Source organism: Lagopus muta, chromosome Z (genome assembly GCF_023343835.1).
Source record: "Lagopus muta isolate bLagMut1 chromosome Z, bLagMut1 primary, whole genome shotgun sequence".
Classification (NCBI taxonomy): Eukaryota; Metazoa; Chordata; class Aves; order Galliformes; family Phasianidae; genus Lagopus; species Lagopus muta.
This window is the reverse complement of record NC_064472.1, coordinates 50,712,760-50,784,848: the sequence shown is the minus strand read 5'-3', so window position 1 is coordinate 50,784,848 and position 72,089 is coordinate 50,712,760. Positions and strand designations below refer to the sequence as shown.

At 39.0% G+C, this 72,089-nt stretch overlaps 2 protein-coding genes across 2 annotated transcripts in view; both read right to left on the bottom strand.

The window, feature by feature from the left end:
• Nucleotides 1-12,303, bottom strand: part of ISOC1 (isochorismatase domain containing 1) — a 23,588-nt gene extending 11,285 nt beyond the window's left edge. The window contains exon 1 of the mRNA XM_048931933.1: nt 11,946-12,303. Within this exon, the coding sequence (XP_048787890.1) occupies nt 11,946-12,236 (291 nt within the window). The 5' untranslated portion in view covers nt 12,237-12,303. The remainder of the gene's footprint in view (nt 1-11,945) is intronic.
• Nucleotides 12,304-31,934: 19,631 nt separating this feature from the next.
• On the bottom strand, nt 31,935-71,618 carry SLC27A6 (solute carrier family 27 member 6). The gene is made up of 10 exons (XM_048931932.1): nt 70,882-71,618; nt 62,017-62,223; nt 58,534-58,692; nt 57,946-58,070; nt 46,551-46,745; nt 39,863-39,953; nt 38,537-38,735; nt 37,868-37,965; nt 36,161-36,291; nt 31,935-34,771 (listed from the first exon to the last, which is right to left on the bottom strand). The coding sequence occupies exons 1-10, from the start codon at nt 71,396-71,398 to the stop codon at nt 34,595-34,597; spliced, it is 1,899 nt and encodes a 632-aa protein (XP_048787889.1). The 5' UTR covers nt 71,399-71,618; the 3' UTR covers nt 31,935-34,594.
• Nucleotides 71,619-72,089: the final 471 nt, after the last annotated feature.

Here is a 72,089-nt window from a genome sequence, read left to right as displayed (position 1 = left end):
AAGGGATATCAGCCATGGTCCACCAGGCAGCGAGAGCTCCTAGACACCTAGGCTCTCAATCACAGGCTGCGAGTCCAGGGTTTCCATAGGTGGCCTCCAACCCCACATATGGGCATATCTCTACAGCCAGCATCCAGCTATTCTCAAGCTCCTGCTGCCCTCGCTGCATCAGGAGCTGAAGCGGATCTTGAAAGCTGGGATGCTTTCAGCCTCTGAAGTGTGGTGCCTCATCATCTCCAGACTGTGCTTCTGTAGCCTGGATAAGGCAGTTCTCACTGTGCTACTGCATACTTGTCTGAGAGGACAAAGAGCTGACTGTGCAATGGTTCTTTGCCACAACTGTGCAGCAGCGCAGTAGGGATGACTCCCATGACGCCAGAGGACATGACAGCAGCCCCAGTCCCTGTTGCCTACCCAGTGGGAACTCCTGCGCACAGCTAGAACTCTCCAGCACAGGATCCAGCACAGGGAAGATCCCCAGAACCTAAACTCCTGAACTCCCTGGGGCTCACAGCTGTACCCCATGCATCCCTGTTCCTGTGCCTGGGAATCCAGAAGTGCTCCCAACAGAAATGCTCAAAAGCCCTTTTTGAAGTGAGAAATGGGATCAGATGACTTCAGGAGGTCCCTACTCACCTCAGCTATTCTGTGATGGAGGTGACAACCTGCAAGGTCATCAGGTTTCCCCTACTCTCCATTAAGATCTCCAATAAGGACTGATTTGCCCAGAGCACTGGGGAATGGGCAGGGCAGAGAGGCTGGTATTGAGAATGGTCAGCTTGGTGGCCAGCATGTAACAGCCTCAGGAATCAGCTAATGAACCTGATCTGCATGATCTTTAAGCCCCGTCTGTGCAGCATGGGTCTTTGCCTTCATTCTTGCAAAACCTCCTTCTCCTGCTGGCACAGTTATCATCAGGCCTAGCTCTCTGTTCTTGCACAGCCTCTCTGCTTGATTTGAGTATCCTAAGTCTTGGCTCTCTGCTTTTCAGAGTTAAAATTAATGCTACTTCATACTAAAATCACCTTAGTGGGAGGTATCCCTGCCTATAGCAGGGGGGACTGGAGCTAGATAATCCTGAAGATGTTCCAACCCAAATCTATGATTCTATGATTCTTCTTTGATAACATGTAGGAGGGGCAGGTGAGTTCCCTCTGTGTTAAGAAATGAAGAGACCATGAGGAGATCACACTGAGAAGCAGTCAGAAACAGGTTGAGAGCCTGTGGATTAAAATTAGGAATGAGATCAAAGCTAAACTGGTAGTCCAGGTCTACTACAGGCCACCTATCTAGAGAATTCTGTTGATAAGACCTTCCTGCTTCAGCTGCAAAAAGTTTCATTTCCAGACGGGTAATTTCAACAACCCAGATATCTGCCAGCAAGATAACACAGTGAACTGTATGCATTCCAGGAGACTCCTGGAGTCCACTAAGTACAATTTCCTGGTTCAACTACTGGACCGACCAATCAGAGGTGAAGCTTTGCTGTACATGGTGCTGTACATGGTGAGGTACATCTCCTCACCAATGTGGAGGAGATAGTTAACAATATTAAGATTGGAAGTAGCCTAGGCTGCAGTGACCATGCCCTGGTTGAGCTCATGACCTCGAGGAACACAGGCCTGGCAATGAGAGGAGTGAGGACCCCGAACTTTAGAAGAGCAAACTTCAGGTTGCTGAAGGAATTGTTGGACAAAATTACTTGGGAAGAAGTCCTCAGAGACAAAGGAGTGGTACAAAGCTGGCTACTCTTTAAGGACACCTTTCTGAGAGTGCAAGAGCTCTCTGTTTTGCACAGTAAGCGGGCAGTGAAGGCAGGAAACTGACGTAGTTTGGCAAGGACCTGCTGGGCAAACTGAAGCACAAGAAGGGCAAGTACAGGGAGAAACAAGGATGTGTCTCCTGTGAAGAATACAGGAATGCTGTCTGGGCTTGCAGAGATGGGATTAGGAAAGACATGGTACAGATGGAACTGAACTTGGTCAGGGATGTTAAAAACTAGAAAAGATTCCAAAGGTATGTGGTCAGAAGAGTCAGGCGCAAGACAGCATACCTCTTCTGCTAAATGAGTAAGAAGAATTGGCTACAACAGATATGGAGAAGGCTGAGGTGTTAAGTTCTTTGCCTCAATCTTCACTGACAGCCAGGATTCTCACATACCTGAACCTCTAGTTGGCAATTAAGGGAGTAAACACACCTCCACTGCAAGGGTGGAGCAAGTCTGAGACTTACTCATGAGACTGACCAGGTACAAGTAAACAGGGCCAGATGACATGCATCCCAAGGTCCTAAAGGATCTGGCTGCTGAGATGTTCTCCGTCATATTTGAAAAGTTATGACTGTCAGGTGAATTCCTCAGGGACTGGAAAAAGGGAAACATCACTTCCATTTACAAGAAAGGGAAGAAGGAGGCCCCAGGGAACTACAGGCTGGTGAGCCTCACCTCTGTGCCTGGGAAGATCATGGATCAGATCCTCCTGAATGACATTTTAAGGCAATGAAGGATGAGTGGGTGATCCGAGAAAGCCAGCATGGCTTCACCAAGGGAAGGCCATGTCTGAACAGTCTGGTAGCTTTCTATAATGGAGCTAGATTAGATTAGTATAAATGACCTAGATTAGGACAAAGGGAAGGCAACTGCTGTCATCTACCTGGACTTTTGCTAGGCCTTTGACATGGTTTCTCATCACATACTTACCTCTAAATTGGAGAGATATGGAATTAGTTGGAAGGTTGTTACAGAGGGTTGTTTTCAATGCTTCTACATATGTCCAGGTGGAGGTGGTAACAAGCACTGTTATAGAATGACAGAATGGCCTGGGTTGAAAAGGACCATAAAGATAACCTAATTTCAATCCCCCTGCCACTGGGGGTGGGATCACCAACCACTAGACCAGTGGCTGGTCTAGTCCCCTGTCCAGGTCCCCAGCACCAGTACTCTTTAACATTTTGATCAATGAGATAGAAGATGAGATTGAGTGCACCTTCAGCAAGTCTGCTGATGATACCAAGCTGAGTGGTGCGGTTGATCCAATAGAAGGAAGGGATACCATCCAGCGGTAGATAACTTAGATAAACTTGAAAGGTGGGCCCTTGTGAAACTAACTAGAAAGAAAAGTGCAAGGTTTTGCACTTGGATTGAGGTACTTTCAGATATGTAAACAAACTGGGAGAAGAGCTCCTTGAGAGCTGCCCTGCTGAGAAGGATTTAGGGCTCCCAGTTGATGAAAAACTTACCATCAGCACTTCACAAGCACTCATATCCCAAAATGCCAATGGAATCCTGGGTTCCATCAGAAGAGGAGTGGCCAACAAGATGACAGAGGTGATTAGCCCGCTCTACCCTGCCCTCACAAGGTTCCACCTGGAGTACTGTGTTCAAGTCTGGGGTCCCAAAAACAGGAAGGATGTGGAGCTTTCAGCTTTGCCATTCAGAGGGACCTCAACAGACTCAAAAAGTGGGTCCAGGTGAATCTAATGAGGTTCAACACAGCAAAGTGCAAGGCTTTGCACTTGGGTTGGAGGAATCCCAGGCATTTATACAGACTGGGAGGAGCAATCCTTGAGAGCAGCCCCGCAGAGAATGGCCTAGGGGTCCTAGTGGAAGAAAAACTTAAGCTCTTGCAGCTTGGAAAGCAGATGGTATCCTGGGCTCCATCAGAAGAGGAGTGGCCGGCAGAGACAGAGAGGTGACTGTCCCTCTCTACTCTGCTCTTGTGACATCCCATCTGGAGTACTGTGTCCAGATCTGGGGCCCCCAGTACAGGAAAGACAGGAAGCTGTTGGGGAGAATCCAGAGGAGGGACACAGAGGTGATTAGAGGGCTGCAAAACCTCCCCTACAATGACAGGCTGAGGGAGCTAGGCTTGTTCAACCTGGAGAAGAGCTGGATGTCAGGGGGAAGTTCTTTGCAGAGAGAGTGATGAGGTGCTGGAACAGACGGCCCAGAGAGGCTGTGAATGCTTCATCCCTGAAGGTGTTGAAAGCCAGGTTGGATGGGGCCCTGGGGAGCCTGGTCTAGCAATAAATATGGAGGTTGGTGGCCCTGCTTGCAGCATGGGGGGTGGAGCTTCATGATCCTTGAGATCCCTTCCAACACAAGCCATTCTGTAATTCTATGATTCTTTCAGAGAGGATCCAGAGGTAGCCACAAGAATGATCCAAGGGCTGGAGCACCTCCCCTCTGAAGACAGGCTGAAGGAACTGGGCTTGTTCAGCCTGGAAGAGAGAAAGCTGAGGGGAGACCTCATTGCAGCCTTCCAGTATTTAAAGCAAGTTTATAAACAGAAGGAAAATCAACTTTTCACAAGGGTATATACTGATAGGACAAGGGGAAAAGGAAGCTGAGAGGATACCTTACTGCTCTCTTAGAGAAAGGTGACTGTAGCAAGAGCAGGGTTGGTCCCTTCTCACCTGTGACAGGACAAAGGGAAACGGCCTCAAGTTGCGCCAGGGTAGCTTTAGGTTGGATATCAGAAAAAGCTTCTTTACAGAGAGGATTGTTAAGCAGTGCAATAGGCTCCCCAGGGAAGTGGCTGAGTCACCATCCTTGAATGTGTTTAAAAACCATCTGGACGTGGTGCGCAGGGACACGATTTAGCAGTAGGTTGTTAGAGTTAAGGTAGTATGCTTGAGGTTGGATTTAATGATCTTGAAGGTCTTTTCCAACCTGAGCGATTCTATGATTGTATGTTTCTAAACTAGAGGAGCAGAGATATAGATTATATGTCAGAAGGAAGGTTTTGGGGTTTTTTTGTTAGCTTTTTTGTTTTTACTAAAGAGCCGTGAAGTACTGGAACAAGCTGCCCACAGAGATTGTGGATGCCCCATCCCTGGTGATGTTTAAAGTCAGGCTGGAACCATTCTATGATTCTATGATACTTCGAGCCAAAACAGAAGGAGAAAAATTGTTCCAGTCTGATTTCAATACATTTCTAAAATTAATGTGATACAAGTGGTACAGTACAGGGACAAATAGGTAATCAGAATTTTATTGCATGGGAGACAAGACAATCTAAATGTACATGGAAAATTCTAAGCTCTGAAAAGGGATGGAAGAACACATTACTTAAAGTATCAGGGAAAAAGAAAAGCTATCAACAGCAGGAGTACATTCCTAGAATTCATTTTCATCTCTCCATATCTTAGAGCTGACACAAAATTAAGATAAATTAAAGATTTAAAAAAAAAAGACTTCCATTTTATACAAGCTTTAAGCAGCACACATACACATAATTGCATCACGTAGTCAATTTCTTTTGTCTATGAGATCTTCTAGCACAAAGTTGATGAAAGACCAAAGGCTAAAATGAAAGTGGAGGTTGACAGTATTACTGCCAGAAAACGCACTGAATAAATATTAATGATAAAAATAATATTCTAGATTTCCCCTTGAGCAGGCAGAGTCCAATGGAAGTGAGATTTTAAAAAATATTTTGAAAAAAATCACAGAGCTAAAGTCTGCATTTTGGCACAATTTGAAAGAGTGCTTTTTATTTGTATGAAATTACTTGCATTGCCTGCAGAAGCAAGAGATAAGGCTCCAGCTAAAGGCTACATTTAAAAAAAAAGCAACTGCACACTATTCTTAATTACAAGACAACCCAAGAGAAATTACATCCATTCAGGAGCTTTTCAGAACACTTAAATCAAACTGAATGAGTGCTCCTGGCAAGTACCCATTAATTTTATACACTTCATATTTTGCAAATTGAGATTCAGACATTTTAAGCTAAAATAAAATCACAAAACCAGTAAAACACTATATTTCAAAAGAACAGAGAATCAGGAATCCTTAAATATTACTCCCAGATCTTTCACTGATTCATCTCTTAGTTCTTAAACAAATCAATTTGATCTCAAAGACTACAAAACTACAAAGGAAGCCATGTTCACTTGCATGAAATGGTTTGTTTAAGCTGCTGTGAAAGTTATTTCCACGTTAGAAATGTAGAAAGTAAATTCCCACACCTCACAGTTTGTGTGCCAACTGCTCTCAAAGCATCAAATACTCCTAATACAAGAAGGGCAAAGCAGCACATAAAAACTTTACTACAGATGGTGGAATCTCCATTCTTTGAGGTTTTCAGCAGACAGTGAGGAAAAACAACACCCAATTTGTCTCTGCACATGCATTAGGTAGAGTGGCCACTAGACACCTCTACTAAATTCTTCTGCAGTTCTACACAGTGAGGCATCACTGTCCTCAGCAGAGGAACAAACATGAGCCAATAGGAAAAGCCAACAAGAAGCCTTGCAGAAGGATCAAGAGCACCAAAATGTTCTTCATAAATACCTACTCCGTTTCATGCATTTTAAAAAAGGGTCACAATTTACAGGGCCTATACCTTCCATCCCACAGCTCTGCTGTTTTCACTTCGCAATATTTTCCTCACCCACAACTCCTCTGTTACAACTTAAGAGCATTATTTCAAGTTCTGTCCACAGTGGATTTGAAAAGCAAGCGTATTACCTCCTTCTTTCATACAGACACCTACGCACAACCACTACTACCACATCTCACTTCAGCCAGCCAACACTGCCTTAACAACACTACTTCTTTGTCATACTGCTACTCAGCACTAGGAAGGCCTCAGAGAAGACTGGTCAATTCACAGTCCGCACAGGCTCCATTCAACTATTTTCCAGTATGCTATTTGCTCTTTCCATGATTGACGATATTTAAGACTCCAGAAATCCCATTTAACCTCAAAATCTTTACTTGAGCACTCCCTCATCTTTTATTTCTGTAGCTGATTTTTTCTACTTTACTGCAATACTTTCCATTTTCAACTGCACCATGTTATACTCCACCTATCCAACTTACCAACAAAATCCCAATTTGTATATTCTCAGATGCTTACAGTTTCTCCCAGCTTGGAATCTACTGTAAGAACAGCATTTGTCCGAAGTTTGGCAGTGTTTTCAAACATTGGACTCAGAACAGACCTTACCACACTCAATTCGTTATTTGTCCCATTTGACAGTGATGCACTGAAAACAAAGTCCCTTTCCAGACAGCATTCTTTTTACACTTCCATTGAATCCCATGTTTTTACAGCAAATAACACAAGGAGCAGGTGCTCAAGTTTTGTATCTGCTTTCTTTTATTATCAAGTTGGTTTAATGCAACAATTTCTGCACCTAAGTTTAATATAAAGAACATTATAAAATAAAGTTGTGTTATGTATGTTTGCTACATAAAAACTTTCACAAACTCTAACAAATAAATCTTACATTAGTTCTCATTTTTACTTATGAACTTGGAGTTTGTAATGAGCAATGCAACACATGGCAAAAGAACCCAGAAGTAGATGATGAGTTCAAAATCAATACCAGCTGTTTTTCCATAGAACCAGATATTTGAAAAGACAAGAGAATGGCAAAAATTAGGCAGGCTGGGAGGCTGGTGAGCAGAAACAGTGCTCCACTACAGCCAAACAATTCTCTGTCAAAATCCACACCAAGTAAAATCTCTCTTTTTTTTTTTTTCTTGGGGGGGGGGGGGGTGGGGGCGGTGGGAGGGGGGTTAGGCTAGAAGAGTAGGGCATAGAGAGAGGTAATGGTTATCACCTGAAGTTCCCCCAAACTGTATGCAAGCTCTTGTATTTGTTTCATTTTGCCTCCCTTATTTATCAGGTCCTTCTCCCTTCCAGCTGGAAGTTCCACCTCAAAATAAGAATTAGTATGTCAGATGGCAACACAACCTGATGCACTTCTTTTACCCAGCTAGAGAAGTCATCTCTGAGACCATATCCAGACTAGGACATAAAGGTATACTGCCAGAGGTTATACAGCTTTAAATCTCACCCCAGAAAAGGGCCGGGTGTTTTTATCTATCATCTGTATACAAATATCTATTCTACTTACAAATAGATATTCATATATATAGATCATAGATATTCATACATATAATATTCATCTATTTCACCTCTTCAGATAATTATTAATCATATGAAGTGTGACTATGATGGACTGTAATTACAGAATCAATTTCACAGAAATATTAACATATACTGGCTCTTTGTCTGTACTTTCCCCAGTTGAAATTAAGGGAACCATTACCCATAAAAAACGCAGTTTTCCCCTAGCTCATGTAATGAAAGAGAACTGAAGCAGAGTCCCATGTGACAACGCTTGCAAATCTATTGCCAAGGTTGCCCTCTACTACAGCAGAATGGAGGATCCATAGCTACAGCATTTCAAAAATTACCTTAAAAGACAACAGTGAAAAGAATCTCACTTATTTTAAAAGGAAAAGTTTACTGTTTATCTTTCAAAGTGAAAATAAACTGAAGAAATTCACTTCAATATAGTTCAATGGAAAAATTGGCTGTATGTATTCATGTTAGGAAGACATCTATTTATTCTATTAGGCTGAACTGCAGCATTTTATATGCAACACAGCACCTAAAAGTAAAGATTAAGCTACATCAGCACATCACAATCATATAAGTAAGGCTGTATGAAATTCTTTAACAAAATTTGTCATGATCAAAATGCTTGCCATGGATTAAAAATACACAAGTAGTTTGGACTGGAAGAATCCTAAGTTTCAAAGTGCTCCTGCTCTCCTCCTCCTTTCCCCTCCTTCCACTTAGAAATACTGGATTTAACTGTAACAGAATCAAAATTTAAAGCCACTGCTTTAAAAAAAAAATTGGAACTAAACACAGTTTCCCTCATCAGATCCATATACTGCAGCCTGTTCTCAGACCAAGCTCTGCCTGGCCCTGAGAAAATGGACTGAGCCTTCAGATTTAGAGTTACTTCCCATTCGGAAGCATTTAAATATTAGATGTGTGCATAAAAAAAAAAAAAAAAAAAGAAAGAAAGAAAGAAAAAAAAAACCATCACACACAAAAACCCCTTTTTTTATCCAAGTGTATTTACTTTATGTTTCAGTAACAATGAAATACCATTCTCCTAGCAGACTTTGCAGACAAGAAAGATACACGAGTCACCAACACATCTTTCAAAAGAGCCTGAAGTGGAAGTGCTTTACACAATTATTTCAATAGTAATCTTACACATTTACAAGGTTATAAACATTGAACACAAGTACTACTGACTGGAAGTCACCTTGAAGTTCTGGCAGCAACAGTGAACTCTCAGGAGTGTATCTGAATGCTGTGTGAACTCCTCTATCACCTGGTCATAATGAGGATCGCTGTTTTCTCTCCTGGTACATCTGGTTTCTCTTTACTGTTTCTCTTCTCAAAGGTTACAACTTTTACAGCAAGGTTCCCCCACCCTGGGCATAAATATCACTCTATTAAAAGCTTTAAAACATGTAAGTTCTCTTTAACGGCTTCTCAGTTTCCAAGCAAATACCCTCCATACCAGCTGTCAGAGGTGAAAGAAGTCCCTCAACACTGCAAGCATATGACTGAGAAGCTTCAGGACAAGTAACCAAGTTGAACAACTGGCTTTACTATAACCTCCTCTACAGCACCTGATGGAAACTGGAAGTTCAAGAGCATGCTCTGTGCCAGTACAACTAAACAGAACAAACATACCTATATGACCACAGTGCAATGGCACAAATGAGACTGGAGAAAAAACATCAGTAAAAAATGTTCCCATACAGATCAAACCTTGAACTGAGCTGCACAAAAGTGGCTCTCAGAGAAGAGCACATGGTAATTTCTCAGCAAGATTACTCTCTCCCTCGTCTTCCAAGGCAGGAAATCGGAATAGGCCGGTCAGGCACCATTCTCTGGTGGTACTTCTTGAGATATTGCACAAAGATATTTTCCACAAGAAAAAATGATCATTCCAGACAGAGACATAACCTTCCCAGGGCTTAAAAAAAAACCATAATCTGCATTCATAACTAAGTGCATATATGTTGTTATAAACATTTGTGTAAAAAATAACGAAATTAATGTCTAGAAATACGTATTTATGAATCTTAATCTTAAAACAAATATATTTCTAACGGTGCAAGTCACAACACATCAGTAATGAAAGAATGTCCTCCTCAGAAGACACATTCAAAATGGTACTTTGACCCATTGCATAACATGCAGGTCTGACAAACCTATGTCACATGTAACTGCTGAAAAAACATTAGGAAAAAAGAAGGCAAATAACAGCAGCAACGTATGAACAGTGTAAGGAAAAAAAGTGTAACCTTCTCTTCTCTCCATCTTATGCATCATGCAGGACACAAAGGTCTTACAAAACACAGCTCTGTGTATCAAAGTGCTCCCTCAAAAGAGCTGTCTCCAGGCACCTGCTGGGGGCTTAGGGCGAGCTGAATGACGCTGCTTATCTCTCCATCTCACTCTCAGCTGCTGAATCACATCAAGGAAACAACAATGAATTAACACCGCTCTCATATCAACAGTTGCTACTGTCATAGAATTGCAACAGCATCAGTGAAAGCATCAGTGAAATCAATTAGACAATGTGCTTACCCTGTGATTCATCTCGGAACCCAGCATTCAGTTACAGCTACCTAGTTGCTGCACTTGGGCAATGATCTATTTCTATGCGTCCCAATCCAATACTGACCTTTTACACGGAGATTTCTACAATGACCTTTTACATACAGCTATGAATGCTCAGGCTGCATTTACGGCTTCACTACAAACGATACCAGAAAGAAGGTCTCTGCAAAGTGGCAATCTGTACACAGAAGTAAGAAATAGAACTATGACCCCGCACTGCTGTTACAGCCTGAGATTACGCATGTTCTGTTTTTAAAATCCTTGCTTGACTTAACACTGCCCGTACAAATTCTTTGTGCAAGTCGGGGAGACGATCTGTGGCTGTTTCTTCAGCTGGAGCACCCACCCATTTCATCTCCAACATACAAAGAAGAAAGGTTTTAAACTGAATACAATTAATAACAAACAAGAAAGTGAATAATAAATGACAAAATAAGTTTTTAAATGAGTTCAGTTCTTACTTTTATATCCATACACGGGGTTAAAGAAAGGAAAAATGACTTCAAAGGCATCCTTGACACACAGCCTATGTGAGGCAGGCCACCTGGGAAGTTTATGAGCTTAAGACACTATGATTAAGCAGAGTTTGCAAGCACTGTGAGATGGATCATTTCTGGAAGCAGGGAGAAAACGAGCCATGGCTCAGTTTAAGATATCATGTTTTCAACTTATTAGTAATTTGGGCTTGTCAAAGAGAGAAGTTCTGAATTACATATTAAGAAGCATGTTCTGAATTAAAACTGTATTTTTTTTTAAAGGTCAAATTATTTAACGTTGAAGAAAGGAAAAAAGAAATGTTGCTCCCAGTGCAACTATTGCAGCATGACTGGCATGAATCTCCAGTGCACAGAGTATGAAACACAGCGTGGGACCTGTCTGGCAGGCTGCTCTCCTGGTTCGTGCCTGCACAGGAAATCCCATGGACCCAAAAGCCATAAAATCGAGCTCTGATAGAGCCCTATTTAAGAACAATCTTTTAGCTTCCGCCTAGTAGTGTTGCCACTACCTGAAGCTGGGCACACCGGCTGCCTCTTTTAAAGGAGAAGTTATTTCAGCCACCGTACAGCTCTGCCGTGCACTATGTGAAACAAGTTCTCGTTCACGGAATACAAAACCGGGCTATCAAACCCGCGTGGCGCAGCGCGCCCGCCTCCCTGCCCAGTAGCACAAAACTTTCCGCGGAGAAGAACGCCAGCAGCGCCCGCTGCGCTACCATCGGGGAGCGGCTCTCTCAGCACCGCCGTGCCCCGGGGGCTGCGGCTGTCGGACGGCTCCGGCAGCACCGCGGCAGCGCTCGCCCCGCTCTGAGCCACTGCTGGACTTTGCCGCCCCATCCCCGTTCCGCCGGCGGCTCCCAGCACCAGTCGCCCGTGCCCGAGTGACTGGGAGCGGGCACGGAGGAGGCTCCACGCGGCCGGGGAGGGCGGCGGTGGCAGGACAGGGCCGCCCGCCCACACCTGTGGCAGCCGTCGGGGCGGACGAGGCTCTCACCTGAATCTGCAGCGGCACGAGGCGCACCTTGCAGCGCTCGCTGACCACGAAACCCTTGGGCAGGTCGATGTATTGGCTCCACTCCTCGGCAAACAGCTGCACCACGAACTTGCGGTGTATGTCTATCTGGTCCCCGTAGAGGCTGAGGAACTTCTGAATCAGCAGCTCGTAGCCGGCGCCGTGGGGCACGGTCGATGGCCGCGCGAAGACGGAGAAGCAGAAGAGGACGGGCACGGAGCCGCCACCCGCAGGCGAGCAGCCAGCGCCCGGAGGAGCGGCTGCCGCCGCCATCTTCAGGGGCAACCAAGCCAGCTCGCTGCGGTCCGCGCCGCCGCTCCTCCTCCTCCCGCCTCCTCCCCCCGGCAGCGCGGGCGGTGCCGGCGGCCCCCAATCCGGACGGCGGCTCCGCCCTCCTTACCGTGGGGCCGGGACCTGCCCCGTTGCCCTCGGAGGGCGGTGGAGCGTTGTGGGCGGTCGGGCGCTTTCTTTCGGGCGGGCGGCGAGGCGCGGAGTGCAGTGTCGCTCCCCCCGACGGGGCGAGCCCAGTACTGTGGATCCGAGATGGGGCTGGGTCAGCTGCCCCGTTCCCCGGCGGGACGTGCTTGTCGGCGCGGCCCGCAGCGAGGAAGCGGGTTGAAAACGTCGGCGCGGCCGCACAGTACGCACGGTGCAGAAAGCGGCCGTGAGTGTGGCACGGGGCTTCCACATCATGCGCTCGTTTTGAGTGCCCAAGGATCTTTGTGTGCACATCGAGCCGCCGGCAGGACGGTTTGAGGGGAGCCTAGCACTTCCTCACGTGTTGCCTTCTTCAGTCTTCGTTGAATTCACCCTATTTTCCTCTCTCACCTTTGCTAGCGATGCTCAGCCACGATGTGCCCATCGTATTTCCACAGCTACAGACCTGTTGCACGCTATGTGCTGGAGGAGAGGGATCTGAGCAGCGTGTGTGTTACCTCAAGGAAAGAAAACACTGTCAGTACTAAGTGGCTATTTTATATGCGTGTTTTATATGTGTTACCCAATGCAGTGGCACTTCCATCAATTTAATGACTGTCGGCCCTGCCAAATACTGACTGTCTTATCCTCAGCATTGTTCTTATGTGGTGCTGGTGTCAGAAACCTGCAGCTGTTGCACCAAATTCCAATTCTGCTTTCACTAGATTGTTCTAATTTTTTAGAAAATGCATTGCTTATATGAATTGAAGATTGCAAGCAACAGGCTGCTTTCAGAACAGTGTCCATACACTGATAACCTGGGCAGGCTCTGAAGCAGCCTGAAGCAGTTATTTCACACAAAAAGCAAATCTGCAATGGCTTACACACTTCACAGGGGGCACATACAAACCATACTGTGTCAGGGCAGAAATTGTACAAAGTAAGACTTTAGGAGGATTCCGTAGCAAATCTAAAATGCACATTTGTTTTCACTCTTTTACTACCAGTGAATTCAGAAGATTTTTATGGAGTCTACATCTTTCAAAGTAGGAAGTGTCATTCTAGGCACATTCAGTCAAACTGAATATATCTCTTTAATAAATGATACTTGTATATCATGAGGATGCAGAAGAGCCAGTATGTCTGGGCTCTGTTTAAGCATTTGATCCAGCCTGTGGTAATATTTGGCTGAAAAAGAGCACTTTTCAGCTTCGGAAATATGTTTATTGGAGCCTTCTGTGATGTATGTACAGCCAGAAGTCTGCATACAGCTAAGAGTACATTATGCTCCATCTGCTGGCTGTAAGAATATCCATCAGACAGGGTTTTGGAGTTAACTTGAATTATTGGTCCGTGCTTACTGCTCTGCCCATTAATGGTACAGCCAGGCACTTAATGCTATTATCACGGAGGCGTACAGGGTGAGCACTTTTATGGCCGTATCATTAGCAAACTTGAATAAGCTCCAGTTTTCCAAATGAAAAGGTGACAGATTGCATATTCAGTGGTTTCTAGTTCATAATTTGTACTTTGTTTTAATTGAGTGCATTTCTAAAATCCAGTATACTTTTGAAACATAGCATAGGCAGTGGTTTTCTTGATTAATGATGTCTTAAATCTGTTTCCTTTTTCCACTGTAGCAGAATGGGACTCTGTATTAAGAAAAATCGCCAGAGCAAGTTCTTACCTTTCTACAGTTGCTGTCTGCAAGGAACGTATTCAAATAGAAATTAGTCAGTTATGCAGAATACATAACTTATGTTTTGGTACATTGGCAAGATTCAGGCTTATTTAAATAGCAGAAAACTTTCTACTGATAGTTAAGTTTATGTAAAAGTGAGGAAAGAGTGCTCAGATTCATCTGGAATCCACCTGAGGAGGAGCTATACTGCAGCTCTGTGCAGCCCAGATGTGGGCAGGGAGCAGCAGGGCTGCTCCTCATAGGCTCACAGAATCATTCAGGTTGGAGAAGACCACTAAGATCATGTGGTCCAACTACCAACCCATCCCCATCATGCCTACTAACTATGTACCTCAGTGCCACATGTACATGTTTCTTGAGCACCTCCAGAGATGTTGACTCTACCATCTCCCTGGGCAGCCCATTCAAGTGCCTGACCACTCTTTCAGAGAAGATTTTCCTAACATCCAACCTGAACCTTCCCTTGTACAATTTAATGCCACTTCCTCTAATGCTATTACTAGTTACAGGGGGGAAGAGGCCAACCCCTACCTCATCACAGCTTCCCTTCAGGCAGTTTTAGAGAGCCTCCTCTTCTCCAGACTGAACAATCCTAGTTCTTCAGCCGCTCCTCATAAGACTTGTGCTCCAGACCCTTCACCAGATTTGTTGCCCTTCTCTGAATGCAGTCCAGGGCCACAGTGTCTTCACAGTGTCTTGCAGTGAGGGGCCCAAAACTAGACACGATACTCAAGGTGCAGCCTTACCAGTGCCTCCCTGCATCTCCCTACATGCTCTGGGTATGGCAGCAAAGGAGCATAGCTCACAGATCCCTCCCTGCACATGTGGAGGGAAAAGCTGGCAGCTGCCTTTCTTGCCACACAGCCTGCACCTCTACCAAAGGACACCAAGCCTTAGCCTTTATCTGCTTACATTAGAAGAGCTAAGGCAGGACCATTGGCAGCAAGAGACTTGCTTTAGTGATGGAACTCAGCAGGTCAGGATGGTGTTTTGACTGATGATCCTGAGTTCCAGTCTGAATGATTCTATGATTCTATGATTCTAATTGTGTCTCTTTGGGAGTACCTACACGCTGTGAAGAATTTTAATGGAAGGCCAAGTTTCTTTAGCTTGATTCTGAAACATTAATGTCTGTGATTTCCAGTCTTCCTGCTGACAGCTGAGTTTGCATTCTGCTCAGATGCAGGCCCTGCCCACCAAAGCGTACTTTCCTTTCCTCCAATGGAACTGCACAAGGTCATCTGATCTGAGATGTCTGGAAGGCAATTTTTGTTTCACTTTCAGCAGTGAAGGAACATTTCCATCACAAGCTGTGATGGGGACGATGAGAAAGACGGTAGCTCACACTGAGTTCATTTTCAAAATACGACCACATGTTTGCTTTCACATTGAAGATTGGAGTTCAGGGCATTACAGCATGAGCTTCTTTGTAAGTAAAAACATCCACATTTTTGTAAGACAGAACAAATTCAGAATTCTAACTGTTGGATATGGTTTAACTGTTTCTCAATTAAAGTTTCAGGAGTATTTTTATTAATTTATTTAACTCTTCTTGAAAGTATATTATACCTCCATCTTATGTGGAAGGAAGCAATGTCAAATTCAATGTACTGTAGTCCTGGCTTGCAGTCCCAATTGAACTCTCTGCTGACTTCAGTTACCTGGCTAGGTCTGCATTGTATTTTACAAGTACCCTTGAAGCTAGGCTTACAGCCAGATTTAGTTGCTATCTGTTCTGCTTACCTGAGATAGTGTGCCTTGCGCAGTTCTGCTGATACAGCTGGAGGGTGGATGATGTACGGGGTACTTTGCACTGCAGTTGTGCCAACTGCATTGTGCATTTGCCTCAGTAGCCCATACCCAGCACAGCCACAGAAGGAACACTGTGTTAATATGAAGCAAAATCCTTTCTAAGAGATGCCTATATTGCTGCTGAAATTACCTGTGATGGTAATTTTTGTCTGGACCTGTTGCATCATTGTGCGTCCTGAGTGCCAATGATCAGATAGCCCAGGTGCAGAGTAGAGGTAAGCTTTGATTCCTAATAGGTGACCTAACCAGCTTGCAACTGCATTGATTAAATGACTTTTAGTTGGAAGGAGTTGTGATTGGCAAAGAGCTCCCAGATTATCCCAGAAGATTAAAGAACTGTTCACCTGTTTTGAAGCTTCACAGGTGTTTTAAAGTTTTGCAGTTAATTCAATATCATGTCATTTAGGCTATGTTTTCATATCCTGCATTTCATATATAATGGCATTTGGAACAGGATAGTAAATGTGACAGTAGTAAGCATGTTGGTAAAATATATAAATATAATTTGAAAGCATTTATTCACAAAATAACTTTATGATTTTCACTGTGTTATGTAAAGAAAACAAAAACAAAACTAGACCTTTTTCAAATATGGTAATAATAGCCCTCATATTTCTGTCTACATGAGTAATTACATCTGTCTTTATCACTACTGTTAAATATGCCACAGCACATTCCTAATGTTCTGATTATCTTTTCCTCTGAACCTCCAATTCAAGAGAAAAAGAGAAAAAGTTACCAAAATTTAGGAATTGTTTCTTCAAGTTAAATTTTTGATGCCATTTCTTTTCAGATCAAAGAATTACACCTGCTGGTTCAAAATTTCAACTAACTTTCATTCTGAGATGAGTTAATTGTCAAGAAAGGAAGGAAGGGAGGAAGGGAGGAAGGGAGGAAGGAAGGAAGAGAAAGACTACAAACATTACATGCATTGCCAGTCAGATAGATTTCATCTACAAAATGGGAGATAACTTTATTTATCCCAACATTTAAGCTGGGTAATGCCAGATGCAGGGATATAAAGTTGATCAGACTAATTTTGCTGACTGAACATTTCCTTTTTGAACCCTATATGCTTTAGTTTTTGTGGTTTGGGGTTTTGAGTTCTATTTAATTTTTACTTTTAATTAATGATTTTGGTCATACTGTCAACAGTTTATGGGCCAGTTTGGCCTGGTTTTGTGGGCAGGGGGATCCATGGGTCTTCTCCTCCACGGGGGAGGAGGGAAAAGGGCAGGGAGATTGGATCAAAAATAAAACAGGGGCAGTGATCTGAAGAGAAAAGTTGACTTACTGAATAAGATACTGTAATGCAAGATAATGTAATATGATACAATATAACTGGAATTGTAGAAATAAAACAAATAAAGTGAGAGAGAGAGCATCCAAAGCCAAAGGCTTTACTCTAATGCTGATTAAGGTGAGACAGATAGGGAGCACAACACACACACAGATGAGCAGTAAAAGGAAAAGGGACGTAACAGTTTTATCTTCCCCATGAAAAGGAAAGCAGAAACAGAACAGTGAAAGTTTCCTGGGATATGTAGTTATTGTCTTCTGAGAACCGGGTACCCAGAACTATCAACAGACCATGGAACTGGAGCATGAACTCTTTAACTCCCAGTGCACTACGTGATGTCATGATGTGGAGTACCAGTAACCAAAAATCATAAAAGCATGACAACGCAGAACACTATTTGCTATAATGAAGACAGTTTTGAGTATTGTCTGTACTGTGTCTTTTGCTTTGCTTATTTTCATTTTCTTGGTGGCTTGCTCATTTCTGGATCAAAAGAGCATTAGTTGGAAGCTACTCTTGAAATGATTCTCTATGCAAGTCCCTCACTGGTTTGTATAATTTCTCTCTATTTCAGCAAAACTCTTCATATGTTCAGAAGCCAATTCATTTGGTTTTATTTTCTTTGTGGGGCAGAAATATTTTATAAACAGTCATATCTGGTGGACTTGATTCTGCAGAGTTTCCACAGTTTCAGCAAATCTCTTGTAGTTGTCCCTGAAGAAGCCAGTATCTTCTAGTGCTGTCACATTTCTAAAATTGCACCTTTTTTTCTGTACTCATCCTATTAAGCAGTTACAGACTTTTAATTTGCGTAATTGTTTGGACAGACATCTGTGAAGGTATTGGACTCAGGTAGCCAGGATTTTCAAATTGTAACACTCATTTGATCTTGCAGATGAGCTACTCACTTGCCAACCAATTCAGCTCCAACCAACCAACCAGTTCAGCTCACTTTTCGATTTTGTTGCCATCGCTGCTGTTACTCTCTGCTTTATTGACTTTGTGCTTTGTGCTTTGTCATCTTGTCATTGCATCCAACTATTGAGGCTTTTTCTTCTTGCACAATATAGTTGCATGAATGTGTAGATGCATGTTGCCACACTCTCACAGCACTGAATGCAATATTATATGTGTGGCTGCTGTGATAAGACTGGCAAGATTCTCTGAGTACTTGAGTGGAGCGCATGAGCCATGCCTGTGAGCTATATGACTGGGCTGCTAAAGCACCACCATGAAGCAAGGTGTTCCCAGGAGGAAGGATTGCAGAGATCACAAGCCACCTAACGTTTAGGTGTGGGAAAGAAGAATTATGATGAGAAGCCTGGCTCTTGAGGAAAGGCTGGCCTCTCCCCATCAGTATGCTGTGGTATGTCCTGGTAGTCACACTGAAAGATGTGTTTTGTGCTATAGGATTTTTGGTGGGATGTGACATCTCTTCCACATATGAGATCAGTTTTTTCAGCAGCACAATCTGTTTTGTTCTTAGTATCTGATGTGCACAAAATCACATAAGCTATTCATTTTCTCAGCTGATCACTTTCTATTATGTCAAGGCCTACTTTGCTCCCAGTTATATACTCCATTACCTTCTTATAGTAACTACTACAAAGCAATAGGTTACATTTGCTGATGAAAAAGGAAAGGTTTTGGTGCATTTCAGTGGTCAAGACAATGAAACACTTCAACTATGAGAGATAAGTCAAAGTCATTCCTGTTGTTATATTCTGACTACCAAACAGAGCTTGCAGAAACTGTCATTTTTCTCTCCAGTTTTACATAAGTCTTAGTCAGCTACTTGATGACAGTAAATCTAGGGTTACATTAAAAGAAGCCTCAAGGAACACTAGTAACTATTATTGCTTTTCTCTAATGCATCTGCCTTCATGGACGGCAAAACCCTCTGAGCTTTCTGTCTGAGGAATGTAGAAATAACTGAATGTGTAGGAAAGGTTTGCTCTTTAGGAGAAGGCTGATTCGTTAGGAAAAGCAAGAGGCAGCACTGACAACACCAGCAAGGATGGGATCCCAAAGTGGTTGGAGCAGATGAGCTGAGCAGCTCAACAGCAGCCCACGGCCTGGTGATTGCTCCATCTTGGCCCACCAGTCCCCAAGGCACAGGAGCTGGCTGATCCTCTTGATGCATGCAGGATTTCAGCACAAGATCTGTATGTAGTAGTACTGCATGAAGTAGGCAGATAGAGTGACATGTGCAGGCTAACCTTCAACTTTGGAAAGCATTAATAGGTCATTTTGAGCTAAACTCCACAGTGTCTTGCAAATCCTTGCTCTCTTCGCTCCTTTCTCCGTGTAAACAACCACCTGAACAAAGAACGTTTTCCTGTCAGACTTTGCCCTTGCATTTTCTTTGGACTTGCTTTTATTTTTGGCTAGCTTTCAGACCTACAGTGGTAGGTGCAGTTCCGCTTTTAAAAGGTCTATCAGCAAACTAGACACAGAGGAATCTGACAGAGGTTTTTAAGAGGACAAGTACCTTCTGTGTGCTCTTTCAGTGTCTGCATTCATCTTGTTGTATATATTTTTAAATCACCATAGCCCTCAGTTTCCCAGTTCTAAATATTTTATTTTGCAGATGCAATGTACTAACTCAAGAGCTCTTTCAGAAGCTTTCTAACTTGATTACTGTCATTTGGAACATCTGCCTGATAAACTTCTGCATTAGTAGCCATTGAATGAAATGTGGTTTTATTCCTCAGGAGATTCATAGGTTTAATTCCAGGAATCCTTAATCCACTGTTGATTTTATATTAAATCAAGAATTATCCCTTGCTTCCTTTTTCTGTAAAATTGACTTTTTTAATGGAGAAACAGAATATAGACGAAAAAAGATGTCCACTGCAGAGATTCTTTTAGATGTATAATCTACTGTCAGTATCTTTCAGAGAACAGAATATATAGTCTTACGGTCACTCCAGGTCTGACAACACCTTCACAGTTAATAGACTATATTTGTAACAGCGGACTGAGTGGCAACTGACCCCATTTTTGCAAATAAATACTGTAAGTATGCCTGAGATGTTTAGCAAGTATAAACACAGTTTCTAGAAGTGGGTTTTAATGCAGTAGCTTTGAATGAAAGGCAAAAGATGAAAAAAATCTGAAGCAAAAAAACCCCACACTTTTCCTTTTTCTGAGACTCCTTTGGACGGATTTCTACTATATGGAGTAGAGTTTGTGTGACTGTTTGTTCAACTATGAGCTGTAAAATGAATACCTTCTGACACCTAGAGCAAAAAATCAGTGATATGAACAGGGTTTTATAAATAAGGTATGATGCACTTGAATATATGAAGCCAAAATTACTCCCTGTGTGTTTTCAGTGAATTCAACTGAATGGTACTGGCAGCATTATGAAGAGTTCCAGTAGGTGAAATCCTTTCCCTCTTTTGTAGCAATCTTTGGGTGTCACTTCAAAGTGGAATGACCATATGCAAGGTCACATGTTCTTTAAGAATAGCAATCATTTATTGAACATAGTGAAGAGAAATTCAAGAAAAATACAGTCCATAAGATCAACATTTTTGTTAGGGAGGGGTTTGGTTGTTTGTTTTTTTTTTCATTTAGAATTACAAGAGAGATCAGCACTGTGAGATATCTTAGGCTATTGTTTTGACTATATTTTGCTTCCTTATATGACACAGTTCTCTAAAGAATTTTAATATAGCATGGAAGGAAACTAAAAGACCTTTTAAACAGTCTGTATATCTGGAGAAAACTTAGTACCTTGAAACATTATGACAAATGTCATAGGGCTCCTTACAGTAACAGAGTAGTTATTAAAATGTACCGAGACAACGGTAAGGCATACTGTTGTTTGAACATTGGAATTTCCCAATAAAACCAGTCTGCTGATGGAGATTACTCATATATGGGTTTTTCTTCACAAAAATTGGATTTGGCCAGAAAAATGGAAAGGGAGTCACATTACTTATTTTCCAGAAGTGGTTTTTCTCATCTTACTACAGAAATGGCATCATTACTGCAGTGATGATGTATGACTGATTACAGATATGTAATGATGGTACAGATATTTGTACCATCAATAAATAATTTCCTCTCTTACTTACAATTTTTAATTCCAGTGAAATGTTTGGATGAAGACTGAAATTGAATTCATATCGCCCTCTTCTTGCTGACTAACTGCAGAATTACAAGCATTTGAAAAATTGGTATTTCTTTGTGTAATTACAGAGGAGTATGCAATTATCTTTGCGCACACAGCAAACCAGAATTAGATTCCTAAATGCTTCCAGGAGAAGGATTTACTACATAATCCTCTTCTCACTGTTCCCCACTACTCATTTTAGGCAGCTCATGCTTCTTGAGATGACTTTGTTGGAGTTTTTCTTATCCTGTTCACAGGCATATAGTTCTGCCCTTACCTTTTATTAAGGAGCTCTTATTCTGTGTGATACCTGTGAATTCCACTAAGCACCTGAGCTCTTGAGTTAGGCACTAAAATAATGCATGTAGCAACTTGTTTTCCTTCAGCCATTTAGCTTTGAAGGCAAGCAACATTTGCTCCTAACTAAGCATAGTGTCTTCAAATGAAGCAGGAGCTTAGGTCATTTTTGTATAAGTATATAAAGTGGATATCAGTATATCCATATGGATATACATACACTTAAAGCTACGTAATAAGATGGCAAAGACAGTTTAAGAGGAAGAGTTCCATGTACTAGGACTTCAAAATGTGCTACACAGTTAGGACATAATCCTGGTTATTCTAAAATGACAGACTCTTTGTATCCAAGATTTTTATTTGAATTATTACAGAGATAAGAATTCAGCTACAAGTCTAGACTACAGTTTAAATTTTCATATTTAATGCTTTTATCCTGTTGCTAATTTTTTTTTTAATAATTTTCCATCTCACTTCTTATGTAATTTTACAGAGCCAGGAGTAAATGCTAGTCTTCCTGAAAAAACAATAATGAGTTCAAAAACATTGCTTTTCCTCCATGTACTTCACTCTGTGTGGCTGAATTTATCTCTCATTCTCTAAATTGCAGTGATTAATTTGGCATACACCATGCTTATGCCACCTGACAATTTCTTCAACAACTTTATTTTTGGATATCAAAGATATCAAAACTTTGCAGAAAGAAATGTAGCTAACAAAGATGCTTGTGTTTTCTTCAGATGCACACATGGTATTTACTTCCTAAGAACTGTAAGCAAATTATGATCTAGAAGTATTAAATTTCATTGCAATGATAGGGAAGTGGAAAACAATCTACAGTTTCTGCAAATCTGTCTGTACCACAGCCCTATGTAACTAACATGAAAGTGGATGTCTGACAACTCTATCTATACTCAGCAGGTTCCACATTCACTCTTTTCTTGCAAAATACACTTCAAATAGTTAACTGCACTCAGTTATTTAATTCGGGAGGTTTTGTTGTTGTTGTTTTTGTTGGTGGTGGCTGTTTTTGTTTGTTTGTTTGTTTGTTTGTTTTTTACCTGAACTGAGCCAGATAGTTGAGTTCTAAACCCAGAGCCACCACAGAAAGCAGTTTATCTGGCTTTTACCTTTCTTGCCTACCCAACCCTCCTGGTGCTTTTATTCAATGGGTCTGAGGCTCTGGAACTGGATGGACAGGCAAAAAACTGTGTGGTCAAAGATCCTTGCAGATTATAGTGGTCATGTAGGGCTAATCAGCCTGACCTCAGTGACACAGCCATCTCCATCAAGAAAAAAAGAGGGCTTGTTGACACAGATTAATCCCTTCTGAGAGGAAGAGAAGTCCTGATATGCCTGAATAACAGATGTACTAGAAAACTCACTATCCTAGTATGGCCCTCTGATCATAGTATGTTGTTGGGTTTTTGTGTCAGCAGTGATGAAGTAGTGAAGAGAAGTGCAGGACTTATCAAAATGGACTTGTAGACCTTGGAGCAATTAGTTGAAAGACTGGGACACAGGTAGTGTTTACCTCTTTCCTTGCAGCAGCAGGGAACAATATGGAAGGGAACCCACATGACTGAGACTGGCATCACTAGCAGAATTTTGGGTTTGTCCATCAGGGAATGCTCTATGCCAGGCCAGCTGGTGACTGATGGGGTGCACCTGTGTCAGAGGGTGAAAAAGACTTTTCGCAGCAGTTAGCAGGGCTGACTGATGAGAGCTTTAAAATAGATTCAAGAGGGAAAGGGATAAAATCAAACTCACCAATGATAAGCTATGGGACAGCAGGCCAAAATTTGAGGGACAGAGTGCCAGTGAGATCCTTCAGTCTGCTCCAGGAGATGCTGGGTATAATGAATTACATTTTATATGTTTATACACGAGTGCATGCAGTGTGAGTGATATGCAGGAAGAACTAGAAGCCTTGGCTCAATCCCAGACCTACAACATTGACATAAGTGAAACATGTTGGGAAGAGTCCCATGGCTGTCTAAGCCATCATGATAGTGTTGAGTCTGTACCACTACTTGAGAGCACATGTGGGGCAGAAGGTTGGATCTTCTAGAGCTTAGGTGAAAAAGAAAGCGTATGGATGAGGAAGGGTGAGGTTGGGTGACACAGGAGGACTACAGAGATGCTATCTGTTATTGTAGAGAGATTTGTCTGGCCGAAGCTCAATTAGAGTTGACAAGTAATGTAGAGGAAAACAAAAATGCCTGTTATACCCACAGCAAATTGAGGTCCAGAGATAACACTGGCCTGTTCCCTGCAGGAAGAGGGTCACCTCACAAACAGGGATACAGTTCTAGCAGTGGCATGTAAGGCCTTCTTTGTGTCTGTCTTCAAACAAATTACGGGCCTGAGACTCCTGGAGCCCTGAGATGGAGGATCATGACAGCAGTCATGATAAACTCCCAGCCAACCCAGAACCTGTGCGGGTTTCACTGCCTTACCAAGATGCACATATGTGGGAATATAAGAAAGACAATTCAGAGCAGCAGCTGTGAAGAAAAATAAACAGCATGAGAAAGAAGAGAAAGCAAAATGAATGGCCCAGGTCTCTGATTGGGTAAGCACCTGCATGCATGGCTAAGGCATATTTGTGCAATAATTTGTTGATGCGTAAAGGCAGATGGGAAAGTTGTAGGGAGGATGGGAAAGCTAAAAAAGGAATCTTGTGAATATACAAGGAATATTGTGGAATAAGGAATATGTACGGAATCTTGTGTATCTAAGTCATGAGAACCTGTAATAAATGATTTGGATCGTTCACGTCTAAGTCTGTGCCTCACTGCCACAAATAGCATCCCATATCAGGGACTTGGCAGCTTGATGGGTGTTCAGCTGACCAGTGGCAAGTCCCACTGAACTCAAGACTGCTGGAAAGAAGCAGCATCAGGTCTGCTGAAAGGAAGCAAGATCAGCCGGGCAACATCATCATCTCTGCTGGACAGAAGTGAGCAGTGGAGAGCTGTGGGTGGTGATATGTCCAAGGAACAAGAAGAAGTTTATCAGATGAAAGAGCGTGTTCGCCGAAAGCATCATGTGAACATAGATTTTTTAATTTGAAACATCTTCTTGTATGGGTTTCCAATCAAGTAGATGGAAGTGATCAGCAACTCCATCTATGATATAGACATGTGGACCGAGCGGGGCTCAAACCTTGGGATGCTGCTACTCGCTCAGATTCTGTAGCGCAAGGTCTTTTAGGGCTGTGGAGAACTACTTTTGAGACTTTAAGGAAACACACGGGTTCGGCAGGTTCGGCAGTCCACAGCGCCTCCGTTGTTAGACGCGACCTTAAATGATCGGCGGGATGGGTCAGACAATCCGCTGCTCCCGGGCCCGCTGTCCCGTTGTCGGCAGAATCCGACCTCCCTCCTCAATCTCACGCCGCTCCCGGCCCTCCGCTCCTGCCCCTCTTGCCCGTGTGACGCGGCTGCTCTTCGCCCCGCCTGCCCGTACCTAATGTGGCTAAGGACGGGGATGGTTTTCCCTTCGATATGTGGCGGTTGATGTGAAAGGAGGCAGAATTAAGTGGAGAACTTGAAATAGTTCATGTTTTGCATTCGGCAATTGCATGCCCTGTGATACATGAGCCAAACAGGCCTCCTGAATGGGAGGGAATGAGTTTCCACGCAATAAAGGAACTAAGCAAAGATTTTTTTAACTTCAGGATAGGGTCCCCATGCACGACTAGCCTGCTGAGCTCAATAATGAAGAGCTATACCCTTTGCCCAAGCAAAGGGTAAAACCCTGGCACAACTGCTTCTGACAAATACCCAGTTTATGATGTGGACAGGATATTGGACAGAACTGGCCCAATGAAAGGCAGTTGAGAATATGTGGAGATGATAAGGAGATCCTTTGCAGGTGGTTGGGGTAGATGTGCTGCTAGGGGAAGAGAGCCTTAAACCCTGCGAGGGAAAAAGAGTTTAATGCTGTTATTTATCACTACATGGATGACATTCTTGTGGCAACCAAGTCAAGTGAGGAAATGTGACATGCCATGGCTGTAGTCATTGACAGCATAAGAAGCTGTGGTTTAGAGGTAGCTCCAGAAAAAGTCCAAGAGATTTCACCATGGAAGTATTTGGGATGGTGAATTACAAATCAGACTATCACTCCACAGCGCCATGAACTGGATTTGGACATTCAAACTCTAAATGATATGCAAAGGCTGTTAGGGACTGCATCAGGCCTTTGCTAGGAATACCTAATGAAACCCTGCTCCCATTATTTCAGTTATTGAAGTGCAATCCAGATTTAAATTCCAAAAGATCACTGACACCTGCAGTGCAGCAAGCTTTGCAGGTTGCCTCAACTGTGTCACAGTGACAAGCTCAGCGATATGACCCTGTCCTTTCATTTCACCTAATAGTACTGAATCCAGATTTTCAGCCTTATGCTCTTCTCTTTCAGTGCGATAATACTTTGCAGGATCCTCTTTTATTACTGGAATGGATCTTTTTGCCTTATCAGTTTTCCAAAACAATCACTACAAAAGTTGAAATGATTTCTGCTCTTGTATGCAAAGAAGACAAAGGTTGTTATCACTGAGTGGGGCTGAACCTTCAGTAATTACATTACCTGTGTCTACAAACATGTTACAATGGCTGCCCAATGTTCACTGCCTTTTCAGGTAGCAATGGAGGGATTCACAGAGTGACATCAATACACTCACTGGAGCATAACTTGTTAGAAATGCATTTTATTATACAGGAGATGCCAAAATGTTTCTCAGTACCCTTAGACACCTTGACTGTATTCACAAATGGGTCAGGGAGAACAAGTCAGTCAGTAATTGTATGGTAGGACGCATCTGGCTGATGGCAGTTGGATATTTAGACAATAAAAGGCTCTCCACAAATTGTAGAATTAGCTGCAGTTGTAGGAGTATTTCAAAAGTGGTCCAGTCAAATTAATATCGTCACTGATTCAGTCTATTTACAGGAACAGTGACTAGAATAGAAGGATCAAAACTAAGAGACATTTCTAATTAACAACTGTTCGTGCTTCTGTCTACTCTTTTGTTTCTAGTTAATTCCTGATGGGAACCATATTTTATAACACATATCCAATCACCTCTTTGCCAATACCTCTTTGCCGGGACCTTTAATAGAAGGAAACAAATAAGCGGATCAGTTAGCTGGCATTTTTGTTCTTAAACTGGATTTGGACATCCCAATTAATTTGAACAGGCTTGACTGTCACATGTCTTTTTTCACCAGAATGCTAAGGCGCTGCAAAAGTCTTATGGCCTTAGCTTGACTCAGGCATGACAGATAATTACAGCATGCCCTGATTGCCAACAAATGACAGCTTCTCTATCTTATGGAGTTAATCCTCAAGTCTAACAGCTCTGGAATTATGGCAGACAGATGTCACACACATCCCTGAACAGACTGGAAGGAGCAGTCCTTGAGAGCAGCCCTGCAAAGAAGGACATGGGGGTCCTGATGGATGAAAAACTTAACATGAGCCAGCAGTGTGCTCTTGCAGCTTGGAAAGCAGATGGTATCCTGGGCTCCATCAGAAGAGGATTGGCCGGCAGGGACAGGGAGGTGATTGTCCCTCTCTATTCTGCTCTTGTGAGGCCCCATCTGGAGTAATGTGACCACGTCTGGAGCCCCCAGTACAAGAAAGACAGGGAGCTGTTGGAGAGGATCCAGAGGAAAGCCATGAAGATGATCAAAGGAATGAAGCACCTCCCTTATGAAGACAGGCTGAGGGAGCTGGGCTTGTTCAACCTGGAGAAGAGAAGGCTGCGAGGTGACCTCATTGAAGTCTTTCAATACCTAAAGGGAGCCTACAAACAGGAGGGGAATCAACTCTTTGAAAGGGTAGATAACAGCAGGACAAGGGGAAATGGTTTTAAGTTGAGGGAGGGGAGATTTAAGTTGGATGTCAGAGAGTGGTGAGGTGCTGGAACAGGCTGCCCAGAGAAGTTGTGGATGCCCCGTCCCTGGAGGTGTTCAAGGCCAGATTGGATGGGGCCCTGGGCAGCCTGGTCTAGTATTAAATGGGGAGGTTGGTGGCCCTGCCTGTGGAGGAGAGGAGTTGGAGATTCACAATCTTTGAGGTTCCTTCCAACTCAGGCCATTCAGTGATTCTGTGAATTCAGAAGACTTAAATATGTCCATGTCTATGTGGAAACCTTTTCCAGAGTCATAGCAGCAACAGTACATACTGAGAAAAGGCCTGCAATATCTGCAAGCATTTTCTTTTGGCCTTTGCAATTCTTGGGGTACCAAAAGCTATTAAGACAGAAAGTGGCCCAGGATATATATCCCAGAAAGTATTACAGTTTCTATAATTATGGGGAATTAAACATCTCAGTGGCATATCACACTCGCCTGTGGGACAAGCCATAGTTGAGCGCACCCACAGCACCCTTATGCTATTTAAGCAAAAAGAGGGAATGCAGAAGGCACTTCCAGCAGAAAGGCTTGCTAAAGCCACACATGTATTGAACTTCATAAATTTATTAAAATGTTATGATGATGGAGGACTATCCATAGCCTGTCATTTTTTTGCAGTTAATGAGGAAAGAATGAATATTCAGGGGAAAGCTGCTGTACTAATAAAGAACTTAGAATCAGGTCAGTGCGAAGGCCTGTTCCCACTAATAATTTGGGGGAGAGGTTATGCTCGTGTTTCCACAGGTGCAGGACCATGATGGATTCCAGGAATGGCAGTGCAACCTCATTTGTTGACATCACCTTCATCTGCTGCACCATCATCATGAAAGCTGTATGGGTACCTTCACACTAAGACTAATGTGTGGGTTATGCTTGCCAGCAACACTGGACAGAACACTCTCTGCTTATCAATATCATCCCCTGACTCCCCATTACCACGTGTCTGGTAGGACTTCCCCTTGATCAAGGAAAATGGGAACAACTGGCTCACACCACTAGTGCTTCCTCAGTTGTGCAGGAAGAGAAGGTCTGGGGAGAGAAATGGATGGTGGACATGTGGGATCAGTGGGTTCCCCCCTGACCTCGGTGTTGCTACCCCTGCAGAAGCTAGAACTTTTGGGATCAGTAAAAATAGATTTGTGTGTATTTTTCAAGTATTCTGGAAACGATAAATCTCTTTCATGGTCAGTCAATGCTACAGTGCTGGTGTATAAAGTGCATCAGCCTGGTGTAATTACACACCCTCAAATACTTCCAAATCAAGTAATTTTTAGTATGTGTATTTTTAATATGTGGAGATTGCACATGGCTAAACATTCCATCATTTTTTAAAGGAGGGCCCTGCTCCTTGGGCACGTTGACCTTATTAATACCGAATCTGACTGTGATCCTTCCAAAACACCAAAATCATGGTAGAATCTGAAGAAATATTCATGTTTTTGATAAAATTGCAAAGACAAGATTAAATTTTGGAACAGGGAATCAATTGTGTTTGCATCACTCTTCACTCTGGGGGTAGCAGCTGCTAAAGCATTAGCTAGTTTAATTAAGCTAAGATGTTGGCTTAGCAAACAGACCAATGCAACCTCGCAAGCACTTTCAGGCCTGTTACAGGATGTCGACTCAGTTTGTCACAGTGCACTGCAGAACAGAGCTGCTATTGACTTCCTGCTTCTCACACAAGGACATGGCTGTGAGGACACTGGAGGACTGTGCTGCATGAACTTAACAGATCCATCCATCAGCATATTCAGCAACTGCAGGAAGGTGTGCAGAAATTACATGTGGGAACTTCATGGGGCTGGTTCAATGGGTGGATTCAAGACCTGGGCTGTTGGATTCTGAATCTAATTAATTTAGGACTAATATGTCTCTTGATTTCTGTGTGCCTTTTAGTCTGTATTCCTTGCATTATTTCCTGTGCAAGAGTTACGATTAACAAAGTGATAAATCATGTACTTGTTCAAGTTAATGACGACACAGGCAGTATGGATCCAGTTAGCAATATATCAGTGAGCAAGGATGGCGATATTATTGCTTTGATCAGCAAGAAAACATGGGAGTAAGTAGCTGTAGCTGTAAATACTTTCTGCAACTGTTTTGTTTGTAGAGAGAGCCAGCCTTAGTAGTTTGTCTTATTTTGTGAGTTCTGCTCACAGTTTGTTCTGCTTGGGCTCTGCATCACACACTGGCCATGCAGATGCGGAATACGAATGAAAAAAAAACATGCAGACTCTGAGAAGAATAAAAGCAGGAGAGAGACTGTGATGGGAGAGAGAAGAAAAGTGCACTTTGAAGCAGGGGATGCCCTGCTTGCACTGCCTATCACATCCAATGCCAGCATGCTCCTTCTCTCTTCTTTCCTGAGATTTGCTGTCTCTCAGGAGTTAATAAGTAATAGCACATTAACTTAGGGGTTTTCCATTTCCCACTCATGGAATTGTCTAAGATTGCCTGAGTGTGCACATATCAGCTAAAAAAACTCATGACCTTCTATGTAACTCTTTTCTTATGTTTAGTGTGTTATCAATCAAGGCCTTGATTGAGTTCTGATTAGTATGTTATTAATATAATTAGTGCTATTATTTTATAGTAAATAGTGGTGGTAGTTTGCTAATAAGCAAAAAAGGGAGAATTGTGGGAATACAAGAAAGACTGTTCAGAAGTCTTTCTTCTGAACTGCTGCTGCATGAAAAAGCAACACTGAGAACCAAGGACAGCTCTAGAAGAAAAAAGCCAAAGGAACAGCCCATGGCTCTGGTTGGATAAGCACCTGCATGCATGGCTAAGGAGCATTTGTGCAATACTTTGTTGACATGTAAGGGCAGATGGAAGAGTTGTAGTCGCAGACGGGAAAGCTGAAAGAGGAATCTTGTGAATATATATAAGTGTAATAAATGATTTGATCATTCATGCCTGAGTCCATGCCTCATTGCCACACACATAAATCTATGGAGCCCGAAGGGATTCATCCCAGGACTGAATCATGTAATCATGAGACCTCTCTCAGTTATTTTTCAATGGACAGGCTTCAGTCAGCTGGAAGATGTCAAGTATTATCCTAGTTTTTAAGAAGGGCAAGAAAGAATACTGATAACTACAATCTTGCCAGTCTCAGTGACTGGCAAAATGACGGAGAAGGTTACTCCAGGAGTTACTGAAAAACACTTGACAGATAAAGCAGCCATTGGTCACAGTCAACCCTGACTCACAAGAAGAAAGTCCTGTTTAAAAAATTTAATCTCAGTGTATAACAAGGTTACCCACCTAGTTGACCAAGGAAATACAGTTGTTTTTGGATTTCAGCTAAGCTTTCAACACTTTCTTTCAGTGTCCTTCTAGACAAAAAGTCCAGCATATAAGCAAGACAAAATCATAATGTAATGGGTGAACATGTTGCTGATGGGTCTATGATTATATGACATTATGTAAGAAAGCATTGAAGGAATATTTAAGTATTAAAAATGCTGCACAACAGCAAATGGGAGAGAGGAGTGAGAAATGGGAGAGAAACAGCTCTGCAACCACCAAAGTCACAGCAGGAGGAGCTTGAGCTGGTGACTGGTCACTACCAGATTTCCACAGGTCTCCGTTTTGGGAATAGTTCTCTTTAATATTTTCAGAACTTGAAAGTATACTATGTTAGTTTACAGATAATACTAAATTGTGAGAAGTTGTTGACTCCCGCAAGTGTAAAGAGGATTGCAGACGTCTTGACAAATTAAACGGCTAGGTAATTAGCAATTGCATGACATTTGAGAGCAAGTGCAAGGCTCTGAAACTGGGACAGGTCAATGCTGGCTATACATGTACTGACTAGGTGAAGAGAGGCTGGAGAGCAGCCATGCAGAAAGAGATCTTGGGTGTTCTGTCTGACTGCAAGTTGAACATGAGCCAGCAGCATGCCATGGCAGCCCAAACGGCCAACCATACCCTGGGGTGAACTAGGCCCAGGACTGCCTGCAGGCAAGAGGAGATTTCCTACTCTGTTCTGTAAACACAGAATAGGGAGCTCTCAGAAATATTATGTCAATTTTGGGTGGTCCTGCTTCAAGCCAAGAGTTGGATGCAGTGATCACTGTGGGTTCCTTCCAGGATATTCTGTGCTTCTATGATTCTGTGATCATTTTTTCCCTGTCCTGCTGAGGAGGGAGAGTGCCAGAACGGTGTGTTGAAAACTCAGAGACAAGCCAAGGTTAATCTCCTCAGTTGGGCAGCTTAGATAGTTCTTCATCTCTCATAAAGCTCCATTTATTTCTATTTGTGGGGGAACAAAATTCAGGCCATGATCTGCTTGGAACTTTTTATTTATTTACCTTTCCCTGGGGATCCTGAGAAGGACTTGTGAAACTAGCTCAGAGTGTAGCTGTATTAACTGTATCCAGTCCTAAAAGACAAGAGACTGGGTATGTGTTGACTCTCATAAAATTTTACATTCCTTATATGGCAATTCTAATTTCAGGTTTTTAATTTTTAAAATAAGGTTCTTTTACCATTGAACATCATCCCCACTTGCAAAAGTAAACTTCAAGATACATTACTTCAAAGCTTAGAAATAATTACTTGTGTTTATTTTCATCTCCTTCTTTTCTTTTTTTAATATGAGGCCAGCACTGCAGCTGCCCACCCACACTCAATCATCCAGTAGTTGCTTTAACGCCAGCACAAGATATCAAACTTCCCAGGAAAAAAGTTATGCATAGTTTTGCAGCGAGACTCAAGCCCTCAGTCAATTCCACATGTTGACCTGAGCACGAGGACAGGAAATGAACAAGTTGGTCAAAATATTTCAACTTTCTCATTCTGAAAGGAAGAGCCTTCCCAGTATTTTACATAAACATTACTATTATTCAGCCTAACTCCAGTGCCACTTCAGTAATTGGTAAATAGCACATTTTGTTGTAACATGCTCCAGTGCATGTGCTGGTATCCAATCTACTTGCTAAAAGAAAGAAAACTACTGTATGGCAAACAATATGCTATTTTTACACAGTCCCTGTTGCTTTTCCTGTTTTTAATTCTTGATACTATAGCCATCCTCTCTCTCGGAGATAGCATATGGGACAGAAAGACTCTTTTGCATGTCCTTGAAAACAGGCAGGCTCTCATGGATACTCTAAGGAGTAGCGAGGAGCTGATGGAATTCAGTATATCCCTAGTGGTTGGAGTTAGGAAACCAACACTTGTGGGCTATTCAAGCTTGCTGTGTCAGAAGAGTCCTGCTGCTGCTGCAACATATCTCAGCACAGAAACATCAGCCAGCATTCTTCGTAGTTGACAGTCTGAAAATGTTTTCCCTCTTGTAATGCTCTTTGTGCCCTAACATTCCCATTCAGAAACAGTCTTCTTCATCCTATGTACTTTAACAAGTAAGTCACCAAATGGTGATATTCCCAAACCTTTTTTTTTTTTCCTGGTAGGGGGAGGAAGGGGAGAGGGAGAGCAATGTGGAAAATTATTTACATTTCTGCTTGCCTTTTTGACATTTCTTTTATTCTCATTCTCAATGGTAGAACATCTACATTAGTCTTAAACAGTACCAGATTTTGTAAAGCAAAATAAGTCAAACTCGTAAATCTAGTATCAAAATTGAGCATGTGATTTAACTCTTAAGCACTGCGAAAAGCATTTGGCAGAAGCTTTTGTAATGGCCACAATCCATTACAGGATAACACTGTCCCATTATTTTTATTATTTGAAGAGTGCACTGAACCATGGTATTAAAATAAACTATTAAAAAGTATTTAAAGCATACTATTAACAAGTACATAAGTAATCAGTCTTAAACAGACGATGCAAAATTTGTTTAAATAATCTTTTTTTTTAATTTTGTAAAGAAGGGCATGAGAATATATGATTAAGAATTCGTTTTTAATCTGCAATATTTTAGACCCAGGAAATAATAATCTCTGGCAGACACTAGTAAGGGTAAAGAGGCTATTTTTATATTTTTATACTGTTAGTCAATATGTGTAACATAGAACACAAATCATTCTTCTCATGCTTGTATGGGAACTGTTGAGTCATGGCCTGAACCTCTGATTGATCTCCTGAGACAAGCAATGAGTCAGCTGCGGCTGCGGGAGCACGGGTGAAGGCAATCCAGTGTGAGCACAAGGGGTGGAGCCCCTCATTTAAGACCTCATTTAAGAGCTGACTGCCACTAAGGAAGGATCTCTTTCTGGAGATTGTTCCTCCTGGAGTCTTTTTCTGCAAGCCCAGGATGTGGGCAAACTTTCCATCCATTTCTGGTTATCCTGCTCTTACGCGATAATCTTTCCAGCCTAACTTGCCTGTATAGTTATTGATTATACACCTGTATACTTGTTGATTATACAATCCTACATGACTGATTTTTTTTTTTCCCATTAAGTGTGGACACTGTCTACTTTTAATCTGTTGCCAAACGTTTCACAACAGTTTGGTCTGTCCTCATACTTTGATTCTCTAAAGAGTCAGTTCAACACATGAAAGAGTATGGACTAGCAGGCTCAGTAGTGATCTTTGTATAAATTCTTTAATTTCAGCTTTGTTTGGAGGGTTTTCTTCTGTTTCATCCCCTTTTGTTTTATGTTCCATTATAAAACTCCTCCATGTAAGATTTTTCTTCTAACCACTTCCAAGTCTATATTTTCTAAAGCAAATATTTGAAAGTATATATTAGATACATTTAAAAATATGTTGCTGGCATAGTTTGTCTGCATAGAATTAATAGCAGCTTCTGTCACTACACTTTTGTTATGTTTGATCTTTTTTACTTTGTATCATACATGTTCCTTTAGTTCTAAGAAAAGCTATCAGATTCAGCACTTATGTCCTAAAATTAAAATTTCATTTTTGTTTTACAGGTTCTTTACTTGTATTTGATCTCAAGTGGTAGTAAATTACTAGTGAACTAAGGTAAGTGAGGAAAGGTACAATACACGTTTGAAAGAAAATATGAACTACATGAAATATTAATCTAGATAACATATCAATATTGGTAATAATTTTTACTGCTTTTCACATAGTAGCTCATAGAAACTGTCCCTTAATAGCTTTTCATTAGGTTAATTAAAGTTTGATTTGACCAGATAAGATTCTCTCGTATACTTCTTTGGTTAACAAGATATATGTTTGCTTGGAATTATCTAAAAAATAAAGAGGATCCGTAATGGTAGATGGATTAAAACCTTCATCCACTAATCTAAATTTTTGTTGTTTGAAAGTTCCAGTCATTTCCATTGTTTCCTGTAGGAGAGAGAGAGATTTATTATGTTTTGATTCACACTTTCACTTGTTTTTATAAGTCCTAATTGATACTGTTTGGTCTCATTTCTCTAGAAATCATTTTTCTCAGAACTTCTGTTCTGCTATGGACCAACACATGTTGATAGAGTGAAAAGAAGGTGCAGTCACTTGCAAGCAACCAAGGGTTGTGAGAGTAGCGAGGCACTGGAACAAGTTGCCCAAAGAAGCTGTGGATACTCCATCCCTGGATGTGTTCAAGGCCAGGCTGGATGGGGTCCTGGGCAGCCTGATCTGGTGGGTGGCAATTTTGCAGCAGGTTGGGACTGGATAAGGTTTGAGGTCTCTTCCAACCCAAGCTGTTCTGTGATTTTTTTTTTTCCTCCCATCTGAAACCTTTGTCACAGACACCACTAAACTCTGCAGTGATTACTTTATTTATTTTTCATTTCAAACTGAGCTTACGATTTACTACCAATCCTAGATTCAACTCCTTCATTGCCACTCTGATTAAATTACAGCTAAATCTCTGACCACAGTACTCCTTTCATTGTTAAGCAATCTTGGAACGTTCCTAATTGACTTGTGAAATTTTAGTGCAATGGTTGCTTATCCCTTTGACCTGTCATCAACTCTCGATGCAACCATTAAAACTGCTCTTCATACTTTCCCATACTGCATGGACATCTGAGAGTATTTCTTTCTCAAGTTGTGCCAGGGAGATTTAGGTTGGACGTTAGGAAATACTACTTCTCCAAAAGAGTGGTGAAGTGCTCGAATGGGCTGCACAGGGAGGTGGTGGATTCATCAACCCTGGAGGAGTTCAGGGAAGGTTTAGACATTGTGTTGAGGGACATGGTGTAGTGAGAACTACTGCTGATAGACAGTTGAACTGGATAATCTTGTAGGTCTTTTCCAACCTTGGTGATTCTTTGATTCCAGCATCCTCTTTCCTCCTTCTTTCTTTTGAGCTCCACTTCATGACCTCTCTTCCTTTATCTTGTTTGTTGTGTCTCCTGCTTTACCTTTCTACTCTCTCATTTTCAATGAATAAAATGGATTTTAGGTTATTTTCTCCAGTTGAAATAGTTCCCAATTTAGTAATCCAAACCTCTTGTTTTCCCATGTGCATGCTTCTAATCTCCACAAATGCTTTTGTATGATGTCTCTTCTTACTGATTAATACATTTCCTCTTATTTTAAAATAATCTGCAAATTGCATTGCCTTTTTTATGTAACTCCTCCCCTAAAACTCCATTAATACAGTAAATAGGACCAGTTCTAAAATAAAATTATATGATATCTGAACATGCATTTTCTCATATTTCATTAGACTTCTCAGTGCTCAAATAGCATAGATGTTTGTATGCACAAAGCAGTCATCCAGCTTACCTGGACTCTTAGAAAAAGAGGACAGGCATAACCTGGGAGATATGTCACGACTTGTTTATACAATTGCTCCAGGTTGATTGCTTTATTCTGCTTTAAAATAAGAGAGGCCATTCCAGCTCTTCCTTCATGGCCTAGAGAAAAGGAAGTGAGATGAAAACATTACAAAAAAGAAATAATGGTGGACTGACAATTACATATAGTATTCTGAGTTTCACTAAAACAGTAGGATTACACTTTGATTTTATACAATATTTCACTCTTTGGAGATCAATCAGGTGATGAGTTAAGCAACAAATTCACTCTTCTCTCAAAAACAGACTGCACATGTGCTCCCCTGGATTAATGAATTGAATGCTCTTTCACATTCAGCCTTTCCCTCTTGCCACTATGTCCTCTCAAAACTGTGGATCTTAAAGTTGTCAACAGAGAGAAAGATTAACAGCCTTGATCCATGTGAGTGGAAAGACAGCAGGTCTATGAGAGAGAAAAATGGGTAAAACACAAGAGAAATAAAACTCAACAATGAAAGGAACCCTTCACATTTTAACTACTGTTTGAGTAGCAACAGCTAACCCATTTTCTACTGTATACCTTTTTTTCCCCCCAGTGCTACAGTTTCTGTGAGGGAATTTATATGTGCCCTGTAAACTGGCTCAGCTATTTCTTCATACAGATAAGAATCAGAAGGTAAATGTTGTGCATGAAATGAGGAGCTCTCATTCTTTTAATTCTGATTTTCAGTCAGTACTCTTCAATATGATTTTTCTTGTGGCTTTAAACCAGTGGCAAGTTGCACCCTTCTCGCATTTTAAGCTTATAATTTTGTAGGGGTTTGACCTTGGGCAAGGGCTAAATATCCACTTCTCTCACTCACTCCCCTCTCCCACATGACGGGATAAACTGAAAGAAGGTGAGAACGACTCATGTACCAAGATAATGGCAGTTTAGCAGGGAAAGAAAAAGGCGTATGCACAAGCAAAGCAAAAAAGCAGAATGCATTTGCTGCTTCCCACTGCTAGGCGAAAGTCCAGCTAAGCAGTGCTGAGTTACCAACGCTGCTTCAGCCACAAAGGCAAAACACAGCACCACACAAGTTGCTAGGGAGAAATTCATTTCCCTGTCAGTAAGACCTGCTATACAGTTTTAAAAGCCTTTAGCATTAATGGGAATCAGGCCCAAATAACCTTATGAAAATTAACAAAAAAAACCTGAAAAGAAGGTAGTTGCTTTTAAGTAATTTCTTTTTTTTCCTGTTTATTCCTTGTAATGACCTTGGCTTTCTAACATTCTTGTCCGTAAAGAGTTTATAAGCCTTAGTTAAAATCTAAATAAAATAGAATATATTCATACACTTTTCTTTAACGCTATGTTAACTCTTACCTTGCTGACATTATTTTATTCTGACACATGAAAATGTGGATTTTCCATGACTGTCAATATAATAAAGCTTGAAACTTTAGCTTATGCAGCTATCACAACTTCATGAAAGATAATTTTTCAAAAGTACATATTATATGCACATAAAAATGTACTGCCTCATTCAGAAACAGTTGGCATCTTCATTATCTATGTACACACTCTAGCTACATATTAAAAAGATGAGTCAATTAGAAATGACTCATGGGTTTACAACATGAAATAAAAGAGTTACAAAGGTTAACAACTAAACACAGAGGATGGAAAAAATAAAGCTGAAGCTTCTTTTACCTGGTACTGATACGCCATACACATTTGCTTCTTGTATGAAATCCATCATAACAATGACATCAGAAACTTCCGTTGTTGCAACATTCTCTCCTTTCCATCTAAAATGTGGAAAACAAAATATTTTTGTCCTTTGGAGATATATAGGCATATCTTTAAAAAGATTCCATTCATTTTAGATTATTAATAGCTCATATTTGTTCTTGCTCATCATCTTGGTACATTGATCTTATTACCAGTGCTAGTAATTAAAGTGTTACTAGATATTATCCATCACTATGAAGTACAATGCTTGTTTATCATAACCTGATGATTTAAAAATTTTTATGTATATCCAAATATATCAGATGAGACCACAGCTTAGTATTTCATGCATTTTTATCTGTTTCTGTATCCAGTTCTTGCCAGCAGCAAAATTACCATTGGTAAGTATGATCACTGAAGGACTGTTCAAAGACCTGTAATTCCTACAAAACTGGAGATGAATTATCCAGCTCAGTAGGAGCACTTTTTGCAAAATGAAGCCCCTATCATCCTTCTCAAGATCATTACACACTGCATCAACGTACTTCTAAACTGACCACTTCTAGCTGAAAGCAAATAGATCACTATTATTCTAACCTACATGTCTGTTTTTTAATGAAGATATGTAAAAAGAAATATTGATTATACCTGAAGGTATCTCCAATCCTGTCCCAAAAATACAGGAAATTTTCATGATCTTGAACCATTAGGTCTCCAGTATTAAAATAAAGATCACCCTTCTTAAATACCTCACTGAGTAACTTCTTTTCTGTGTGTCTCTTATTGCCAGCATAGCCAAAGAAGGGGTTCTTTGCATTCACTTGGGAAATGAGAAGACCAGCCTCACCTATACAAAGAAGTGGAAACAAATGTAAACTTAAAATACACAAATCCTATACATTGCATTGCTGTTAATTTGCTACACAGCACTTTACAAAACCAGGAACCAAGTTTAGCAGGGTTCACTATTTAAGCCCAAATTATAAAAGCTTAATAATAAAAAATAAAACCTGTTGCCACTGCTTTGCAATTCATGTCACCTCTGTGCACATAGTGATCATAAAAACAGAGCAATATTGTCTATTCAAATTTCTGTTATATATTTCTTCTTATTGACTAAACAGTTCTCATCCATCAATTCTGAGTTCACTAGTACATTTTTTTATCATCTCAAAGTGCACAGAGCAAGTAGTATTTCCTTCTTCCTACACCTTACTGGATTTCTAGTGATAAGCCTCAACTTTAACAGCTCCCTAATCAGTTAAAAAGCCAGTGTATCTAAAGGAGCAGCTGTTTGACCAAAGCAGTAAATCCTTAGTTAGGCTCAGAACTTCAGAATTTCTGAGAAAAACTCTGAAGACTTTTTAGTAATGTGATAAACATCACTGCTTTCGTTTTTTGAGTAAAATATAGGAGTTTAAATATAATTCTTCTTCCACAAAAATTAAGGAGATATACGGTTAGGATATCTTGGTATGCATGTCACACTTTGAAAATGGGTATAATCAAGGGATACTACTTTTCTGATAAGCATTTTGAAGACAGTTATAATCAAGCAATGTATTTGATAAAACATATAAAGGAGCACTTAATCAAAAGCACTTAATGTCTCTCCAAAAAGCACTTCATCTAATTCACCAGTCTTTCTCATAGATCTCCCAGGCAATCACCTCATTATGCTAACTTCTTTTAAAAAGGACACATTTCCTTCATATTTAGAGACCATATCACACTGTCATTTTTCCACACTGCTCTTCTGTGAATATATCCAAAGATTCCCTAAGTTCTTTCAGTGTCAGCACTGCAGTGCTTAATAAAGTCTGTCTTACATCAAAATTCGTATTGCTTTTGTTAGAATTGAGGATTAATAGTTTATGTTGGTATCATACAGTATCCCAATAGTAAGGTCTCTTAAAAAAAAAGATCCTGGAAGTGTTTGCATTACCATTGTAATACATTGTAATACATACTTACCTCTCTTAACTTTCTCACACCAACCATGCTTATTTCTAATTGGTTCATCTTTCTGGAAATCATACTTGATTAAATCAAATGGAAAAAAAAGCTGAAAAAGGGAAAAAAAAAGTCGTTTTTCATCCTCACAGTGACATCTAGTGGCAGCAGATATAAGCAAGAAAACTTTCAGTCTTGCTCATCTCAGAGTAGAACAGTTTCATCTGAAACTGAAAATATTCTGTCTGTAAACTTACACAGTTTCCTGGAGATAACTGACACACAAACATTTTTGTGATCGTGTAACTTTCAAAATCCCTTGGTGAAGATACAGAATTGTATTGTTCATTTTCTTATAAATGAATTGTGGGACCCACATATCAGTAGTACAAGGATCAGAGTAGTAGAAGCATACATTAAATTTGAACTGTCATCTTTAGCTGATATAAAATGGCTTCTTGGGGTATTCTGGTGTCTAAAACAACAGGGAATGCACATTTTTAACTGCTGATCAAAAGAACGAGGTTATAGTGTGCAAAATCAAGTCATGATCCAGAAATCAGACACTTTTTCAATAAAGCCAAGGGGATTTTTTTTAATCTAATACTTTACTGTAGCTCTTAAATTCTTGAATTTGATAAATGCTACACAATTTAACTTAATTTCAAGATAACCACTTTATTCTTGATAAGTAGAATGGGTGGTATTCTTCTTAAGTAGAAGATATTTCTCTTGGAGTCTTTTCTCTGCATTTCTGCAAATACATGCAGTACATTAAATTGCTGTACTGTTTCACTTCTTTTTTGCATTGATATTTACTAGTTCAATAGGTTTCATAAGACAAAACAAATGCGCTGAATAATGTGAATAAGAATGAAATAGTGTGATATGTTATTCTGATATTTGTGCTTAATTAGAACAGCAGCAGGCCCTGCTCATGTTCATTTTCATGTATTTGCTCCTTCAGAGATCAAAATATATGTCAGTATCTGTATTAGACTGTTTGATGCATTATTTTATGTTGTTTTAACTGCTCAGAAGCTAGTTAGTACTTGAGGTCATCTAAATGACCACTGAGATTTACTATTTATGCTACTGGATACATCTTCTACTACTTCCAACTCTGGAGTATTAACTACACCTATTTCAGTTAGATTGTTGAAATAAATCATGCGAATACACAATTGAAAAGAGAAAACAGCACATATTAGACATTAGATACTCAAAATGAAAGTATAAGCCAAAATATTTTCTACTCAAACCGCTGTCTCTGTGCATTAAACTTTCTTTTCATATTAAATAGTAGAAAATGAAGGCACCAAAGCAAAGCATTTAGTCTGGTCACTGGCCTACTTTTCTTTTATCTCATTTAAAATTTACTGGAAAACAGCCTGAACCACTGAAGCACTACAATATTATTTTCACAGAATACTGCAGCACTCATGATTTTAATCTGTATTTTATTCTCCAGAACACTATGCAAATGGATCAACCAAAAATCAACACTGATCTCACTGAAACATAAGATGATTTAAACTGCAACATCAGTGTCTCTTACTGTGCCACTTTTTTTGAAAATAGTTTTGAAATTCCCACCGTTTCAATCTGCAGTCAATGAAAAAAAGAACGCACCAAAAACTCATTACAATACTTGATAAGTGAAAGCAGAAGCAATACTTTTTTTAGCTATTCTGTCTTTCCCATCCACTGGTCAGTGAAATTCCAGGAACAGATGTCAAACTTTTGCCTGTGAATAAAGTTTTCCAGGATGTTAAGGCATGGTTAAACATGGCTTTGTTTTTAAACTAGGAGTGATCTCTTCTGCCATATTGTTCTATAGCTATGTGGAAAAAATCATAATACTAATTCAGCACTGCTGTTTCACATAAGATGCTTTAACAGTTGAAACAATTTCTGATTTGTTATCAACTGCTCTTTTCCAATAAATATGACTTAAGTGTATCTCAACTTACAGATGATTATCATCCAAACAATTTTGAGTAAGAAATTTAGAATCATACAGTAAGTCCTTAAAATACATTTATAAATGAAATTGGAATAATCTTTCAGGGTTGTCATGGATTATTTTTAGGTTTTATTATAAGCTTCACTGGATTTCATCAGTTCCATTCCCATTGCATATCCTCTGCTGTCACATAAAATATATTTCAGGACAAGATATAGATTTACATACATATTTGATAGATACTGAAAGTACAGCTTTTTCCCATAACCAATTTCTATGTATACACATGTCATAATACATTAAAACTTTTAATGTCATAATAGCATCAATCAGAAACATTAGCTACATAGAGATGTATATCAAGTGTAAACTTCAGTCATTTATTGCTTGTATAATCATCTATACACTATCTTCTCTGCAAAAAATTTCAAGATGGTATCAAAATTCCAATCATCTAAAATGCTAGCCAGAGTTTTCCACTATTCTGTTCACTGAGTCTGTGTTTACATTATGAATATCCATATTTAGGGATTTATTTATATACTGTGTAACACTTTCAAGTAATCCCTCATATAAAGAGTATAGTGTGAAAATAACCAAGTGGAAACAAGAGCATTGCCTTAAGTTAGCATTTCATACACAATGACTTCTTAGATATCTGGCAATTGCAATGCCATTCACCTGTTTTTATGCATTAATTTGTGTCTTCAAAATTATTTAGGAAAATAAATGTATAGAACCCCAATATTTATCAATACGACTTCCAATCACAACCACCACTTGTCAGGTACTGACAGAAGACTTACTTTCCTCACTTGGAGTGCTCAGTTTGTCTTTTATAGCTGTATCCTTTGCATTTCACCTTCAGAAACTGCCATGTTGTCGTTGGGTACAACAGAAATAAAATGTCTATTTAGTTTTTCTCCATTAAAAATATTATACCTGGAATCCACCTGTCATTATTCCAGCTACACGTTTGATATGTGTATGCATGGACTTTTATACTGTATTTAGTTCATCTCCATGCCAGTGCAAAGTGTACATTTCTTACTTTAATCTATCACATAATCACACAAATCTCTTTTCCCCTTTTTCAAACTTCTTTCTATTCCCAGGTAAATAGTTGTATTCGAAATTCCCAGAATACTTGTTTAAGGGTATTTCTTCATATCATCCCACGTCAAAATAAGATTTCAAATGTTGTTGTACTATTTATTTGCGGAAACAAGATAATTTAGTAACCAGATAGGTGGGTTTTCCTTGCACTATTCTTTGCTTTCCAGTAGGAGGCAATCTCCCTTTCCAACTTCAGACCGCTCAAGAGTCAGAGAGCCAGAAATAAAGCTGCTCTCCCTTGCGTGTCGGTAGATATTTAATAAATGTCATGCAAAATAAGAAAAACAAAAGTAACAGCTACACTTCAGAATGTGTTGTCTAACAATGTGAAACCTGTAAGACATATTTAAAAACAACAAAGGCCTGAAATAAGTGAGTACTAACTTATGTCATTACAATATAGAATGAGTTTGTGTCACAATACTTGATTGCAAAGTAATCAAAAACATATACAGAAATAAACAAACTTAAGAATTTAAGTATGAAAATTTATATATCTTATGCTGTTTTCATCATTGTGTCTCTCTCTCTGCATCTCCTTGGCTTTTCTACAACTGCACTATACATGAAACTTTGCTCATATCAACACTGCTCTGCTTCAGCATAGGGGTGAACTAGCTGCTCCCGCTAACTAGTGAGTGTCACAAAGAAGACTGAAGAAGCTGTTCCAGAAAGACTGCATAGGAAACAAGAGCAAAGCCCCAGCAGTTAATGTATTAGAAAACTGATAATTTGACACATCTAATTATTATACTGAAAAAAAAAAAAAAAGGGTCATGTGTCATTTTGTTCTGCTAGCAGAAATTCTTTGATAGAGATTGGGTACATTATGTAACTACAAATGCTCTGGATCAAAGCACACTGGTTATGAAATGATGCCTGATGCTGCTTTGGAGAAGCCTTTGAGAACTTCTCAATTTGGAAGATAATCTTGGCTGATCTGTTACCATGTAATGGGTCATATAAGTTACCCAACAATCTAGCTAAACATACCATGTCCACATAACTGAGGTGAGGTTTTCTCCGCATTGAATCTGGTTTTCAGCAACATCCTTAAGTCTTCTCAAACTCTACAGATACGGAATGCCAAATTAATATACACTGGTGGAAGAACTGGCAGCCAGTGTACCTCAGATCCCATGGAGAACAGTAATAGCTAAAAACTGAGCCTGTGACAACAGTGTGCTTTAGTTACATACAACAGAAGCTACAGAAATAACTGAAGACTTACTATGGACTTACTTTTAGAGAAAAGAGAGTATTGGAAAAGATAGAATGTACTCCGATGTCAGGTCAAGCCAAATGTAATGAATGGCTTTTTATAATTCAAAAAATCTCTTATTATCTTTCCATATACATACTGAGTAAGTAAGCAAACAATCCCTAATTATCTTAGCAGATTATGTTGATGTTTCTATAGACTACACCAGTTCTAACTTGGAGCAGTGCACAGAGTAATGTAAAGGTATCTAGGAATCAAGTATTGCATTTATTTATTTTTAATTGCAGTTTCAAAAGGTATTTTTCGCTTAATACGCAGCAATTGTCTTAAATTTTAAGAGTGATCCTTAAAGAGGAACAAGTAGCATGCTTCATGTGCAAAAAAAAAAAAAAAAAAAAAGTCCAAAATACTAATCTTCCTTTTGGAAATCAAAAGGCAAATTTTATTAATATATGAAGTGCTACTACTAACATATGCAAAAAAACAACAAACAAAAAACAACCAAACACACTAGTTGATTAAAAATACAGAAAATGAAGTCAATAGTTAGGTAATTTCAAGTCTGATCTTCTCTATGATGAAACCTACATACGGTATTTCCAGGAGATTGACTTCTGACTAAATTGTCAAGAGCTCTAAAATTCTGAGAACAAATTTACTGAGGTTTTGAACAACTGTAAAATTTTGTAAGAAATTTTTTTTTTTAAATAGGTTTACGAGTAATCACAACACATGGTTTAGTGTCCTCTGAAAAAAAAATGTAACTCTAAGGTTCCTAATTCAGCTGCTGCTCCTTACATTCCAGATCCCTGATTCCCTGTAGTGACCTGTATCTTTCTAAAGATACCTATTAGCACTTGATGTCCACTGTGTATACTACAGACTATCAGTAATACACAACACAGAAAATCAGCAAAGTCTGATTTAGTTCCTGAGCTCTCAGCGGCTCCTGAGAAACTCAGCAGCTCCTGCCGTCTCTCTTTTAGTGTTTCCTGGTTTCTCCCTGCAAGGTCTAATGACACACCAGCTGATGGGCTCCTATCCCTGAAACAAAGATACAGTCTACACCTTGAACTGTGAGGTAGTCTATGTGATGCTGTACTGAAACTGTGGACCCTTGAACATATAAGCTGTAAACAAACCCATTTGTCTTCATCTTAAGCCACCTCACACAGATAGGTTTCCAAAAAGTGTTATTATTTCTCTGTGAAAACAGATTGGACTTGACATTTTCCTATCAGCTTTCTTCACAAGCACAAAAATCACTTAAAATATGAGGATTTGGATACACAGAATTTGTTACTTCTGCAAATTCTAGGCGATGTGTATAATCTTGTTATTTCAGAAGTACAAATTTGTATAAATAGCAATATAATATTAAATATCTAGTCTCCCTGCTAGAAAGCTGCACTAAGTAATCTTTCATGTTAATATCTAAAGCTGGAGACCCATATTATTTACTGACCTCTGCAATCATTTCAAAAATAGTATTAATAGGATCCAAAGGGTGAAACCCATGAATTTCTTGGTGAAATACTTTAAGGTATGTGTAAGAACGTACAAGTTGTAAACTGACCCTTTTCATAATTCTTCATTTACTTTTATACATCAAGAAGACAGTCTGTATGATACAAATAACATCTACTGTTTCTCAAGAGATATGACTTTGCCAAAACTACAGAAATGCAAGAGATGGACTTGCAAATACAAAAGATGCCATAAGTACTGGACAAAAAAAATTTCTATGTTAAGTAATCTAGAACAAAATAAATACAGAAGACATGGTAGACAGCAGGCATGGAATTTTTATATTACTGTAACTGGTACTTTCTGTGTATTTACATAATATTTATATATATGGAATATATATTCTTTGAAATTTCAGAATAAAGAAGCAAATTACATGAAGTACAGTTTGAGTTATATATAATTATATGCAGGTATAAAATATCTCTTCAAGTTATTTATGCATTACTTTATTATTTACCAATTCTCATTTATGCCAAATATCCACAGAGTATTATATAATATAAATATACTCTTTGTGTTTACTTCACAGATGCTATGTTCATAAGTACTAAAAGAAATCTAACTTTTTTGCCTTTAATGTAGTAGAGACCTGATCCTTATATCCAGAATCTACTAAAAATTCTCCTAAGAATGGCAAGGCATTCATGAGTTCTGTGGACTCTAAAACTTCCAGTGTTACTGCTAAAAACGTAACTGGGTTGAGTGCTAAGCATGATCAGTGATACTTCGACAGCCAAGATTTTACAGACTGCCAATTAATCTTGCAATAACAAAGAATGTTTACCTTATACCTCAAGTCCCATGTCCTGTGGTCAAACCGATAAATACACTGACTTTCAGCACTCCATTTTACAAAGTATAATGTAAGTAGTCACCTTATAAAAGAAATTGGTGCGTCCAACAGATCCAATTTTTCCTGTGTGGTTCATGAAACAAATGTTTCCTTCAGTGGCGCCATAAAACTCACAGATCTTAATAGCACCAAATCTGTCTAAGAATTCTCTCCATACATCATTTCTTACTCCATTTCCAACTGCTAGTCTGACTTTGTGATTTTTCTCTCCATCTTTCTGTAAATTAAAAAAAAAAAATTAAATTAAACCAGAATATTTTGATAACTACATCTGATTGTTGCACATATGTAAAGAAAGCTGGCATAACTAACCTGTAGCTACAAGTTAGAAAACTCAAAAAACAATAAATTTTTTTTTGTCTTGTTGAACATGTAAATGATTGCCTTCATAACAGCTACACTAATTTATATAAGTGATTACATATTGTCTCCATCTGTCTTCAAGCAGAGCAAAATTAGAAAACTGGGAAAATTATAGGCAGGCATTGTTTCTGGTAAGTAATTAAAGTTAGCAGAGATTAATAGTAACTTTCTTGTGTTTTCAGACCAATTAAAAGAAACAATCAGATCCCATACACTTGTAATACCTGTTTCTTCCCACACACTACGTATGAGTCATTTTCCATATTTTTTTAATATTAAGACTTGCAAGGTTTTGTTCAACATTACTTGCTATATCAATATAGGCTATATACATAGTGATCTTGAATCTTTACTGTTGTCAACTCTCATGTTTTATTACAAGAAGCAGTATAGTATGTGTTCAGCCAGCTCAGTGAGACTAATTTTATAAATACTTTCCCAAACCGTATGACTGCATGGAACACTTAAAATGCAGTCAGATTTAAGCTGAAATGCCAGAAAGCAAAAGACCCAAAATGTGGGTTGTTTTTATTTCACCTATTTTAAAACAGGACTCCTTTTTTAATCAGTGCAAGTGGCAATACAGAATACCACACAAATGAGACAATACAAAATAAATACAGGTACCATTCTGTTACCATATATCTTTAGAATTCTGTATCACTGCAGTATCCCAACACCATCTGTATGTATCTCTGTATATGTATACTTATGCGTATGGATGCAATCTATATACATATATAAACATACATGCACACATATTCTCTTTCCTTTATATGCATATATCTATAAATATGTGTGTACACACGTATATGTCCCTATTTTCTTTTCTATTCCAGTCTGTCCTCCCAGCTCTAGTCCAGGATAAATTAGGTAAGTCTTCAGAATGAAAATCCATTTTAGCACCTTTACTCTGGCATAAAAGCAAAAATAAAAAATAGAACAAAACATTACTGGGAAGAGATCTGGTCAGCTGACTCTATGTATTCTGCATGTTGAAAACAGGAAAGTTTCTACTGAGTATATAGACAAGACTTTCTCAGAAGCTCATTGATGACTGCAATTCGAGTAGTTTTTCACAAAAGTAGTAAATTCTCATTTCTGTCACAAAAACTGACGCACAGTAACATTTCAAGTTCACCACCTAAATCCTGAAAACAAATCAAGTTTTTCTCTGTCCCCTCAAAATCAGTAACTTGGAAAATTCATCATCCCGTTTCAGAGACTTTCTTCAGCACTTCAGGGAGGAATTAATACATTTCACTAAATGCAGACAGCTCTTGGCAGATTACAGTCAAAGATATTATTCTGCTATACTACCCCAAAACTACATCACTCACAAGCCTCCTCCAGTTACTATTCTTTGGGTTTTTAAACATCAACTCAATTCTTCCATTTCTTCTTTCTCCCCTTCCACCTCTCTTCTACCTTTATGACTTGATAAAAAGTAATTTCTGATTGCATATACACAAATTTCACCTACTTTCTGCGAAATCATTACCAAGTGTTGTATAACACAGCACAACAAAACCATCCATGAACGTGACCTGTAATAAATTGTCTAAAACAGGCCTAATTTTGTAATTTGTAATTTGTTTTTTCTACTTTGTATGCAGTACCACAAAGCAGTTGTATAGATCTTCGTATATCTGAAGTAATAAAGTAAGTTCCACATTCAAAGGTCAACAAAGGTTAATACTGTCAAGGAAATATATATATATATATTATATATTGTTGACTGTATTAACCTTTATATATTATGTATACCTATATATATAACCTATATATATTATGTATATATATATAAAATTATATGTAATTATATATAATAATTTTATTATTTTTCTTGTTTTAAAGAAAGTGTTTTAGTTTTACTTCGAACACAGTCTAGAAAGCTTTTTATTTCCCCCATAATATCATCTGCCATCTTTGGAACATTCCAGTCACCTTAACTTAAAGCTTTTCAAAATGAGATATTTTCCTTAGAGTTTCAGTGCTATCTGAAATTAATTTATGATTAACCAAACTGCAGTTACCCCTCACTAGCAGCACCAAATTATTCAATGTACTGCCTCTTCAAAGAATATGAAAAATCACACAATAGATTATGTTCATCCAGAATGAACAGAAAATTCAAATAAGTATGTATTTATACACACTAATTTAGTGGGTCATTCATCAGTTTGGGAAAATCCTAATCTTCTAAAGCCACATTAATAAAAAAGGTGAATTAGAGTCTGTATTTACATTTCAGATTAATAAAAGCATGTTGACATTTTGCTGAAAAGACAGGCTAGGATGAGGGAGAAAATAACATACACTGCTTATATTTTTTTCAAAAGGACAAGTACATCATAATTTGCAAGCACAGCTATTTCAATTCCTTGAGTTCTTCGTGTTAATTTGGCCAGTTTCTATCACTGCAGTACAAGAAACATAAAAAAAGGATCACTGAATTTCCCAAGTTGGAAGAGACCCAAAAGGACCATCGAGTCCAACTTCTGCCTCCTCAAAAGAACATTCAACATTCTACTCTACATCTGGAAGCATTGTCCAAATGATTCTAGGACTGCAGCCAGTTTGGTTGCACTGGGAGCCTGTTCCAGTGCCTTTTCCTAACACACAACCTAGCCCCTCTCGCCGCGCCGACACAGCTTCATGCCATTCCTTCAGGTCCTGGTCAGCCCTATATTGTGCTTGCAACTTATTTTAGGAAGTATTCTCTTACACAAAAACACGGAGAAGGTGTCTTGAGTCACCTACAACTCACTGTAGAAATCAAGCTTTCTTAAAATAAGGAATAATAATTCAATTAACATTCACAGGAAGATAAATTTTCTACTAGACTGCATTCATGCATCTGCAATATTTTTGATTTAGGAAGACCATCACAGTTACAACTATCTGTTGATGAAAGATTCCCAACAGGTTCTGCAGGTCTTTCTGGGGGAAAAAAAGGATTAAAACTAGCCTATGCTTTAGCGGTCCATCACCTACAGGACTGGAAACTATAAGTACATGAACAGTAAAGAAAATAGATGTAGCCATTATAACACTTACTTCATGATTAAATCTATAAATATTCATTTACTGTCCAGCTTTTGGCCAAACTGTACATATTGCAGGCACACATATATTCCATAGGCACCATAGCAGAATATTCAAGCAGTAAATAAAATACAGTAAGTAAAAAAAAAAAATAAGGAAGGAAGGAAGGAAGGAAAAGGAATGACAGTTCCAAGATATTCTAGAAACATAGTTAAATGATGCACAATTAGGGTATTCTATACAAATGGAAATCTGAATAAATATGCAGGAACAAACTATGGCACTAAATAATTGTGTATTTTGAATTTCTACCACATTTGAATGGCATTTCATCAACTAGCTTCACATTACTATAGGACACAGAGGTATAAGATTAGGAAGGATTTCAAGGAGTCACCTAGTGCACATCTTTGCAGGGAGATAAACTCTGCAATCACAAACAACTGAACAAGCTGCAGCTAGTCAGTCAGATACAGTGCCACAGCTGGTAGGCAGTAATTGCATGCATCTTCCTGCTTCAGTATGGGGATTGGACTAGATGATCTTCCAAGATACCTTACAATCCCTAACATTCACTGATTCTGTGATTCTGATGCAGAAAGGGAATACCTACTTAGCAGTTCCTACACTAAAAACTAAATTTCCTCAACTCATTTAGCAAGAGCCTTGCCCTGGCTAGCTGTCACAGATCAGTTCCAATAGTACGTGTCCTATGATAATTTCATCATGCTTTGTGTTTCTGAATGTGACTAATAGTTCTTGATGGGTTATTGCAAAAATAGTATTTGTGATATAATTTTAGAATATCAGAATGTTAGAACACTTTCTCAAGTTTTGAAGTTATTTATCTTCTTGCACTGTGATTTGATTGAGTAATTCTGAAACAACCCATACTCATTTATTTCTAAAGTAAAGGTGAAAATATTTTAATGCTTTTCTGAAGCACTACCAAGATATCATTGTTTTTACCTTACATCCAAAATTTCCTTTGGTGCATTCAGTCAAGATCTTTGAACCATATACAAAATAGTTGCATACATTTTAAATGAACTTCTTTACAAACTGTTTCTCCATTTTGACTGCTTGTTTCATTTGTACAGCGATTAACTGACAAGTCAAGATCTGCCTTGTTATATTAAATATCACATAGCTAGGATTCTTCATCTGCCAGTCTTTTCCTCAAGTGTTCTTTATAAACTATGTCAACTGTTTACATAACTAAGTTGCTGATTAAAAAAAGAACTTTAAAGGGCCATCAACAGCTTATTAGTTGAGTGTGGGAAGGACTCATGACTGCAGCTATATAAAAGCATACCTAGCAAATGCATTAGAAAAATCCAAGAAGAAAGGTTCATTGTCCTACTTTTATCGTTTGTACAGCTAAAGTGGAGATAAGCAAAGGCAGCCTAAAATGTTTCCTGTACTATGTGCTCAATTAAACTGTATGCAGTATAGGGCCTAGGAAATGAAAAAATCTGTTAAATATATAATATAGATAGAACACTAGGACTTGCAGAATGTACATTCACTGGGTGTCTGTTGAACCATTAGCCCTGTTAAAAAGAGACGATCAAATGAGAGTTATTCTACTGCCATTGGACTTACGTACGTACTAAATTCTTCAAGATATATGCTTACATTCACTTCACAGTAATACCTCATTATAAACTGCTATGGGATTTTTTAGTAACATACATAACCACAACTATAAAATACAGCTTTTGAACAGAGGCGCCAGAAGGAATTCTAGGAAGAGGATACATGCGTTTGCTTCAGGAATTTGCTGTCTGCTATTTAGTTCAGCTCAGTCTCATGCTTTCATTAATTAATATGTTGATATTCAGTAAAGGTATGTCCAACATGTGGCCCACAGGCTGCATGTGGCCCTGCACAGCTAGCAATGCAGCCCCAATTGATTGTAAATTTGCAACATTAATATGTGGTTTTTAACAGTAGTTTAGGGACAGAGACAACTACAGCTCAGTGCCCCATCCAGTCTGACCTTGAATGTCTCCAGGAATGGGGCAACCACCATCTCTTCTGGGCAACCTGTTACAGTGTTTCAGTACCCTTATCGTATAAATCTTTTTTGTTTTATATCCCATCTAAATCTCCCATCTTTTAGTTTGAAAGCATTTCCCCTTATCCTGCTGTAACAGACCCTGATAGAGTCTGTCCCCTTCTTTCTAGTCCCCCCTTATATACCGAAAAACCACTCTCAGGTCTTCCAGGGGCCTTTTCTCCTTCAGGATGAGAAGCCCAAGCTCTCAGTCTGTCTTCATAGGACAGTTCAAAGCAGAGGGCAGGCTCACCTTCCTCAACCTACTGGCCACATTTCTTTTGATGCAGCCCAGGATACAGGTGGCTTTCTGGGCTGTCAGGGCATTAGGTATTCTACCGTTGCAGCAGAACATGCGTGCAGTTACTGCATTACCAGCTGTGGCACTGTATCTGGCTGATTAGCTGCAGCTCATTCAGCTGTTAGAGGTCACAGAGTTTATCTCCCAGCAAAGGTGTGCACTAGGTCACTCCTTGAAATCCCATCCCACCCAGCCTCATAACTCTATGTAATTAGTTGATGAAATGCCATTCAAAGTACTTTCTGCTTGTGAAGACATGAATTTTTTGTTATTAAGCAGATACACAGTTTCTCTTATTTACCTAATAAGCTCCAGCTTATGTTATTTTGTAAAATAAATTAATAAATTTACATGTTTACTGTGGAAGAAATATCCAGAATTCTACTGTAGTGCTGACAAACTTTGTACTTTTCACTACCTCAAAAGCTCTCAAAAAGTAGAAAATAATTCACAGTATGTTTTTAATTAGTTTTTCAACTCATATTTGATAATTTTTTCTGCTGTTCCAATCACGTAGGGCAATTTGAGAATCGGTTTCAAGATTGCATAAAAAATTACCTTTTTTTTTGTATTTTTGCAACTCCATTTTCAGTCAACATATAAACACCACCTGCAGATTTTCAAATGGACTGCACACAGTTGCAACCAGATATTCAACTCAAATAAAACTTGATCATGCTTCTTCACTTTTCCTTTACTAAGGCCTATTTTACTGGAGAAAAATTTGCCTTGCTTCATGCCTTATTCATGTCATCACTTTTTGGCAGTACATACATTTGTGTACAGTTATTTTCTAGGATGAAACACAGGGAGTACAATTAGATCAAAAATCTCTGACAAACACCTTGGGAACTCACCAAGAGTTCTCAGCAATCCAGACATCGACACATTAATTACAAAAAAACAAGGTCAAATATCCAACTAGTTTTATGGGTTTGTTGCCTTCTTTGATGTTTTAATAAAAATATATTTTCTAAAAGTTTTGTTACATGTACATATTCCTCTTCACTTGATGGCCCGGGCAAGCCAAAAGGCTGGCCACCATGATCTATGAAGTTTAAATTGGAGTTTTATTTCTTTAGCTCTTCTAAAGGAAATGTTTTCTTTAGCTGTACTTTTATTTCCTCAGAAAATATCTAACCAGGAAGAAAAGTCACTCCTGTCTGTGTTTCACACAGTAATACAGATTAGATCATTGTCTTTTTTGTGAAAGCCCCAGGAGTCCACACGTCAAAATAAGATTCATAAAACTTCCCAAAGTCAATTCAGAGCATTAAAACATCTACAGAATCTCTGAAGTACACTGTAAATATGGAGCTTCCCTTTGTAAAACCGTGAATGTGATTTCTAGCCTTTGGTATCATGATATCAGAAATGTCATGGTCAGGAGAACTAAGAAAATGATTGTCCCCTTCTACTGATAAGACTACAGTCCAAATACTGTATTTGGCTTTGGAGCCCTGGATACAAAGGACACTGAGTTTCTGTCAAATCTTCAGAGAAGAGCAACAAAGCTGGTGAAAAGAACAGAAAACAAGACAAATGAGGATTGCTGAAGGAACTGGGGCTGTTTAGACTGGAGAAGAGGGGGCTTCAGGGACACCTCACTGTTCTCTTACCTGAAAGGCTAAAGTGAGTTGGATGGTAGTCTCTTTTCTCAGGTAAAAAGTGAAAGGATGCAAAGAAATGGTCTCCAGTGGTACCAGAGAAGGCTGAATTTGGGTGTCAGTAAGAATTTTTTTCATGAAGACAGTTGTCAAGCACTGAAAAAGGCTGACTAGGGACTATGTGGAGCCTCCACCCCTCGAGATATTTAAGAGACATGTGAATGCAGCAAAAAGGGACAAAGTTTAGCAATGGGACTGAGTAACTCAGGTTGGTGGCTGAAGTCAAAGTTCTTTCCCACCCTAAATGATTCTAACATTTTCTGAATGACATCAATAGTGGAACCAAAAAGATGACTGTCTAAAGAAACAAGCTGTAAAGAAAGGAATTCAACAAAGTACAGGACCTCTTAAAGTCTCCACCAGTCTGGAGTCACCATACTATAACCAGCAGCTGGTACCTCAGCTAGCCTTCAGTGCTCATCTGTGTGCTTCCTAAGGTGAACAGAACTACAGGAACAAAACAGAAGGCTTTCAACTTTACCCTTACTGGTGAGAACCAAAAACCAGACACACAGTCATTCTGTGGGCAGGTTCCAAGAGAAACAGGCCAGTACATTTAAACAGAAGGCAGTAGCCAAAAAGAACAGGGTTGTAACCTGTTTTTAAATCCTATTTTAAAATAATGCTGTTGTTGTATCCATGACAGTTTAAAGCAATCACAAGGCAAAGTCTGTAATAATATACAGTTTATGTTTTATTAGATCAGTTGATGTAACCTTGAGGCAAAAAATAAAAGCCATCAAATACTCAGTCTGTCTCTAACCTTCTTCATCCAAACATTCCATTTTCTCTATTAAGCTTTACTAACTTGTACAAATACTGGTTTCAGCCACTGTTAATACTAGTAAATAAATGACAACTTGGATTAAGAATGCTGCCTGCTTATGACATATGTAACTGCTCAAACATTTTTAAAAATACACGGGTTACTAGAAAAACAAAAACTTGCAAAATCTGACCCTCTGGTATTGTAAAACTGAAGTGATACAGAGTATTCAGAATATTCAGATAGAAGATAGAGATATGGTTGTCTGTAACTGTGATATATTACTGGTTTGGATATTTATTAAAATGTCTATGTTGAAAACCTACAAATAGCTTCACAATTTTCCATTCCACAAGTTAATGATAAGAGTAAGAACAATTTCTAGTACTGAACATAAACTGAAGAAAACTTTAATTATATTAGGGAATAAAATGGAATATCAAGTAAATCTTGTGTTGTAGAGAATTGTAGAGAATAAGCACTGTTTTTACACCCTTTCTCACATCACTTGAATCAACAGCAGGGAACTAACTGACAACTGTTTGCTAAACCCAGCGGTGTCAGCTTCCTTGTCTTCCCCTTTTAAAATACTATTGTTCTAATGCAGCGGAATTTAAATAAAATAAACCCTTAAGCATCTTTTCTAAAGTCAATTCAGCACTTAATCCTATCCAAAGAAAACCTTGGCCAAACTGGTTGTAGAGATTGGCTTGCTTCAGCTTAACAAAACCGAGCCTGGAAGCTTATATACACAATCTTATACATCAGAGGTAATCCTAAGGTAATGCTACTGATGCCAAAGGATAACACTGACTCAATATCAAATGGAGATAAAATAGGACAGATACTTAAAAATTCTTATGAACAATAATTATTGAACTGTGAAACACACTTTGAATACAAGTAGAAGTAAACTCTGGATTCTAACTCAGAGCTTACTAAGTTCATGCAGAGGACTGTAAATGAAATAATTCACGTCATAATGTACAACAGCATAAGACAACTAAAAAAGAGGACAAAATAATCCAGAAGACTGACTTCTAATGTGCATTGGTAAACTATTTCAAGCATGAAAGAAATGCTGTTACCATTCCTATCTTTCCCAAAGCTTAGGCCTCACTATATTATTTAAATCATTATATCATTACTCTAAATCGGAAAGTGATTATTTCTGTTGACCCTCTCTCACCCCTGAGGAAAAAAATATCCATAGATTAATAGAAAAGTCCTTCTAAGACCTTTGCTAAAGATGAAACAGGGAGCTGTACTGAGTTAGATTTTGTTATTTGTTAGAGCACTGTAACTAGAGATGTTACGCAATATCAAGCAGCAAAACCAAATTATTAATGTGCTGAATATCCTTTTTCATAGGAGAAGCCATGCTAATATGTTAGACAAGTTTACAATTTCTATTATACTGGCTGTTATACTTTCTGTATGACCAAACAGGGCAGCAAAATAGTCGGGAAGAGAAAAGGCATGACAGTTACTTATTTAGGAACCCAGAAATCACTGTAAGCATAACATAATGCAGGGCTGTTGTGCTTTTACTTAGAGAAAAAGGACTTTCTTTTCTGATGAATGGTCATTGAGTACAGCAGGTTACTAAACAAACTGGATGCAGAACGGGTTTCAGAAAAAAATCTACAGCAATAAGACTTCAGGAGCACATGCAGATGTGAGAAGCAGATAGATCAAACAAGGACAGCTAAGCTAAGAGTCTAGGAGCTACCACAAAGACTTGTCAAAAGTTCTGTTCAAAATCTTTGAAATAAGATCTCCATCCAGACACTGAGCAATTGGCCACCACACTGAGTCAGTGACTACCAATAATCCTCTGATTACATTTCTGAAATGATATTATAATTATTTACAAATGCAGAAGAAAAATCTTCAAACAGTTAACATTTGCATTAGCATTGCATCCAACTTCCATACACTTTCACTTTGCTTTATGCATTCTCCTAAGCATGTTGTTAAACTAAAAGAGGACAGCATTCCATATGCTTAGTATAGATACTTCCCAGCAGTTACTTGCTTTTATTTATTATTCGGTAAAAGCTGCTTGTGGTCACAACTTACTATTCAAAAGCATTTATTGTAATGCTTTACTAGAGAAAATCATTTACATTGAAAAATTTCGCATTTATTACTGAAACAAAATAGGACAGCCTGCAGCTCATAAATGAATAGAACAGCAATTGCCATCATTAGGAAGATGAGTTTTAGTTAATACTGAACTCTGAGTACTTGTTTCATATTCATTTTGACAAACACAAGTGTTTGTTATGAAACGTTATTTTCTTTATCCATTCTGTCTGCATTATTCCATAATAAATCTTCAATTAATCACAGAATCACAGAATTGTAGGGGATGGAAGGGACCTCCAGAGACCATCGAGTCCAACCCCCCAAAAAAACCCCAACAAATCTTATGCACTTAACTTAGCCTAAAGCTTTGTCTCTCTCTAGCATCAAGTTGTAGATATAGGAAGATACAATAAAATAGTTAGACCAAGAGTTAATTCAATTAACAAGAGTCAGTCAGCTCTGTGTGATATTTACAATAGGTTCAGCACACACTGCACTCAATTACCTGCAGAAAGAACATCACATTGCTGAGTACCAAGGGAAAAGATGTATTTTCAAGTTAAGGCTTAAGTAGAGTGAGGGAAGAATGTCACTTTAATGAAATTTGCACTGTTGTCTGAAATAGCTTTCTAACTGGAACAAAAGACAGTCTTCTGATCAGACTAAACTACTTCAAAATTTTAAAATACGATCCACATGGATCATACAAGGAACCCAACAAGCCAAAATAGTAATGAAACACAGCCTGCAAAATTTTAGACTTCTCAAACACTTACATGCCAAAAAACAAAGTTTTGAAAATTCTGAAAGGGTATTTAACGGTAATCCAGGTTTTCTGAAGTTAGTTTGTACATCTCTAATATTTATTCACTAAATGGCACTGACTCCATTTTTAATCTCTAAGTCCTTTCTCTTACCTTAACATTTTCACAGTTCAAACAGTTAATTTTTTTTTTACAGTCTACAGGTCACCAAATATTTCAGGAATCTCATGCAAGATGAAGGGCAGAGGAAAAAGCCAAATACAGCTTTACTTCCTTCCCTCCTTCCTACATAACCAGTGCAAGAACAGTAAGTGTACGAGTTACTTACAGATGAATTGCCATCATCTTTGCCACTTACCACCGGTTGGCTGCAAAGGTAGCGGCAAAGTTCTCCAATGTACTGGATGACAGTCACATTGTACTTTTTGCAGTCACTCCAGAACTGACTAGCTGAAAACTTCTTTCTTAAGACACACGTTGCTCCTTAATGGATACAATAGAAAAAGAAATCAGTTTTTTTCTCTAAGTGGCAGCTAATCTAGCTGTGTTTGTATCCACTGGTCTTCCTAAATTCACCAAAGAACATTTTAATTATATTGCAGTGTACAGTACTTAGTCTGTACACACACCTATGTGCTACACACACTACCAAAATACATGCTTCTAAGTTTCTTTTTACCAAAATAAAAAATAAAAAATAAAAAAAATTAAAAAAAAAAACAAACATTTTTGACCCAAATAACTACATAATCTTTGTTGAAAGACAGCTGGCAAAAGAGGTCCTCCTCTATTACAAGACCTTCCTATGCCCTCAAAATGCAGACCCATAAAGCTACCCAGAAAATAATGTTCATTGATTTAGTTCCTCTAAAAGCAGCGAAGCCAAATTTCTTTAGACATATGTTTATAATAATTAATTGTACATCAAAAATTAAATAAATCCTACCTAATTCAATGCATCCACCAATACCAAGAAGAGATGCTGCACTGTGATAAAGAGGCAGAGTAATATAAATTATGTCTTCTGCAGTAGCACCAAAAGCCCAGAGTCCAGCAGCTCCTTTAAGAACTTGCATGTGACTGATGACTGCGGCCTTTGGAAGACCTGTAATGAAAACACAATACTCTGCATAAAGCTCACCTTCAAGAGAAGCCATTTCTTTCTTTCAAAGTGATTTCTTTAAAATCATAACTGTATCAGTACTTTGATAGACACCTGTTCAGCTAAATAGACAACTGTAAGCGCCGTATTGTATGTTTGTTTTTTACACGTAACAACACATCAAATGATTCTTAGTTATCAGACGTGTATTAGTTATTAAATCTGATGAAAATCGATTCAAATAAGAGATCTTGATCAATACACTATCTAATTACACAAAACTAACAAAGGGTCAGCTATACATATGAAGAACTTTCTACATAAAGCAGAATAGTTCTTTTTTAGGCAAGAGAGTCCAACATAATTAAGAAAACTATGCAATCTGCACCAGGTAGATGTAGTAGAGTACACTTATCTGTTTATATGTTTATATGTTCATTTAAGTCTAGCAACTTGTTCTAGAACGCTGTGAAGACTATGTAGAATTTAATGCAATCTAGTAAAAGATGCTCAAAGTCTATTCCAATTATGCTCTTCTCAAGGAGATTCTTGATTTTCAGTACAGAATATCTGTGCTGAATTAGACTTATACAAGTGGTCACTGTGAACAAGTACTCTGGTACTTGCTATTTTGAATGGGGGATGCGATCTTACTCAATATGTGTTCTCTAGTACATGCAAAAATTTCAGACTTAGCCTTCTTGACTAATAAAAAATATGACTATTTAAATTTCAAAAAATGTAGTGGATCTGTGAAAGCTTTATCACTTCTTCTACTGAAGCTACTTTATTTTGAAAACTAACTAGAGCTGTTAAGTGGAAGCATAATCTATGGAGATTCTAGTTAACAGTTATTCCAAAACTCATCACAAAAAAGAAAATGCAATAAATCCATGATGTCAACCAAAAAGGAATTCCAGTGGAATAGATTGCCCAGGGAGCTTACGGGGTCTCCACCCTCGGAGATCTTCAAAAGCTGCCTCAGGTATGGTCCTGAGCTGGTGTGTGTCTGTGCTTTAACAGAGGGGTTCAGCCAGATAAACTCAGGAGGCCCTGGCAACTTAAGCTGTTCTGTGATTTTGAGATTCTATGAAATGCTCTGGAGAGTCTTGAGTTCTTTCTTTCTGCTGCTACGAACAGCTGACTACAGGCTGTGCTAGACAGTACTTACTTTAAAGTATCCTAACAGCCAGTAATTTTATATTAAACACTAGACTCTTGCATTATCAAAAGTGCTTAAATATTGACTTACTTTATATTAAAAGAAGGCATCCCAGACTCCTCAAGCTAAGTAAATCTTATCCTTCTAATTAGTCTTATCCTTCTAATTACACTGCACAGGAATAAAAAAAATGCAATGTAAACTAATATAATAAACACAGGTATCCCATAATATCCTTCTCTCCAAATTGGAAAAATATGGATCAGATGGATGGACTGTTCAATGGATGAAGAACTGGTTGCAGGATCAAGTTCAGACGTGGTGGCCGATGTCTCAGTGTCTGAATGGAGATCAGTGATGAGTGGTGTTGCATAGCAGTCAGTGCTGGGACTGATACTTTTTAATATCTTCATCAATGATGTGGACAGGGGAGTCAAGTGTACCCTCAGCACATTTGCTGATGACACCAAGGTGTGGGATGCAGTTGAAGCATCAGAGGGACAGGATGAAATCCACAGGGACCTAGACAGGCTTGAGTATTGGGCCCATGTGAACCTCATGAGGTTCAACAAAACCAAATACAAGGTCTTGCGCTTGGGTTGAGACAACATCCACTACCAATACAACTTAGGAGATGAAAGCATTGAGTGCAGCCCTGCCAAAAAAAGACCTGGGGATACTGGTGGATGGCAAGCTGGACATAAGCCAGCCAATATGCCCTTGCCACCTAAAAAAGCCAACCAAATCCTGGGCTGCATCGAAGGAAGTGTGGCCAACAGGGCAAGGTAGGAGATCCTGCCCCTCACTCTGTGCTGATGAGGCCTTGCCTGGAGTACTGTGTCCAGATGGGGAGCCCTCCATACAGGAGAGACATAAATCTGTTGGAACACATCTAGAGAAGGGCCACAAAAATTATCCCAGGGATGGAGCACTTTTCCCACAAGGACAGCCTGAAAGACCTGGGGCTGTCCAACTTGCAGAAGAGAAGACTCTGAGGTGACCTAGTGACCTTTCAGTATCTGAAGGGGAGCTATAGGAAAGAAGGGGACAGACTCTTTAGCGGGGTCCAAGGACAAGGTGAAATAGTTTCAAGTTTGAAGAGGAGAGATTTAGTTAAGTTACAAAGAAAAAGTCTTTTACAGTGAGGGTGGTGAGGCACTGAAACAGGTTGCCCGGAGATGTGGTTGATGCCCCATCCCTGGAGATTGTCAAGGCGAAGGTGGATCAAGGCCTGGCAAGCTAATCTGGCTGTGCATGTGCATGTTCTTTGCAAAGGATTTGGACTAGATGACCTTTAAAAGTCTTTTCCAACTCTAAGTATTCTATTCTTCTATGATATGTGTTAGTGTTACTATAGTGTTATTATACAGTTGACATCTGGACATTTTGAGCTTTTTAATTTTTTTATTCCAGACCAACATTTTCACTTTTTAGATCTTCTCCTGGAAGCAGAAACAAATATACTAAATAATTATTTATATGAAGGAAAAAATAACAAAAAAAACCCACCCATAAAATAAATCTTTAATTCCTCCTGTAGCTAAAACTGAATGAGAATGCCAACCTGCTTATTTTAGCAACATCATGCCCCTTTTCAAGTCACTAAACAGTTGTTTGTGGGGGTTTTTTTTGTTGTTTTTTTTTTGTTTTGTTTTGTTTTGTTTTCAGCCTTAGCTTCTTAGCTGCTAGACAACTGGTATTAAATTTAGCCATCTGTTTCTACACTAAAAGTCTAATAACTTAATCCTATTTTCAGTCAATACACAGAGCTCGACTTAATGAAGAAAAAATGTCTATTTGCTTGTTTTTTAAAGTTCTGGGTACAGTGTTAGGATGTTAACTGTAAAAACAGGGAAAAACATTTTATAAACACCTCAGCAGTTAACTAGGTAGCAAAGCTTCTCTCACGGTATTTGTACAATCTAGCAAATAAAAAAAAAGAAAAAGCACATAATGCTTTAAATGTAAGTATTCATCAGTAAGAAGAATGCTTATTTCCCAACAAAATGATATGAAATATGATATTCTATTATAAAAAGGTTAATCAAAAGATGAGAGTGTCAAAAAAGAAAAAAAAAAAAAAAAAAAAAAAAAAAAAAAAAAAAAAAAAAGAAGCTTGTAGATGACAGCTTTAAGAAAATATAATCTCTTTAGCATACTTGTACCTGTTGTTCCTGAAGTAAATATATATAAAACGGTAGATCTGAGGTTACTGACAGAGCGTCGACTAACTGGAACAGGGTCTTCAGATGCAGCCTCCATTTTGCCTAAAAGGCTATGCACACTTGGAAAAGTGGAATCCTTGGACATTACCCAAACACTGATGTCTTTCGGGAGGTTAGGAAGAATTTCTTCTAAAGTTCCAAGCAAGTCTTAAAATTTAATATAAAATAATGTTAGTTAGATTATGTCTCCAAAAAGTAAATGCAACTAAGACACAATTTCTCTGAAAGTTTTAATTTTTATAACAGGAAGAGAAATTGAGAGAAAGAGAAAGCCCTGTGGCTTATTCAGACACTTCCAAAAAATGTGTCTATTTCTGTGGTTCTTCGCCTTAATCTTCACCTGAATCTAATTTTAGGTATCAAACACATTATTTTTTGTAACTACACATTCATTCATTCACAAATAACACTCCTATTAGCTTTTACCTGAGTTTAAATGCAAACTCACTTCTATAAAATAAAATCAGCAGTGCAGATAAGATGCATGTTTTTTGCTTAAGCAGGAAAGAAACTGAGAGTTTCCCTGTTTAGTCCCAGATTAAATAGAAAAAATAGATTAAACAGAAAAAATTTGAACAGAGGCCAATTCCTAATAAATTCAGTATTTATATTTTTAAGCATTTTTCAATCAATTTGAATATCAAAATATCAAACAGATGTTAAAGTACTAATCCAGCAAATTTCTTAGGTGTAGGAACAGTCATACTGCTTTCAGTATAACCATTCATATATTTACACTTAAGTGCATTACTGGACCTCAGCCTACATAATCAATCTTGTAAATATGCCCGTTGATATAAACGTATGTTATTATCTCAGGTTTTATAAATGAATAAACGAATAAAGTTGAAATGACTCACCCAGAACCTCATAGTAAAGCACTGCCAGAGACAGCGTTTGAACTCCTTATGCCAACCCCAAGCTCATTTTGCAAATACAAAATACGAGTATCATCAGTAAAACTCTTTTGCATATACTGTACACCATAACTGTGCAAGATTTTTAATCAGTCAAAAAAAAAATTTTCCTCTTGACAGACTATTTTATATGTTTTAGTGAATGACACTTCTATTACCTTAACAGAGATACAGCCTCCCATTCCCATGGGAATGCCTTACATGAATGCCTTACAAACCTGAAGATGACACAGGATGGCTTCTGTATGTTTTGTAAATCTTTAGCAAGTACATCTGATGGGGTTGTGACATAATCATTTTTGCATCCTAACTCCCTTCACTGTAGACTTATTTCAAGAAGATATCATCCAAATAATAATGAAAATCTAAAAGAGCACTCTATTTGAATAATTTGAGTACAGTCCCCTTTCTCTCACTATACGTAGAACACAGTAATGAGAAAGAAAAGTCATTTTAAGCACAGCAGTGTGGACTGAAGGAAATCTTACACAGTGAAAATTCAGGTTCTCTCAACAGTAATTCCCCTTTGCTGTCACGTTATAAAATTAGGGCATATTTTTCTATTCATAAATAAATATTAAAGCACAACAGCAGTATTTCTAATGATTAACAGCTGTTAATAAACCAAGGAGGACTAAATGACTATGTTGCTTCCAAATATACTGGTAGTTGCAGGTACAGCTTAGATTAAAAGAAATAAAAGTGTATTCGAAGTGGCTGGAGCTCAATTTCTGTTCTCAAAAATAGTCAAAGAGTACAAAATCCGTAACAGTTTATTGACTGTATTGGCATAGGCACCAATTACTGTGCTGGTAGAGATGTTAAGGACAGTTAAGAATTGTTCATTGTTAATATTAAGGCTTTCTCAATTTCCACAACTCCTAGTAATCACACATTCCAAACTCAGCTGGCCACATTGTATCGTCAGTGTGGTGTACAGATACTAAGCACTCAATAGGAGTTACTAAGTAAAATCTTCCTGTATAACTGAGCATGTAGCTGTAAACGAAATTTTTCCTTTGGTTGAATTACCATCATGGTTTCATGATTTTGGTTATTAGTGTTCCACATCACAACATCGTGTAAAGCACTGGGAGTTGAAGAGTCAATCCCTCGCTTCCTTGGACCACCAATTTTCTCAATACCTGACTCTCAGAAGAGAAGAACTACATATCCCAGAGGACTTTGTGCTCAGAGCAGAAGATAAAGCTGGCAAGTCATGGGACTCGCTCTCTCTGTCGCTGCCTGGCAGTGTGTAGCATTTCTCCTTCAGTTCAGAGTAAGGGGTTCAGTTTTGGACCCTCTCTCTCTCTCTCTCTCTCTCCCCCATTATGAGCCTCAATTCCAATTATGTGTTGTATTATACTGTATTATCTTCCATTCTGATATCCTATTTAGTACATTAACTTTCCTGCTCAGATCATTGCCGCTGTTCTTAGGCCCATCTCCCAGTCATTCTCCTCTCCCCTGCCCCTTTCCCAGGTTTTGGATCTGTAGGTTCCCTGCCCTGTTAGTGACAGTACAGTGCTGAACCAGGCTGTAAAATACCAACATCCTCCCGTCCTCTTTTCTGGGCCAGTGGGCCTGCAGGCCTGCTCTCCCAGTTACACACAGATCTACAGATAACTCCGTAACAATTACAAACCATCTTCTTGCAAAATGCCCGCAGAAAACAAACACAACTACAAACCAGAAAACAGTATCTCTGTTTATAAGTAATGCAGGTACCAAATAGGCCATTACTGAATTTCTTCATTTTCCATAGCTAGATTCATTACTTCTTGAGTTATTTCTAATTGTTCTGTCTTCCATGTTTTTGACAATAATAAAAATGAAGGTGTAACACTGGCCTATTGCTGTTCTCTCTGCAGAAGACATTTTTGCTTAGAAGTATATAATAAAAAAGAAAAATTCACAAATATTTCTGACATGTTTTTCTTCTTTTCTTTTGTTTTTCGTTTTTTGCTTTTTTTTTTTTTAATTTAATTCAGAAATTCCAGATAAGGTGTGCACCTCGTTCTTTAAGTGTTTGAGAAATAAGAACTACAAAAAAGAAAAAAAAAAAAAAGGATTTATCTCTAATTTCTTTTTTTTCTTTTCCTTTCTTTATTTGAGGAAAGGAAATGGTAATTACTAATATCAACTTCATGTGTATATTCATTTAATATTAAAGAATAACAGAAGGGAATAACTCCCTTTTAGTAGAGTGAAATATTTTTACTCTAAATAATTAAGATCCAACTTTAGAAACGCATGCTGTTTCTCAGTTCATACAACGAAGGACTGTTTCTGTTGTACAAGAACTGGCTATTTTTTTAAACGATTATTGAACATTAGATCTGTGAGTAGATTATACAACAGAACAGCATTTTTCTTTTTTGTTTATTATATTATTATATTTATACCGATTACTTGGAGCAATATGTGAACATTTGTAATGATAAACAAAGGGTAATTTAAAATTGCAGTTTTCAAAGTGGCAGAAACATAGAGTTACTTCTGGAACAGGAATGAACAAGGGGTATTGGAAGACAGAACTCTCAGCTGTGCTAAGGCATTTCCAGAGAATAATTCAGATGATAGTCAACTCGTGCTGTTCCATGAACAGAGAATTTACATGCCTGATCTTGCATAGAGCTCACTGGTCCTTACATATCATCTTGTCCTTGTGCCAAAAATAAACAGCCTGCTTAGAGAAACTACTACATTTCAATATTTCTAGAGGTACCTGGCATGTGTAATTAACCACATAGTAAAGAAATGATAGTAAAGCAATTCAGCTATTCATATCTGTGGTTTTCAAGTACTTTTTGGCTCTGTAAACTATGAAATTTTGATCAGGTTTTGGTTTATTTGTTTTAGAAGAAATGACTTTATCTAATGTTTTGCAATATAGACAGCAGCTCTGTGTGCACTGTTTACACAGTTAGTATATGAATATTCACCATTGCTACCTATTCCACTGAAGAAAAAAAAAAAAAAAATTAAAGATATGTCAAAAGGAATGTGCTTCTCCAAATATTTTTTTCCTTTTTTAGCAACTCATTGTTTAACAAAATGCTCATGAAACTGTGTTATGTTAAGTTCATATGCATATATAAATAAACATCTTTTGAGGCTCTTTTAAGAAAGAAAGGAAACACACTTTGGTTATAAGCAACTGTCCTAGACTGCAAGATGTACAAAAGGTTTTTTATATTATTTCCTAGGAAAGAAAGAATGTGGCCTATTGGCAAACAGACAACAGTCCTACACTGATGAAAGGAATAAATCAGATTATGAGATAGACTTGCATTGAACAAGTAAGCATTGAACTCAGTAAGCAAGCTGTATCAAATTGTTCTTAGATAAATTTGATGGGCACCCTGACTCAGTAAACTATGGCATGTCCAAACTGTTTCCCACACTGTCTGGCATCAGAAAAATTACTGTTACCTGTACCTGATTGCCAAGTGACTCCTTGTACTCAGCGTCTATTCTCACTAAGTAGTAAAAACAGAAATTTCAAGTCAGTTGCAGATCCAGTGATGGAATCTTGAAGTGCCACTGTAGGCAGAAAACATTCAGTGGGCACAATCTTCCCATCAAAGGATATCTTGGGACAAAGACAAAGGTTGAAATAAAACAAATGCTCAAAGAGATACAGCGTCAAATAGAACTGTTAAGAGTGTCTTCTGCAGATCTGCTATGCTTTCCTTGTCCCGTATGTTCAGGTCCAGATACCTTTGATCACTTATTTCAAAGTTCAGAAAAGACAAATTCTTACAAAATTCTTTTTTTTTTTTTTGTACCCAATGACTTCCACATGAAAGACGACACTGCTATTTTTACATAATAATAATTTAAAAATACATCAAATATTTTCTTTACTCATTTTTGGCAGGATGTAGACACATTTCTGTCTGAACTTTACCTCTATCAGCATAAATCGTGGTTCTGAGCTCAAATAACTGGCAAAAAGAGTTTGATTACTGCACAAAGCACTGCCGATGCCTAAAGAGTAAAGAACTCTGGCCAGGAAAAAGCTGCACTTTGCACAGCTGAGAGATATCGTTCTGAATGGCAGAATCACAGAATGGATGAGATTAGAAGGGACTGACTGTCGGAGGTCATCTTAGTCCAACACAGTCATGGTTTTGCTTAAACACAATCATTTAAGAGCAGCTGCCCAAGCACATACACACAGCATGTAGTCTTTGCTGTCAGGGCTGTTGTAACACAATCCTTTCACAGCGAAATCCTTGAATCAGAAGTATTGATGGCAAGCAAGGCTCAGCTGAACTCTTTCCAGTAAGAGCATGCTATAAATGCACTAATGAATTCTGTTTGTATCTTTCGGGTGAGTCACTAGATTATGACTGTTTTTTTATGGTACTGCTTTTACACAGCTGAGATAAAATATGTTTCTTGTTCAAGTAAGACTTCAATTAATAGAAATATTCCCTACAAAGACCACAGTGCCTTAAAAGTTAAAGCATAACTCAGTATCTTAATTCTGTTTGTACTTATAATATTTAAATAAATAAGGGTGACAGACTCCGGCAATGAATGTAGTCAGAATAAGCACCTTTTAGCAGATCAGATTCCCAGTAAACTGACAATTTGATAGGCAGAAGGCATACAGCTTCCTTTTTCTCCTTCACAAGTTCTCTACCTACCTACCTCTCGGACAATTGCTGCCTTATTAAAAAGACAGTTTCAAGCTTCTGACTCTTAAAACAAGTATTCTCCAGAATGTGAGTGGTGATAGAAAGTTTCTGAAGATGGAAGACTGAAAAAGTTAGGTAAGAAATAAAAGCAAGAGCTAAAGATCCCAAAGTCATTGAAATGCTTTTGAAAAGACAGCAAATGAAAACAGCTAAAGAAAAATTTGTTCTGAACTACAATGCCAAGTGGAAATACTAGAAAGGAACACAAGGTATATATATTGGCAAAACAGAATCTGCATGTGCCTTACATGCAAGGCAATTCTAAAGGGAATAAACTAAGTTACTAGGTGTTGCAGGCAACAACAAATTATGCTAAATGAACCAAAAGAACACTGCTATTCTGCAAAAAATACCACTTGCTAGAGATACTCATTTCACATAAGAAACCAACAAGAAGGAGACACTTCGCAGCTCTTCTGGCATATGAGAAGAATCAAAGCTTCAGGTATTCTGCAAACTTCCTGCAACTAAATCAAAATGAAAACCCAAAACATCATTTCTACTAGAAAACTTGAATCCAAAGTCAGAAATAGCAGAGAGATTATCACAGTATTGTCAGACAAGAACAAGACCTGGCTGCAAATGCTGAAGGAAAGATTATACTAGACCACAGCCTCTGAAAAATTTGCAGACAGAAAAGACAACTTAGGAGTACAAAGTCCACAAATTAGAGTGATCTTGCAAGAAGCAACGTGAAAGGCATGGAAGAAAATGTAACCATAAATACCACCCAGACTGTCTGGAGAGAAAGTTAAAGCATACTGAAAAAAAATGACAAGATATACCAAAAGAAGAAATAAGATGCAATTGCCACACACAGAGATTTGTCAACCAACACAGAGATTTGTCAATAAACAATTGATCTGTGGGTAGTGATGCAGATATCAACAGAAAGTTGGAGGTCCACTGTCACAGAAATGAAATTTAATTGGATCTAAATGCAGATTGAGATTTAAATCCAGATTTAATGTGCCACTAACAAGCACAAATTTCAAGAGAAAATTTGGTCTTGCTGAGCATAGACAGTTAATGACCAAAATGTGACAGGACAATTTCCACTGTGCTGCAGTGTTAACTAGATCAAAGGTAATCCAAAGTACTGAAAATACAGCTTTGTAACTCTTTAAATGGAATTTTTAACACAAGCTGGAACACAAGTGTTTTTAGTGTATGCCTTTTGCAATAGAATATCCAATTTAGTATGCTGAGTTCAGGCTACCTACAGTCCTGTAGAAAAGAGCATCAAAAGAGCAAAGCACACAAGAAAAACTCAGGTTGTACCTACTGATAAGGCAGTAACCCTTGAAACACAAATACTGGATGAAAAGATGTTAATAGACCTCCGAGAATTTATCTAATCAGCTACGCAAATGCATTGTTAAATACTGACCTGCAATTTTTATAAATATTAAGGAGCACAATGTGTGATAACAATGTATGATCCAACCTTTTGTTTCGAGTGACATGAATCAGCCCTCACTGCCTCTGAACAGCGTGTTGACCTTAAACTTGAAAACACAGATCTCTTTGCAGAGGCTGCTTCTCCATATGACATGGCCAGCAAACTAAGCAGGGCTTCAGCTTTTTTCACAGAGATGGGCAAAAAGAGCTCCTAAATCCCAAAGAATTATGTAAAATCTTGTACCTCAAGGGTCTGAGGAATTGAACACAGAGACCCACAAATAATGTAAGAATACCATCACATAAAAGACCAACTCAGACAGTAGCTTGTAGGTATAACCTATTTACACGTGGCTTTTCTATGAGCTGAGATGGCAGACTTAAAAAATAATCACAGACAGTGCTCAAGAACTGCCTTAAGATTAAACCAGTTCCTCAGTCTAATGACTTAAAGCACATATTTAAAGCACATATTTAAGAGACTGTGTTAAATGAGTTATTCTTTTAATTAAGTAAGAAGGCAACATTTAAAACTGAGAGATCAGAAACACTCACCATACGCTTTGGGATTATATTTAAGTTTCATTTGTTTAGTTATTAAGTACACCTTTACTCTTAAACCAGCATAGGCATGCAATTGGAACTACATAGTAATTTTAAAGTATGTAAGGGAAAAATATTAAATACAACCATGAAAGCAGAAATTTTCAGTAGCAGCATAGAGCAGACAGAAGGAAATTTATACCAGTTAGGTCTTGTGAATGCAAAGCCCTGCAAACTTTGTTAACAGGAACAAGACAAGAAGATGTGAACTAGACATAAGGCATTTGAAATAATTTGAAACATTTGAAATAATAATTTCAGAGAGGCAGAATGAAGCCAACATTTCAAATTTTGAACTATCCTCCTTCACCCAGTGAGTCACAGTTCTGCATGATCCTTTGCTATTGTGGGTTTCACCAAGAGTTGATCAAAAAGGTAGAGGTGCTCAGGAGCCCAATTTTAGGTTATATCTCTCTGGCTTTGATTTATAGATCTCTATAATTGGGTCTTAACTGCAATAATAAAATGCATAGTATATCTACATGAAGTTTTTGAATTATTTTTAAGTATATAATAAAAAAACGTACTGGAAAAACACAAAAGACACTGTTATCACCTAATGAAACACAGCGATCTCTTCTATAATCTTCTACTTACATGGTAAGTTGGTTATTGTAAATCAACCTTCTACATGCTGCACCTATAAAGTAAAACTCCCAGTTCTAGACTCTGGGAAACAGGCTTAGCTTTGTGAATAGATGTAAAGAAGAATCTGCATAGCTCATAGCTATGGTACAAACTTTCCAGTTTTAGCTACTACAAGAATGGTAGAACAGTTCAGGAAAATAAAATTCATTACTTAATAATGTAACATAAAAATTGACTGTTTCAAACAGTGGGAAACTATTCTCATTAGCTCATTTTAATGTTCTCTGAGACATATTGGGTAATTTTTGAAGTAATTAAACATTTGGAACAAGCTACGTGCAGATGTTGCAAACTTTTCTGCAATGAATACCATCAAGAACAGGTTAAATCCATGCCCCCAGAGCATGGATATACTTCATTTATGTGACTTGAGCTTTATCCCGAAGCCCTGAAGCTAGAAAGCCGCAGATTTCTTTCATTCCATGAACATCTCAAACTTTGGTTTTCAGTGAAGGAGCTGAAAGGGCATACGGTGGAAAAACGTGACATTAAAAGCTTTAGACATATAAATCATCTGAATACTCTACCTGCTCCCACAATCAATATCTTGGGTTCACAGCTAGTGAGACAGTGCAGGAGAGACCTGGAGCGGACATTGAAGTTGAGGAAAGCCACCACGCATCCGAGCTTGGCCAGTCCAAACCACACATGGATGAAGTCGGGCTCGTTGCCCATCAGCAGGGCCACCGTGTCACCCTTCTTCAGAGTGCCGTGGTGAAGGAAAACCTGCGCTACCCTGTTACTGCGCCTGTCCACGTCCCGGTACGAGAGCACCTTCCCATCATAGATGAGGAATGCTTTGCGGGGCTGCTTCTCAGCCAGCTTCACAAACTTGTCCAGCACGGTGACAACCTTCCCTCTCTGCCTGTAGCTCTCCACTCTCAGCCCATAAAGCAGCACCTTCAGCAAATATCTCAGATCAGCCCAGAAGTAGGGGAAGAGAAGTTTCTGGATGAGATGCAAGGAGGCAATGCCGGCCGCAACGCCCGGTAACCAGGAGGGAAGAAGCATTGGGAACGGAGAGAGGTCGTCCCAGGAACGCATTTCCTTACAGCACCCAGCGAGCAGCCTGCCGGGGCGCAGTCTGAGAGGAAACCCACCGGCAAGCACCCGCCTCAGCCTCGGCCGCGCCCGGAGCCGCCGGCCAGCCGCAGCCAGCTCCGCACTTGGCGGAATGCAAGCACCGCGGAGAGAGGCGAGGTCGGGGGGGCGGTAGCTCAGCACCTTCAGCCTTCCCCTCCCTCCTCGGGACTCCCGGCGCCGCGCCGAGCCGCTGAAGAGGCGGCGGGGGCCGCTCCCTGAGCCGGTTGCATAAGGCGCGGGCCGTCTCACTCCTCCCCGCGCTCACATCGCGGCAGCGGGAGGACGAGCAGCTGCTGCGCATGGTGCCGGCAGAGCAAACGGAGCCTTGCCCCAGGCGGGCGTGCCGTGCTGTGCCGTCCCTTCTTGTGGCTGTTCGGTCCTGGGATGTCCTTACGCTTCCACTCTGCCGAGGTGTCCAGCCGGACTCGGGGTACACAGCCTTGACACCAGCACAGCATGGGCCCTGCCATGTCTTCAAGAAGTTTTGAACAGAGGAGACCAGCGCCACTACCGTGGTCCCAGAAATGTGCTTGTGACTGTCACACAGAAATGGCAGGCTGGGTCAGGGCTGTGGGTCAGTGTACTATGCCACAGGCTGTTTGGGGTGAAGGCAGCAAAGCTGTGAAGAAGGGTCTGGAGCACAAGTCTTAGG

Bases quoted from the DNA above. Each gene is read 5' to 3' on its own strand.
- SLC27A6 (XM_048931932.1), bottom strand. From the start codon at position 71,398: ATGCGTTCCTGGGACGACCTCTCTCCGTTCCCAATGCTTCTTCCCTCC. The intron at 58,071-58,533 runs GTAGGATTTATT...GTATCCATTAAG, and splicing joins TGGTGGATGCATTGAATTAG to GAGCAACGTGTGTCTTAAGA. The intron at 36,292-37,867 runs GTAAAAGAAGCT...CCTTTTCTCTAG, and splicing joins GTATGGCGTATCAGTACCAG to GCCATGAAGGAAGAGCTGGA.